Source organism: Brassica rapa, chromosome A02 (assembly GCF_000309985.2).
Source record: "Brassica rapa cultivar Chiifu-401-42 chromosome A02, CAAS_Brap_v3.01, whole genome shotgun sequence".
Lineage (NCBI taxonomy): Eukaryota > Viridiplantae > Streptophyta > Magnoliopsida > Brassicales > Brassicaceae > Brassica > Brassica rapa.
The window spans coordinates 19,690,188-19,759,939 of record NC_024796.2 but is presented as its reverse complement, the minus strand read 5'-3'; the positions used below and the strand labels follow the sequence as shown (position 1 = coordinate 19,759,939).

Sequence of the window (69,752 nt, the reverse complement as noted above, 5' to 3'; positions counted from 1 at the left end):
CAGAGATCACAATTATAAATGGATGTAGTTAAATGCGAAAATATATATGATAATTTCACTAAGAAAAAATAAATAAATAAAAGTGTGCCCTAATCCATGCTTCTCTTGCTTCCACCATAGGCCAGCCCGACGAATTCGTTAAATTTAAACGATATAGTAAAAGCATTTTAAAATTTTAAACGATATAGTAAAAGTATTATCAAAATTTAAAAGAATCACAAGTCACATAGTTTATTCAAATTATGTACTATTAAAAATATGTCAAAAGTTGAATCATTTTAAAACAAATATAATCTGATTTGTATGGATTTTTATCGGGTCAACGCGGATTAGTGACTGATTTTAGGATTTTTACGGGTTTATCTGATTTTAGGATTTTTACGGGTTTATCTGATTTTTAAATATCAGATTTTAACTAAATTTGAATCATACTACATACGGATCACCGAATTTATCGGTTTGACCGCGGGTCTGGATCGAATACAAAAACATTGGTAAACTATATATTTTTAAATTAGTCTAAAATATGCCAACAAATTTAACTCTTATAAAATGCATAAAAAATATAAAGATGATGTTGTGAGATAAGAATGTACACTCAAAATTTCAAATAAAAAAATTGACATATTATATAATTTTTTTAAAAATATATATTTTAAATAATAACTTAATAATATAAATCATAGTCAAAAATACTATTCGTATCACATTTTTATTAACAGAAAAAACCCGTGATTTCGAAGCGCAGATTAAAATTTAAACTAATATAGATTCTAATTTTTATTTAAAAATTAATTTTCTCAAAAAAAAATTAAAACAAAAAATATACCCGCCCTTTCATAGGGCGGGTCAGAATCTAGTACAATAAGTAAAAGGAAGATATCCTCAATAGAGAGGATGTCTACGTATGATTAAAAATTCAGCCAATCAAAAACATATTTTTTGACACATCAGATAGGTTTCAGAGGATGGGCTTCTATCTTTGGACTTCAATTAATTTGTTAATGTCCAAAAGGACCCCATTTAGAATACAAACCTACGAAGGATGATCGTGTTAACCTCTAACAGTTCGGCTTCTCCGATTGAAGATCAGACAAACTCAGTTCTAATCGAGCCACTCCTAATCAATCAATCAATTCTCTTCTTTACTCCCGTCAATCAATGCCCTCTTGTTTCACCTCCCTCTTTTTCTCATTCTTATATATTGTTCTTCTTTCCTTTATACAAACCAAAACCCTAGAACCGCTCTAAGCTCAAGCCATGGTGATGAAACCAAACGGCAAGGATCAGTTTACAAACTCTTCAACTTCTGTGGATCCAAAAAAAAAAGGTGTATTGGGTTGCTGATCATAGCGTAACTGTCTCTTTCTCATGGAACTCTAATTTTTAATTCATCTCTGAGTTAGATTGTTTTATGATTGGATGTATTTTAGCCTTTCTTCCTGATTAGATACATTTTTTTTTTTTGAACACAAATCTCAAATCTTTTTAAAGTAAAATAATTAATTCAAGTTTTTAGAGTTTTTGGTATTCTTAATACTATTTTTCCAGAGAGATGCTGAGCAGGAATTAAAACATTTATGGGGTTTAATATAAGTGATATGTTTACCTGCAAGTAATGTAGAAGAGACGATCTTAATATAAGCATAGTAAAGCAGAAGAGACGATCTGGAATATTGAAATTGATGAGTTTTGTGTGCACTTGATATGATACGCTTATATAAGATTTTCAACTTCTAAGATGAGATTTCTTATGCCGAGCAAATGACAATTTGGAATCTCTTGGGTATGTTCTTATGTATTTTCTTCTAGGAAGGTATATATATGCTTACTACCTTACCCAATATTTATAATTCGCTTCCATTTGATATATTTACCTCATTTCCCTCGATTTCTCTTTGTAATCTGCTTTGGCAACGCCTCCTTGCAGGTACCATAAAGCAAAATTGTAACAAGATCAGTGAAAAGAGAAAGCTTACACCTGTTGAGGTAATAGTTATTGATATGAGTGATATGTTTACAGTTGTATTGAAAAACCTGTTTACAGCTTATGCTCAGATATTTTCTCACTGAGATCTGATTGGTTTGCCTATATATTTGCAGGTTATTAGTACCTAATTTTATTGGAAAATCTTGAATTATTGACTGTTTTGACTCTACCTCCAGCTCTGAGCCAAAAGTAAGTAACATCTGTATTAAGAGTTTTACATCATTTAAAATCTTCAAGAGAATATATCACGATATTGTCTCTGTATTACAACAGTTAAGTCTGACCATGGTTCTGAATCCTTCTGTGCCATTTGGCAAGAGACCAAAAATACCTTCACGTAAGCATCTAATTGTCCCATAACTGTAATAATTGTTAGCATCTTATCCATGAGTCTCTATTAGAAGAGTTATATAAATGTCGACATAGACCCATGAACCATGTCGTTTTGTAAACCTTATTGCGATTTCTTGAGAAAAATTCTGTGGTGGATTCTGAAACACTCGATGTCTGCTTGAAATGTGGTTCAATGGATAGTGTGTGGTATATTTGTTTGGCCAGGTGATATACCGGGACTTCAGATCCTCTAACGTACTCTTAAATGATAACTTTTTGGTCCAGCTTTAATCTTGCAAGAGAAGGACCTCAGGTCTCAGGGCGACAATACTCACGTCACCACTGCAGTAAGTATTGTATACTTCCTTACCTTCTTTGGTTTATTGTACTGTTAGTTTAGTGGTGTGCATTCAATGAGGTTCTGTTTTGGTTTAAGTGGTTTTAGATGATGAATTGTTTTATATTTTTCTTTTTTTGAGAAGCAATATTTTATTCTTCTTGATCCTTATCTCCATTCATTTTATAGAAAGTTACAAGGCACGGCTACACAAAGTTTAAACAGGCTATTTGCGGTCAAAGAGAGATATTTATAGCCGGTGTGTGCTCTACAAGATCATAATCGGATAACAATCTTTTGAGAGGAACAAGCCAGCCACTGAACAAATACTATTGAATTGGGTGAAATTCTTAACGCTTCAGCATAATCGTTAACCCTCTGTTACGCAACAACTACCCAGCTGCTGGAGCAATGAGCAATCCACTTATAGTGGGAAGATTAAAGAAGATAATCAAAGAAATGAATAGTAGAGATTGTTCGATAGAATAAGAAGCAAGAATATATCCCCGTAACATGTGCAGGGGAGGTTTGAAAGTAAGAGTATAATTTTTGCGCTTGGAAGTTTCTTTTCATGTCTGAAACTATATTTTTTTTAATTGTTCATGCAATTGAATCGGTTTTCCAAAAATTATCAGTTTACATCATCACTCAGTTTAATATCAAATACAAAGCTTGGGTTGCCAAAATCATAGAATAAAGAGTAAGCTTTATATATAAAAATATATATATATATATATATATACCTGAACATGAAATTTTACATTACATATTTATTCGTTTTCTTATCCTATCCACGAGAAATCACTCATGCATAGGCTTTATAATTCACACATGCATATACATATTATCTCTTCTCACACTCACTATAAGACTCAACCGCAAAACAAAAATATTTTCTCTCATTTTGTTAAGTAAAAATTAATTACTTAAAATTCATTTTAACATTGGTTTTATAATTAATTAAAGAGTTATTAACTAGACTTATTTTCTGTAAGTTCTTAGTATGTCTTTCTCCCTGTTTTTACTTGAAAAAAATCTTAGATAAGAAATATATTACATATACTCTCTAATGTTTATTATCGGAACAATTTTGTTGCCTTCTAACCTATATAAACTAAAAATAGGGTTACAAAGGTGGCATATATAGTTCGGTCGCTGCATTTCTGGGGAGCATATAGCCACATAAATCTTACTAATATGCTGATAAAAATTCCTCTTACCAACGTTACTAACACATAAATCTCTTCTGTAAGCTATACTAATCCAAAACACTATACATATGGTGGAACCAAAAACATTTTGTATCGGGTCAGAATTTTTTTATGGGGTCCAAATTTGTTTTTTATAGGGTTAAAATAATTTTTATTTAACAAAAATAAATAAAAATTTTAAAATTGTGGGATCAGCTAACCTCACTCTCCGTACGTTGCCTCCGCCCTTCAAGATAAATTTCTCAACTAAAACACCAAAATTTAATTATTATTGTATTTCATTTCCTAAAACTTTTGGCCATTCAAATATATAATTATGTTTTTGACTTCATTTAACTATTCAGGGAGATGGTCCATCCGTAAACCGTACCTCTTTTTAGAGATTAATCTAGAAATTTCTATAAATATGGGATATCCTAAGATTGATAAAAAAAACATGTTTGATTTTCTTTAATCAACAGAAAAGTAAACAAAAATTAGAAGGAGTAGATATAAGAAAATAGAAACGAATAAAAAAGATATGGTCAGATAAAATGCGTCATTTTATTTATTTTAATAATATACCTATTAGTATGATATTGTGTATATACTTAAAGTATTAATTTTAAAAGAAATAAATAAAATTGATTTTACTTAATTTTAAGTATTAATTTAAAGTATTAATTTTAAATTTTTAAAGTATTAATTTAGTTTAAGTGCTTAATTAATAATATGAAAATATATTATAATAGTTTCAAATATTTAGATCTAAAAGTGTATTAAATTTACATATATTCAAAAGTGTAGTTTTTAAGAAGTTCAAATAAAGATGTAGTTTTCAATAAAATCTCATATAATTTTTAAACTTTTTTATAATCTCAAATACATAAATCTCGCGTAGCCCAGTTAAATGATCTAGAATATTATATGGTTCAAAATACGTAAGATCATTCAATTTATTTTTATTTTATAGATTGAATGATTTAGATTTGGAAATAAAATTATATGTATATTAAAAGACACTAATTTGGTTATTGTTTTAAAATTTTAGATACAAGTTTTGTTAATGCATGAAACAAAAAGTTTGACATGCATTTAAAATTTTAAAGTGAGTAACAAATTATTTTGTATGTAATTGTATGTATGTTATATGATCTTAAACTATGTGTAACATTAATATAAATATTTTAAACAAAATGTGAGAAATATATTAGAAATATACATATGTTCGCTAATCTTCGGATATCCATTCAAGTTTGGATATCCAACCTCTCCTAATTCAATACCGTTCCGGTATTTTGTTACTTTGGGCTTTGTTTCTTTGTATTATTGACAATTAGTTTTTCAAATAGTTGATAACTAAACCCAAAAGATTATATATTACTGCCAAAACAGTGATTAATGGAAGAGTATCATATCTAAAGTATCCGAAAAATGAGAAATTGCTTAAACTATCAAACTCTTAATATCATTTTTCATAGGGTTTTTAGTAATTAAACCCCTCAACTAAAAATGAATCGTAAAAAAAACCCTCAACTAAAAATCTTGTGAAATAAACCCTCAACTTTAGTTCCGTTAACATATGTTACCCTCCGTTTAAAAAACCGTGACGGAGGGTGACATATGTTAACGGTTTATAAGTTGAGGGTTTATTTCACTGGATTTTTAGTTGAAGGTTTTTTTCACGATTCATCTTTAGTTGAGGGGTTTTATCACTAAAAGTCATTAAATGTTATTAAATTATTTATTATCATTTTTACATTGTTTTAAGATTTATAAGCCTTTAAAACTAATTTATAAATTTTAATACATTAATATATTTGTATATTAATTTATACATCTTAAATTAATAATTTTTAACACTACTTACAACTTATTATAATTTTAAAATATTAAATTATTTGATATTTGGAAATAGTGATATAAAAAAATTAGTGTGTTTATATCGTCATTGTCAAATATAAAATAATTGAAAGTTTCTAAGTTATATTAAGTCTTAAGTAGTGTCGAGATAATTCATCCATAAAGTCAATCTTTCTATTTAGAGTATGACGCACTTTTTCCTATTTTCATGATTTCTGTCATCCGGCTCATACTTCTCCCCCCTTCAAAATAATGCATGATTATTTTTATTCTCATTGATTTCTGAATAACTACATTATATTTTTATTTTCTTGATCAATAATATATTTGAAACATAAAGTAATACAATAAATCAAGAACAATATAGGAAAATAGGAAAGTATGAGCCTCATGACGAAAATCATGAAAATAAAAAAAAGTACGTCATACTCCAAATAGAAAGATTGACTTCATGGATGAATTATCCTCAACACTACTAAGACTTAATATAACTTAGAAACTTTCAATTATTTGATATTTGAAAATGACGATATAAACACACAATTTTTTTTATATCACTATTGCCAAATATCAAATAATTTAATATTTTGAAGTTATAATAAGTTGTAAATCGTGTTGAAAATTATTAATTTAAGATGTATAAATTAATTTATAATAGATTAATGTATTAAAAATATACATTAGTTTTAAAGGCTTACAAATCAATCTAAAACAATGTATAAATGGATAATAAATAACCTAAAAACCCTTTAATGACTTTTAGTGATAAAACCCTCAACTATTTTTGAATCGTAAAAAAAAACCTCAACTAAGTTTTCAACATTATAAACCCTCAACTTATAAACCGTTAACATATGTCACCCTCCGTGACGGGTTTTTAGACGGAGGGTAACATATGTTAACGGAACTAAAGTTGAGGGTTTATTTCACAGGATTTTTAGTTGAGGGTTTTTTTTACGATTCATCTTTAGTTGAGGGGTTTAATTACTAAAAACCCTTTTTCATATTTACTTTAACCACATTTACCTTTAGTTTTAAAGAGGCAAATAATTATTTATATCATTAGGGTTAACTAATATAGAATTAAGATTTATATTTGAGGGGTGAAATTTTGGAGTGTATAGTTTAGGATTTTTAAAAATAAATAAAATTTTTTAAAAAGTTTCAAAAATAGTTTTGAATTGCAACATAAAATTTTGGAAAACAATCAAAGTTTTATTAAGATTTCAAATTTAAAAACGTGTAATCCGAAAACTATATATATATATATTTTAATTATTTATTTAAAATAATTATTTATATATATATAACTGTAAACTAAGGATATAATAGTATTTTGGATTTTAATTGAAATTTCATATTTTGAGTATTTGTGAAAATATCAATTTAATAAAGGTAAACATAAATAATAGTTTTATGAAAAAGTATAAATAATAGTACCAAAATGAAATAAAACAGAATTCTCCCAAAAACAAAGGACTGATTCTTTATTTTTAATTTTATTCTTTAAATTCAGAATATATTCATCGTCCAACAAAATTTAAGTAAAGACAAACAGAAAAAAAAAATACTTTTCTTGATTTCACAATATTCAGTCAAAAGCTGTACTAAAGAACCTACTCACCACATTCTCACAAAGAATCTGAGGAACCTAAGCATTACTTGGCGTCACACATCTTGGCATCTTAAACTGTCCAGCCGCTCCACCACTATCAGCCACATCAACATGGCTTGAGAAGTCAATGACTTCAATCCTTTTCTTCTGAGAGTCTCTTCTGACAACAGCTGAAGGTCTCGTTCAGTGTTCTTGTCGATTATGATGGAGAGAATCAGGTTCCTCCTGCATATGAACTTGAGTTGTGGAGTTTTGTTGTAGAAACCAACGATTACACCGCTGCGTAGTTAGTAATGACAACCTTCCTACTCTTGTCCGATGTTGACTTCAGTTAAACCAACCGGTCCTTGCTCTTCTGTTTCAGACAGAGGGGAGAGAAACTCGAAGTAACCAAGATTCGGAAACCACAGCGAATGTAGCTTCTTCCTCTGAAGACATGACAATCTTGATGTAACGTTAGCAGCAAGCAATCCACCCTTCCGAGCTACCGAGAGGTAGATCAGTCATGATCCCATCCATAACTTTGCTCAAACTCAAAACACTTGGTTCTGATCGTCTCGGCTAGCATCGGTGTACGAACGATTCCTATCTTGAATCTACTTGGATTTGAGATCGGACAAAGAACAATCAAGAACGAAATCAAACAAACGAGTTTATCTTCTCTTCCCAAACGTGTTCAAAGGTTCTAAAGGCATTGGACAAGACCGTGAGCGAAGGAGGCAAAGACCTATATTGAACTTGGTCTCTGATAAGAGATGTCTCGGACCGAGTTAGGGTTATATAACTCGACCGAGTTACGAACTAAAGCTGACTCAGCAGGCTGACACCGCCTGGAATCGCTGATTTCTCTCCGGCAGTGTCTCCGTCGGGTAATTGGACCGCCGTGGGAGAGAAAAGGTTGAGCGAAGGAGCTTAGTATGGATATATACACTACAAGAAAACAACGGTATTCTGACGGACATTCCGACGGAAAATGAAATCCTCGGAATATCCCGAGAAATTTCCGAGGATATTCCGAGGAAACACAAAATTTGGTTTCCTCGGAATATACCGACGGAATTCCGAGGAAATATCAATCCGTCGGAATATTTTTATGGAATACCGAGGAAAAATGTATTCCTCGAAAAAAACCGATGAATTCTGAGGATATATTGTAACCGTTAGAGAGCCGTTAGAGAGCCGTTAGGGGATTTTAAAAATTCCGAGAAAATTCCGACGAACTAGCCGTTAGCGTCGGAATTCCGTCGGAATTTCCTCGGTCTGTCAGCAGGATTTCAAAAATAAATACAAGCACACCTCTTCCTCTTCATTCACTCCATATCTTCATCCTCCCTCTTACTCTCTTTACACACGAATTTGATTCATAAAAAACATGTATTCTTCAAATTATTTTCGTTCTTGGATCGATCGACCTCATTTGGATCCGAACACGAGATTGCTTACGGAAGAATACCAACGAGGTATAACCGAATTCATGGGGTTAGTTCACCGACAACCGGAAGCAAAAACAGGTATGTTAAGATGTCCTTGCTCTAATTGTAAAAATAGAAAGGTTATTAAAGAATGGGATGTTTGGACTCATCTATATTTGTACTCGAGGATATGCATTCACAACTCAGAAGAGGAGACGTTCGAGTACGACTTATGATGCTGGTGTTTATTCTGCATCAGGAGATGATGTATTCTACGGACACATACATGAGATTTTGGAAATCAAGTATTTGGGCATGGTTGGATTGCGCTGTACTGTTTTCTATTGTGATTGGCATGACAACACTCCAGATCGAGGTATGAGAACATATGCATTTGGTGTTACATCAGTAAATTCGAGGCGAAAGCTGCAATATTATGATCCTTTCATTCTTGCTTCTCAGGCCGATCAGGTATTAAATGTTAATTATTCAGAAGGATTCATCATCATGTTTATTAATTTATAATTTTACTAATAATTTTTTAAATGTTACAGGTTTGTTATATCAAGTACCCCCGGATAAGGAACAGAGATGATCCATGGGTTACTGTTACAAGACTCAACCCGAGAGGCTGAGTTCAGGGAAGTTCTGAGCTGGAAGACCCACTACAACCAAGCACAACCGGCAACTTAAGTGCAGCAGAAGATTTAGCTGGAGTTGGCCTTGTAGTCGATTTAACCGATTTCGGAGAGGAAGCCGCCGTTCACGTAGAGGATGAACCAGTGATTGGAGAGTTTCACAAAGATCCAGATTCAGATTCATCTGGTGATGATGACTCGGAAACAGACTAGCGTCGACTTTTTTTTTTTTTTTTAAATATAAATACCGAGGAAATTCCGAGGGAAGATAGGTTTTCCTCGGAATTTCCTCGGAATAGACCTTGTCGATTTAGGGATTTGATTATAGAGTCCTTTTCCTCGGAATATTCCGACGGAATTCCGAGGAAGGTAGGGGTTTCCTCGGAAATTCCATTATTTTCCTCGGAATTCCCTCGGAATATTCCGAGGAAATGTCTTAACCAGATTATGAAGTCAAGCTTTGGTGTTTTACCCAATAACAAACACTTTTACGATTGCATGAACGAAAACCACACAACATACAAGAAACACTTATACACTTTAATAAACGGTAAAGGGAATACTTACAATTATTTTTGAAATTTTGTTATTTCATGGTTTATGATCATCTATACAAAGAATCCTCAATGGTATGCATTATAATTGTATAAGAAATGAAATACGGCGAAAAAAATCGATGTTTTGAAACCCCAAACCCTGGTTCCTCAGAATTTCTTCGATAGTTACCGAAGGTATTCCGAGGAAACCTGATTCCTCGGAATATTTTCATTTAATCGGGTAAACCAAGCCGCCAAATATTTTGCGAAAATTGAATTAATGATTTCCGAGGAAATTCCGACGGATATATTAAATAATTCCGAGGAAATTCCAACGGATAGTTTCCGTCGGACGCGTCATTTTATTAGGTCGGACCAGATCTTCTTCCCCATTTCTCTCCGCCGCACTCTCTCTCCCTTGCGATTTCCGCCGGGATCACTCTTCTCCCTTGCGATTTCCGGCGCTCTCTCTCTCTTCTCCCTCGCGATTTCCGGCGATTCCACCCTAATCCTCATGTATGAACCCTATCCCACTCTCTTAAGTTAGATTTGTATGGTTTTTAAGTAGATTTGATGATTTTGGAATGAGATTTATAGATTTTTGTTAGGGTGAATGGTAGGATTGTGTAAAATCGAGTTTGATTATGTATTTCACTTGATTTGGATTTTTTTTTTTAGTTTTTATTAATTTTGTGGTTATAAAAATCTAATTTGTAATTATATATATATATAATATGAAAACGTTTTTTGTATATAAAATCTATTTTTTGCATTATAAAATCCTTTATATATTTATTAAACATTTTTAATATCTATAAAACTTTTTTTGTGATTAAAAATCATATATATAATATTTAAAATCATTTTTTGTGGTTATAAAACGCTTTATGTATATATATATATAAAATATAAATTTCTATATTTATTAAACATTTTTAATATTATTAAAACTATTTATTGTAATTATTAAACTATTTTTTATTTATTAAAACTATTTTTTGTAATTATTAAACTATTTTCTATATTTATTAAACATTTTAAATATTATTAAAACTATTTTTTGTAATTATTAAACTATTTTTGGGATTTATTAAAACTATTTTTTGTAATTATTAAACTATTTTTTTATTTATTAAAACTTTTTTTGTAATTATTAAACTATTTATATTTTTGCGATTAAAAACTATTTTTAAACTATTTTTTAAACTATTTTTTATTTAAACTGTTTTTTTTATTAAAATTATTAGAACTAATTTTTAAATATATTTTTTTTAATTTACAGGTCTAATGATGATCAGACCCGGCCTCGACAGCGTCGTAGCCGGGGTGGTAAGGAGAGCCAGTCTCGGGTTTCGTCCAGCCATATTCAGGATTCCGTTTCGCCCCACAACTCCATTACCTGCTCCTGCTGCTCCCGCTCCTGCTCCTGCTGCTTCCGCTCCTGCTCCTGCTGCTCCCGCTCCTGCTCCTCCGGGTCCTCCAGGAGTGATGAGTGTTGCGGAGTTGGTTCGACAGCCCGGTCGTGACCATCTTCCCTATCTCACTCTGTATCCACATGGACGGGATCAAACATAGTAATTAAACTTTTATTTTTTTCATTAAAATTTGATTCATTATTAATAATTTGTTCTTTTTATTAGGTTCAACCGATCCGGGAACGGGATCAGTGCATGGATCAACCGTATGATGTACTCGGCCCTCGACAAGGGACATCCGACTTTCACTGACTTCCCTACCGAGAAGCAGCATCTGTGGTTTCGTCAGTTTGCGGTAAGTATTCTATTTTTTACTTATATTTTTAATCTTTAATATAAATTTTCTACTAATTGTGTTTTTTTTTCAGCAATAATTCAACTGGAATTCCGATGATACGCTCTCTATCTATAACCACTTCGTCCATAAAGTTATGGAGAACTATGGGAAGCAGATGTACGAGTGGAAGAAGAAGTGAGAAATAAACAAGGTAGTTTTTAATTTATTAAACAATTTTTTAATTTATTAAACTATTTTTTAATTTATTAAACTATTTTCTTTTTTTTTAATTAAAAGGTCCCAAAGTCGATGAACGACATGGTCTGGAAAGAGTTGTATGCGCATTGGGATAAGGAAGAGACGAAAGAAACTTCTTCCACCAACTCCAACAACCGCATGAGCGACCGTAAAGGGAAGGACATCTACAAGCATAACTTGAGTGCTCAATCTATTGCCACTCTCGGGGATCGCAAGGTAAGTTCAACCGCTTTTTCTTCAATTATTTAAGTTTCAGAATTTTATTTTTTTGTGCATTTCTTCAAATTTCTAATGTTTGTTTAATTTATGTTTTTTTCAAGGCGGAAGAAAATGATGGCGAGCCGGTTGATGATCTCGCCCTAATGAAAAGGGCGTATACCAACAAGAAGACCGGCCAGATTGATGATGTTCTTGTGAGGGACGTGGTCAGCCTGGTCCAAACTCAGGTGCTAGATGAAGTGTCTCAGTTTCAAACCGATGATGACGATTCGACGGCTTCGACCAACTTGTCCCGGGTTCGAATCAACGAAATCGTTGAATCGGTAAGTTCTTTTTTTAAAAGTTCAATTCATTTATTTCTTGATTTTTATTTTATCATCTTTTTATATTATTTAAATTTGCCTATTTAATATTTCAGTCGGTTCCAAAGAAGAAGGGACGTTTGGTCGGTTTGGGTCATCGCTCCCGGTCGGCTGCTCCTTCTTCTGCACCACCGCCCTATGTTGATCCAGAAGTACTTACGGCTCAGTTGAAGGACAAGGATGATCGCATATCTGCGTTGGGGACCCAGATGGCAGCTCAACAGGCGGGCTATGAGACACATAAGATGCTGAACGAGCAAATGATGGAGATGATGAAGAGGATGTACCCGAACGAGGTGTTCCCGAACATTCAAGACCCGTAGTTTTTTTTTTTTTTTTCAAAAACTCGGAATATTTTATTTTTATTTGTACAACTTTGAATATTATCTAATATGTTTTCAATTTTAATTTTAATTTTATATTTTAGAATTTAATTTTAAAAAATTTTAATTTTTTTTTAAAAATAATTTTTTTTAAAAATAATTTTTTTTTAAAAATTAATTTTTTTTCGAAATTCCGAGGAAATGCATCCTCGGAAATTTCCGACGAACATTTCCTCGGAATAAGTCGTCGGAATATACCGAGGGACTATTCCTCGGAATTTTCCGAGGGCCACGTTCCTCGGAAATTCCCGATGAAAATTCCGAGGAACGTTTCGTCGGAACTTCCGAGGATTGGACCCTCGGAAAGTCCATCGAAATATTCCGAAGAAGTCCTCCCTCGGTATATTCCGAGGACTTTTCCGACGAACTAGTGGTCCTCGGAGTTTCCTGGGAAATTCGTTTCCTCGGAATTCCGTCGGAAATTTCCAAGGGATTTCCGAGGAATAATGAATTTCCGAAGAGTTTTTTCCGAAGGATTGTTTCGTCGGTATGTCGTCGGAATACTGTTATTCCGACGACATACCGACGATTTTTTTCCTCGGTATGCTGCTGTTTTCTTGTAGTGATATATATATATATATATATATATATTTTATATATAACGTTTTCTTAGCACGCGACGGAACTCACCGAGTCAAGGTGGTCGATTTGATCTCGGAAGTTGACTCATCACTATAACCCGTTCCTTTCGTTCAACATCTCTCTAGGAGGTGTAAGATTAACTTTTATGATTTCTATTATGAAATCTATCCCAAGTTCATAATCTAGATTTAAATTAATTCAACCCTAATATTTTTTTCTAGAGAAGAAGAAAGATACTACTCTAGAGGAAGAAAGATACTACTAACCTTTAATCCATGCTTTAGTGATGATAAACATGTAAATCAACTGATCAATTGATGGACAAAGGAGTTAAACTTAAAACCAAAAGTCTGACATGGTTACCTGAAAGATTAGGCCGTTCGGTATGAAACCCTTCTCAACCGCAGAAAGCAACAATTGAGAGCTCAGGGGTTTACTTGCAGCACAAGAGAAACTTTGGTTTCATCATTAAACCTTGAATACACGGTTTTTTTTCCAAAGAGGGAGGATTTGACGGTGCCAATAAGGCCACGTCATCAAAAGTGTGATCTATAGAACTTAGGATCAATCGAAAAATAAAATTATAAAAAATTATTATCTTCTTTTTACAGCACGTATTCAAACCCTATATATATTTTTGTTTAACCTATCACACGCTTTCATTTCAGTCGTTTTATCAAAATACAACTTTTACAAAACTTAAAGGAACAACATAATATGATAATTGTTTCAAATCTGCAATATTACTCACTTTCTTCCCCACAGATTTTTTTGGCAAGCCCTATAAATTTCTCTAAGTTCTTGGTCTTATTCTCCTTATTGGTTCAATAAGCAACGCAATCTGATAATCATTTCAAAACTATGATGTTGTTACAAATGTGATCATCCACGTATGAGGACACTAAGCATCCTCTCTTATTATTTTTACATTCTCATCAGTACATATGTCACTTTGTCCTTGTCTTTATCTCTAAATGTTACCACTAAGACAACTATAAATAGAGAAGCTGTGCTTGGTTATTTTAATAATCTGAAATCAGTATAATCTTGACTTATTCTCTCTCTTTCGTAACTTGTCCTGTCAACAAAAGAGTAACAAAAAAATACTATTATATATCTCTCTCTCTCTTATCGTTGTCTCACCATCTCTCCTCTTTTTCCACTTACATCAACGCCATCCCTCTCTCTTGCTTTATAACCAGAAAATATATTTACTTAAATAAATAATATTTATTCTTTATTTTCAACACGTTATTAGTACGAGGCTCTGACCAACTGAAGTTTATCAATCCGAAAGTTCTTAAACCAGCCGAGGTAATGTTAAAATTTATGTATTTCAATACACTTAATTTACTTGAATTTTATTATTGTTTCGGAGTGAGAGGCTGGAGCTTCTCCGTTCGGGATGATAGGCGCTGCCTTCTCCGACTGATCGTTATGGTAGGCTATGCCTTCACGATCAAAGAAACACGTGGTAGGCTTTGCCTCCGTGAATAAAAAGGTCAAAAATGGTAGACTAAGTCTCCTCGGACCTTGAAAAAAATAAAAGTCAAAATGGTAGACCATGTCTCCTCGGACTTTGAAAAATGATCAACATGGTAGTCTATGACTCTTCGGATCATGTGGTAGGCTGAGCCTCCCGATTTTATTTATGCAATTTAAATTCCTGCAATTTAAATTTCTGCAATTTAAATTTCTGTAGTTTAAGTTTATGCTTTTATTTTATGCCTTTAATTTCTGCATTTAAATTATGCATTTAAATTCCCGTCTTTACTATATTTATATATTATTCTATGAATACAGTTATCATGTCGAATTTGACAAAGCTCGAAATTAATGCCCTGGATATTACGGGGAATAATTATATGACCTGGATAGTGGGTGTAAAAATGCACCTGAGAGGAAACGGGCTTTTGGAAATCATCGATAGCTCGAAAACGGTGTCAGATGAAAGAAAGGCAAAAGCCATGATATTTTTACGATACCACATCCATGATGGTTTAAATGATGAATATATTACGAAAGAGGATCCTTGTGACCTCTGGAAATCTTTAAAAGAGAGGTTTGATCACCAGAAATATGTGATCTTACCGAAAGCTAAATTGTAGTGGATCCATCTCCGGTTCCAGGATTACAAAAGTGTTAGTGAGTTAATTCTGCGATGTTCGGAATTACTTAGAGGATGATGTTATGTGGAGAGAAAATAAGTGATTATGATATGATCGAGAAAACTCTCTCCACGTTCCATCCTGAAAATGTAATCCTGCAGCAACAGTACCGGGTGAATGGATATACCCGTTACTCGGAGTTGATGCAAGTCCTCCTTGTAGCAGAGCAGAATAATCAACTCGTGACTTTAAACCATCAAGCTCGTCCCACTGGATCTGCTCCATTCCCAGAAGCGAATGTTGCATCATTCAGTTATGATAATAGAAGAGGACGAGGTCGTGGGCGTGGTGGAAACTGTTATCATGTTCGTGGAAGAGGACGAGGAAGAAGATTCCGTCCCTATGATGAAAGAAATAATAAAGACTTCCACGAAAATGAAAGGAATGAAAAGGACCAGGATGATAAAAGGCAAACAGGAAAGGTTTGCTACAGATGCGGCATGAAAGGTCATTGGGTACGTAGTTGTCGTACACCAATACATTTAGCCGATCTGTAAAGAGAATCCAAAAAGGAAAAAGAAAAAGGAAGAGGTGAAACTAACTTCATCTCTGATGAACCTAGGCCATCCTTTCATGGTGTAAAAGATGATACTCATCTCGACGTATCAGACTTTCTGGTTGAGCCAGAGAGTATCGATGAGTGATATAAATCGATGTGATATAAGTAGACTGTATTATAGTATCTATATCTTTTGTTGCAAGATGTATGTTATGTTTGTTTAATGTTTAATAATATATGTTTTATGAATATTTTATATTTAGAAAATACCAAACTTTGAGACTATGGATGGAGATTTGTGTTTGGCAGATAGTGCGTCAACGCACACAATAATTAAAGATAAGAAATATTTTTCCAGTCTCAAAATAAGAAATTATGCTGGAAGCGTAAGTACAATATCTGGTAATGCAAAGATTATTATGGGCTCTCGAAGAGCAAAATTTTCAATGCCAGGGGGAACGATATTTGAAATAAGTGATGCATTGTATTCCCCCAAGTCTCATAGAAACTTGTTAAGTTTTAAGGATATCCGAAGAAATAGATATCATATTGAGACGATGAGTAAAGATGGCATTGAATTTCTTTGCATTAAGTCCGAGAGGAAACACATATTGGAAGAGTTAAGAATGTTATCCTCTGGACTATATTGTACGAAAATAACCATGACTGAGTCCTATGCCGTGGTAAACATGAAGTTTACTGATACATTTAAAATATGGCATGAAAGGCTAGAACATCCTGGTTCAGTCATGATGAGAAAGATAGTGCAAAATTCGAATGGTCATCCGTTGAAAAACGGAAAATTTTTGCAAACGGACGAGTTTACATGTAATGCATGTTCTCAAGGAAAGCTTATAACTCGGCCATCACCAGCAAAAGTAGACAATGAATCACCAATATTTTTGGAAAGAATACATGGTGATATATGTGGACTGAACCCACCGTGCGGGCCGTTTAAGTATTTCATGGTATTGATTGACGCATCTAGTAGATGGTCAAGTGTGTCTCTTTTGACGACACGAAATACAGCTTTCGCAAAGTTCATTGCCCAGATAATAACGCTGAGAACGCAGTTCTCAAAGTATGCCATTAAGAAAGTAAGGCTCGATAATGCTGGTGAATTTACATCACAAGCCTTTGATGATTATTGTATGTCAATGGAGATTGATGTGGAGCATCCAGTTCCTCATGTGTATACACAAAATGGCATGGCCGAGTCATTGATAAAACAATTGCAGTTGATTGCAAGACCGTTAGTCTTGAGAACAAAGCTCCTAATTTCTGTATGGGGTAATGCTATATTGCATGCGGCTGCACTGGTTCGGTTAAGACCAAGTGCATATCATAAGTACTCCCCATTACAATTGGCATCTGGGCAAGAATCAGATGTATCTCATCTCCGTGTTTTTGGGTGTGCGGTCTATGTTCCGATAGCTCCGCCACAAAGAACAAAAATGGGTCCACAGAGGAGATTGGGAATATATGTGGGTTATACGTCACCAAGTATAATAAGATATCTGGAACCAGTAACTGGTGATATGTTTACCGCACGATTTGCCGATTGCCATTTTAATAAGGATGAATTTCCAGCGTTAGGGGGAGGAATTGGTAAAATTCCTCAAGAGATTACATGGTGTACACCGTCGTTGTTACACCTTGATCCCCCTACGAACCAGTTACCAGATGCGTACACAGATACAAGAAGGGTGACGAAGTCATGTATACCCGCTGAAAATGTTCCATCAAGAGTTGATGTTCCTAAAGAACAAACTGATGGAAACAAAATGAATGAACCTTGGCTTCAGTTAAAGAGGGAGAGGCAGCGGGTTCTAAAGATAAAAATCCCCGAAAGAAAAAGAAATTGGATGAGCAAAATAGTAAGGTTCAAAAAGAACCTGATATTGAAAGATGTCTGAAAGAAGACATAAATGGAAAGGTTCTAGAAGAACCTGATACTGAAAAATGTCTGAAAGAAGGCATAGATAAAGATGGTCCAGATGACGAGAAGGGAACATAAAAGTATGAGATTTCCATCAACTATGCCCGAGATGAAAATATATGGATCAGAAATAAGATAAAAGATGTTGATGGAATGTTCTCCTTTTCTGTGTGCAAAGAGATCGATCATGAAAATGATGATCCCGATCCAAGGTCCCTTTTGGAATGTAAAAAAAGACATGATTGGGAGGAGTGGAAGAAGGCCATTCAAATTGAATTACTCTCCCTGAATAAAAGAAATATCTTTGGACCTATAGTCATAACACCTGAGAATATAAATCTTGTTGGGTTTAAGTGGGTCTTCGTGAGAAAAGTAAATAAGAAAAATGAAGTAACACGATATAAAGCCCGATTAGTTGCCCAAGGTTTTTCTCAGAGACCGGGAATTGATTTCGAGGAAACATATTCCCCGGTAATGGATGCAATTACGTTTAGTTTTTTGATGAGCCTAACGGCGTCTAAAAATCTTGAAATGCATCTCATGGATGTTGTGACTGCATATTTGTATGGATCGTTGGATAACGATATATATATATGAAGCTCCCTGAGGGATTGAAAATGCCAGGGGCATTGAAAGAAAAATCTAGGGAGATTTGTTCGGTCAAGTTACAGCGATCACTTTACGGATTAAAGCAATCCGGACGCATGTGATACAATCGCTTAAGTGAATATCTTTTGAGTAAATGATATGTGAATAATGCGATATGTCCATGCATTTTTATAAAGAACCGTCATCTGGCTTTGTGATCATTGCTGTATACGTAGATGACCTGAACATAATTGGAACTCCAAAGGAGGTTGATGATGCTCGAACTCATATGAAAGAGGAGTTCGAAATGAAAGATCTCGGCAAGACAAAATTTTGTCTTGGGCTCCAGATTGAGCATCTCCGAGAAGAAATATTTGTGCATCAATCAAACTATACGAAAAGGTTCTTGAAACGCTTTCGTATGGACAAAGCGACTCCTTTGAGTACTCCAATGATTTGTAGATCTCTCAATGTTGAGAGTGATCCTTTTAGACCCTGCGAAGATAGCGAGAAGATATTAGGTCCATAAGTACCTTATATGAGTGCTATCAGTGGGCTGTTATATCTTGCAAACTGTACCAGACCAGATATAGCTTTTGCTACTAATCTACTGGTGAGATATAGTTCTGCTCCTACTCGCAGGTATTGGGACGGAATAAAACACTTATTTCATTGCCTCCAAAGTACAGTTGATTTAGGGTAAATGTATTTTAGAAAACCCGAGTTTGGTATGGTTGGTTTTGCAGATGCAGGATACTTATCAGATCCTCATAAGGCTCGATCGCAAACCGGCTATGTTTTTACAATTGGTGGAACCGCGATCTCTTTGCGGTCCCAGAAATAAACTCTGGTTGTGACATCTTCAAATTATGCAGAAACTATTTCGCTTCACGAAGCATGTCGAGAATGTGTGTGGCTTCGGTCAATGAGTCACCACACACAAGAATCAAGCGGAATAGTCAACGAGAAAGAGCCGACGAAAATATTTGAAGATAATTCGGCTTGTGTTGTTCAACTCAAAGAAGGCTACATCAAGAGCGACAGAACAAAGCACATCCCTCCAAGATTTTTCTCATATATACGAGAGCTTGAGAAAAATAAAGAAGTGGACATCAGTATGTGCGGTCATGCGACAATCCAGCTGACTCGTTTACAAAAGCTTTTCCAACTACAACATTCCGAAAACACGTCTACATTCGGAATGCGGCATTTGCGTGACCTTTGAAGAAAAAGCTAAGTCCACTATTCTCAGGGGGAGATTACGGCAGTGTACTCTTTTTCCTTCTTCATGGTTTTTATCCCATCGGATTTTTCCGTGACTAGATTTTTAACAAGGCACTACGTAATACAAGATGGATGATCAAGGAGGAGTGTTACAAATGTGATCATCCATGTATGAGGACACTAAGCATCCTCTCTCATTGTTTCTGCTTTATCATCAATATATATGTCACTTTGTCCTTGTCTTTATCTCTAAATATTACCGACTAAGACAACTATAAATAGAGAGGCTGCGCTTGGTTATTTTAAGGGTTTTTAGTAATTAAACCCCTCAACTAAAAATGAATCGTAAAAAAAACCCTCAACTAAAAATCTTGTGAAATAAACCCTCAACTTTAGTTCCGTTAACATATGTTACCCTCCGTTTAAAAAACCGTGACGGAGGGTGACATATGTTAACGGTTTATAAGTTGAGGGTTTATTTCACTGGATTTTTAGTTGAAGGTTTTTTTTCACGATTCATCTTTAGTTGAGGGGTTTTATCACTAAAAGTCATTAAATGTTATTAAATTATTTATTATCATTTTTACATTGTTTTAAGATTTATAAGCCTTTAAAACTAATTTATAAATTTTAATACATTAATATATTTGTATATTAATTTATACATCTTAAATTAATAATTTTTAACACTACTTACAACTTATTATAATTTTGAAATATTAAATTATTTGATATTTGGAAATAGTGATATAAAAAAATTTGTGTGTTTATATCGTCATTGTCAAATATAAAATAATTGAAAGTTTCTAAGTTATATTAAGTCTTAAGTAGTGTCGAGATAATTCATCCATAAAGTCAATCTTTCTATTTAGAGTATGACGCATTTTTTCCTATTTTCATGATTTCTGTCATCCGGCTCATACTTCTCCCCCCTTCAAAATAATGCATGATTATTTTTATTCTCATTGATTTCTGAATAACTACATTATATTTTTATTTTCTTGATCAATAATATATTTGAAACATAAAGTAATACAATAAATCAAGAACAATATAGGAAAATAGGAAAGTATGAGCCTCATGACGAAAATCATGAAAATAAAAAAAAGTACGTCATACTCCAAATAGAAAGATTGACTTCATGGATGAATTATCCTCAACACTACTAAGACTTAATATAACTTAGAAACTTTCAATTATTTGATATTTGAAAATGACGATATAAACACACAATTTTTTTTATATCACTATTGCCAAATATCAAATAATTTACTATTTTGAAGTTATAATAAGTTGTAAATCGTGTTGAAAATTATTAATTTAAGATGTATAAATTAATTTTATAATAGATTAATGTATTAAAAATATACATTAGTTTTAAAGGCTTACAAATCAATCTAAAACAATGTATAAATGGATAATAAATAACCTAAAAACCCTTTAATGACTTTTAGTGATAAAACCCCTCAACTATTTTTGAATCGTAAAAAAAAAACCTCAACTAAGTTTTCAACATTATAAACCCTCAACTTATAAACCGTTAACATATGTCACCCTCCGTGACGGGTTTTTAGACGGAGGGTAACATATGTTAACGGAACTAAAGTTGAGGGTTTATTTCACAGGATTTTTAGTTGAGGGTTTTTTTTACGATTCATCTTTAGTTGAGGGGTTTAATTACTAAAAACCCTTATTTTAATAATCTGAAGTCAATATAATCTTGACTTATTCTTTTTTTTTTTTGTAACTTGTCCTTTCAACAAAAGAGTAACAAAGAAATACTATTATATATATCTCTTGTCTCTATCTCTTGACTCTATAGAGAGGCTGCGCTTGGTTATTTTAATAATCTGAAGTCAATATAATCTTGACTTATTTTTTTTTTTAACTTGACTCTATCTCTTGTCGTTGTCTCACCATCTCCCCTCTTTCTCCACTTACATCAACACCATCTCTCTATTGCTTTATAACCAGAAAATATATTTACTTAAATAAATACTATTTTCCCTTTATTTTTATTTTCAACAGATGTTAAATTTTTGGGGAAAATACATGTTTATCACTTTCATGGTACCACTTTTTATTTTTACCACCAATAATAAGACATTTTCAAAAATATCTTATTCATTAAGTGGCAAAAGACTCTTATGCACTTGTTATTTATATATATAATAAATTATTTTTTAAATAAAAAAAATAAAAAAAAGATAAAAAAAAATAAAAGTTAAAAAAAATTACATTTTTTTTATGTTTTTGAATTATACTTTTTCAAAATCGAACTTTTTTATAAATTTTTTTTTTGAATTTTTTTTTTCGATTTCTTTTTTATTTTTTTTGCAAATTTATTTTTGAAAAACTTAAATTATGGTTGAAACTATTAAAAAATTTTATATATTTTTTAAGTATTTATATATTTATTAGAATCATAAATTTCACATTCCAAAAACCCTATCCCACCCCCTCAACTCTAGACCCTAAGTCTAGATTAGTTAACCCTAAGGGTATAATTGTATTTTACCCTTCATTAAAAGTGAGGTTAAAAGTGGTTAGTGTAAACATGAAAAATGGTACTATAAATGTGGTATTTATGGTAATTTTCCTACATTTTTACTCACTTTCTTCCCCCACAGACAATGCCATCTTGCATTAAATTTCTAGGTGTTTTTTGGTCTTATTCTCTTATAAGTATAAGTCTATTGATATAAATAAAAATAAAAACCGTATATGGCATAATTAAGCATGCAAAGTTTTCAATAATACACTTTTACCAAAGGCCGACCACTCTTTCTCCATCAATCTGCTGAACGCTCTTTTGAGCCTCTCTAGCTTTCAACCGCAAATCTACAATAGTTTTCTTAAAAAATAAAAACTTTTCAAAAATAAAATTTTGAAAATTTTATTTTTAAAATACAACCTAATAATAAAAAAATCTAAAATAATAGTCATCTATTAACAAAAATTCTTGTTATTCTTATTTCTAAAATTACAACCACGAATTTACAATATTTCTCTATAAAAATGAAATCTTACCTAAAATAGAATTTTTGAGAATTTTATCTTAAGAATACACCCTATTGATAAAAAAATAAAAAAATACTCATCTATCAACAAAAATTCTTATTATCCTAATTTCTAAATCACAACCCCAAATCTACAATCTTTCTCTTTAAAAATAAAAACTTTTCTAAAATAGAACAACATATTGAAAAAAAAAATACAATATATTGATCAAAAAATATAAAAGAATATTTATCTATTAACAAAATTTCTTGTTATCATAATTTATAAATTACAACTCCAAATCTACAATACTTTCCTATAAAAATGATTTGAGAATTTTATTTTTAAAATACAAACTATTGATAAAAAATTGTAAAAGAATACCATTTATCATCAAAAATTCTTCTTATCTTGTTGTTATAATTTATAAATTATAACTCCAAATCTAAAATATTTTTCTATAAAAATAAAAACTTTCCAAAAATAAAATTTTTGAGAACTTTATTTTAAAAATACAACCTATTGATAAAAAAATCTAAAATAAAACTCATCTATCAATGAAAATTCTTCTTATCTTAATTCTAAATCATAATCCCAAATATATAATATTTTACAATAAAAATAAAATAAATTCCAAAAATAGTATTTTGAAAGTTTTATTTAAAAAATACAATATATGGACCAAAAAATCTAAAAGAATACTCATTTAACAACAAAAATTATCGCTATCTTAATTTCTAAAATCACAACTCCAAATCTACAATATATCTCAATTAAAATGAATTTTAAAAAAAAAAAGAATTTTGGAGAATTTTATTTCAAAAATACAATCAATAACCTATTGGTAAAAAAAACCTAAAAGAATACTCTTATATCAAAACAATTCTTGTTATCCTAATTTCTAAATTACAACTCGAAATGTATAAATTTGTTTATAAAAAAAAGAAAACTTTCATAAAATAGAATTTTTGAGAACTTTATTTTTAAAAATACACCCTATTGATAAAAAAAAACCTAATAACATACCCATCCACCAACAAAATTTCTTGTTGTTCTAAATTCTAAATCACAACTTCAAATTTACAATATTTCTCCATAAAAAGAAAATCTTTCCTAAAATAGAATTTCTGCGAATTTTATTTATAAAATAGAACCTATTGAACAAAAAATTAAAAAGAATACTCATCTATTAAAAAAATTCTTGTTATTCTAATTTCTAAATCACAATTCCAAATGTTTAATATTTTTCACTAAAAATAAAAAATTTACTAAAATAAAAATTTTGAGAACTTTATTTTAAAAATACACCCTATTGTTCAAAAAACCTAAAAGAATACTAATCTATCAAAAATAATTCTTGTAATTGTCCATATATTTAGATAACAAGCTTCAGCAACTTCCTCTTAAAAGTTTCAACTCCATAAATAATTTATTACTATTAATATCACAACAATAATTTATTACTATCAATATCACACTAATTACGATGTTTGAGAAAAAAACTAAAAGTTAGTTTCTTAATTTTAGAGTTAATCCAACATTTTTTTTGAAAGAAACCAAACTTTTGATTCACAATTTTGATAAGTAATTGATTCTGAAGTTTTGTTGCTATAAATGTCACACCTTGGTCATTTTTTCTAGGTTTTTCATCATGATATTTGCTTTTTATTAATGAACTGTTTTGCTTTCACATAAAATACATGATCAATTTCTATAGCAATAGCAATATGTTCAGCTTCTACTTTTGCTTATTGGAAACATATTTCTCTATAGTCTTATAAAAAAAGAAATACCACATTTCAGTTGAATAATAGCAATATCATATATATATTTTCTAATTGTACAATCTTACTTACTTTGTTAACAACAAACAAAAGCTCATACCAAATAACCATTTCAATCAAAACTCAAAGCTTCCAATTCCATAAATTCCACTTATTGCAAGAGACTCAACATCACTTCTTATTCCTGGATTTCCACTGTTTTCAGCCAAGTAAAACAAAGGCTCTCGTATTTATGGAGTATGAAATTGTATTGCTTTAACACTTTTGATGCGGCTTTCCCAACGAATTTGTGATAATGGTTTTATTGTAACACCAATCACAATCTCTCTGAAAACTTCACAGTTGTTTGTAGAAGAAGCAAACAAATTATAGATGCATTGAATAATTCCAAAAATGATAGTTATCAAAGAAGCGATATCAGAAAGTGCAAGATTTAGACTATTGACAACCGCATGGTGTGTAGACAACCCTGAGATTAATTTCTGGCAACCTGTTTTGTACTCCTTAACTTTCACTTTCATGTTGATTCATTATCATAACCTTGCCCTCTAATGTCATCTATACTCAGCCCAAGACTATGCAACACATCTTGAAGGGTGTCAAAAATCACTTCTCCTATTTTGTCTTTGACTTCCAAGAATGTCAAAAAAAATTATTTCAATCTTTGGAGAAGTCTCGAAAATATGCACACGTCGGATAACCATGGACATTTGTTCCCGTTGACTGATATCAGTTGTGCTGGCAAGAATAACTGAAAAATACTTTGCATATCGAATCTTCTTTGAGATCATTTGTTTGATCTCATTCTCAAGCATCTCTATCAACTCAATTTGAATCATGTGATTGAGATAATGATAATGAGAGTTTCACGCTTAGATCCGTCTAACGTGTTCTTTCATCACTGGATCAAAATCTGCAAATACTTCAATCATACAAAAGAAATTACCATTACCATTCACATGGATCTTATCACTATTTCCATGAAATGCAACATTTTGTTTAGCAATTCTTTTTACCACTGCAATTATACTCAGCAACACATCTCTCCAGTGTTTTTTTTTCTCTTTGTTGATCTCTTCTTGAATAGGCTTATCAATTGTTTGATTCTTATGATCTCTCTTCCAACTCCATCCATTGAATCATGCATGTGATATGCTTATGATCTTTTTCATGTTCCTTAACCAGTTTCCAGTTTTGAGACATTTCTCCTATCATCAGACCTAATAGTTGCCAACAAATTCGTAAGTTTATCTTGCATAAATAACTTACTTCTCTCCATTCATTATTTTTCTGGTATAAAACGAATGAGAAAAAAAAATTGACTAAATAATCTATTGAAAAATGATAATCAATTGAAGGTTTTGCCATTGGACCTTTTTCAACCATAAAATCTCTCATTTTTTATCAAATTTTCCCAACTTCGAGGACCATTTATATCTCCATCTATCTGATATTCCTTAACACCATATGCGTTATCATCCTCTTCATTCTCATTCTCGTCAAACTCATGTTCATTGCCTTGTTCACCATTGTTTTCATTTTGATAATGATCAAACCCACTAGCTTCTTCTCAGCTTTTATTACTCTTCCTCTAAGAATTCATCAAGTGTAGGAGGTTAAGATTTTTTACATACCTTAACATGCAATCAGCCATTGAATTTATTAGTGTTTCTTGCTTATTCTTTTATCTTACTTTAGCTGCACATCTCATCTTATTTTTTTATTAGTTTTGAATACATTGAACTACAAAAAAAAATTGTGAGAAATTATATCGTTATATAAAAGTAAGATACAATGATAAAAGTAAGAAAATAGAGTGAGTTGGGTTAAAACCCCAAAATAATATGAAAATTAAGAGAATACCCAAAACAGTAAAAATGCAGGTTTCGGTATTTGTGTTGGATAAGCAAGATTACCATTTTATCCCTCAGTGAATAAAACATGTTTTGCATTTGTAGGTATAGTGTCAAAAAAATGTGTTTTAGGTTTGTACAACAGATTTACGTAATATTTCCTTTAGATTTTTTTTGTTTTTATGTAAATTGGTAAATACTGACAAAAAAAAAACTAGTATTCTTCCCGTACTGCGTACGGGGAAAGGAAGTGATTAATTTATTATGTTAAAAAGTATGATTTGTAGCAAATTTTATTGCATGATTCATGCTAATAGCATTTTCCTCTACACTAATGATATATTCTTTTCGAATTCCCTTTACATTTTAGACGGATAAAGTGATTAATGATATATTCTTTTCAAATTCATTTTACATTTTTAATTCAGTTACTTGGTTGCAAGGTTAGTGTTGATCATTATATATGCTTATATATACAGAAGCCAATACATGTATGTAACATATATACACACACACTCGTGACAGATGTGCCTAAACTAAGTCGATTTTCAATTTAAACAAAAAAAGAAAAGAAGAAATAACTCGATTTCAGCTCCATCACAGAATTGATATATATTTTCATTATAAATACAAACCATATGCACTGGAATGCATTAACTTCTAACCATACATACTTCAGCTACGTATGGAAAATCAGTTGGACTCTCAGCTCAGGATTTCATCTAATATGGACTGAAAAATATTTGTAAAAATTCCAATTTCATTAACACTGATGGAAAAAAATGTCAGTTACGATTTTTTTGTTTAGATATTATATTTAATTATATAAAAATATGTTGCCTCACTCCTGGTGATGCCACCTCATCAAATAGCTTCACCACAGTTTGACACGTGTCTCCTAAAAAAAAAGTCGATGGGTTTCGTTTTATTTTGGCTTTCACGAATTGATTATTTGTAGTGTCTAGATAATGTATTTTGGGCTGGAACCCAAATAAAAACTAGGCCCATTTCAGCTACATCTTCTTCCCAATTATTCTAGGGTTCATCGTCTCTTCCGGAATCTGATTCCGTCTACCAACCATGGAGGTTTTGAAATGGGGTTTGAGTCAAGTCTTCCTTAGTAATCTACGCGTTGTGTCTGTTCATGTCGTTTTGGTCTCTATTCTTCACCTCTCACCCGTTACAAGTCGCATTGAATCACCTTCATTAACCAATATTTAATTTTTCCTATCCACTACAACCACGATTTCGCATTCAATGAATCTTATCATTCTTTCCGGCAATGATTCTTACCTATAAAAAGGTATGGCTTCATCAAGTCAACTGCTCAGTCCCGGCTCTTCCCTCCTCAGGTCGTTTGATAAAGGAAGCCTTAATGTGGTTGGCCGAAGACTTTGAAGGAAAAGGCGGCCGGAGTGGGAGAAACATTGGAAGGAAGAGGACTGGATTAGCCATGTCTCGATTGCGTCTAACCCATACCCGTAAGTTGTCGAATTGGGTTTGGAGTCAGTTTCGGTTAACCAGAATCCAGTCAGGTAGTACTAGAGTTAACTGGTTATGGAAAAGATGCAGAAATCTAAAAAAAATGAGTCTGAAATCATGTGGAACCATTGGAGAAATAGAAGAATTTTTCTGTTTGTATCTGTAGAATCTTAAAAGAGATTGAGCTTAGGACTTGCAGAAGAAGTATAATGTTGATAAAAAATAAGTATTGTGGATGCGGTTTTGCTGGAAGTTTCAGAAATTTGTGAATCTTTCAAGTCTCTGTGGATATATGATGGTGGTTGCAAATACGGAATGTTCGTACATCTCATTTCTCTAGCTGCGAATTTTTATCTTTGTATACTCTTAATCGTTGCTCAAAAAAAAAAAAAGTATACTCTTAATCTTCCAAGTTGTTACTTTGTGACAGTTACCTATGTTATTGAGCATATTGCTGTCATCTCTTTACAAGACGTGTTCTGAATAAGCCATGCATTCCCAAGTGGTGGACCTCTCAAGAATTAACAGATCTGTCATCTCTGAAACCGCTGACATGATTTGATCATGGGGTCCTTCTCTATATATAGACAGACTTCAGCATTGCATGACATCTAAGCGGCGGTACAAGCCAAATAGCAGAGTAGTGCGTTTATGAAACTGAAATGCAGTATCTAAATGCCAATACATTACTGCCAAAAAATTTGACAAGCAAACTATTAGTAGAAACACCCGAACCATAAAATCAAAAGAAAGGGCAGTCCAAGTCTTTACTTTAAACAGATTAAGAAATTTATGTTAATGATTTAGCCAAAGTTTGTTCTTTCCAAGTTCACACGTTTGTACACCTTTAATAAATAACAAATTATAGCCGAAGACGGCACCACGTAAATCAGAACCACCGTATACAAAACATTTACACTTTACAACCTTGAGCTTTAAAAAGAGAATCTGTTGTGAGGAAGAATCATGTCCCTACAAAAGGGTATATCTGCTGTAGAGTAGGTTTGGAGATGATAAAGCAAAAGAGTTCATTCCTTAGCAAGGTAATTTAGTAACCATGTTCTTATGATCATATATATTTTTCACATAATTATGGTTCCCATTTAAATTATTTTTTTCCTGTTTGGAAAATCAGATCGTGCTTGCTCACAACAGCAAAGTTATAACATATACAGTCATTGATCCATTGCTTCGCTTGAATATGCATGTGGGTATTATTGTTTGATAGCGCAAAGGGCATGATGCATATCAGTTTTGTATTCAACCACCAGATACACCAGAACAGATTCATGGGTTCAGCACAAAAGAAAACCTCCAAGGACCATGTTAGTGTTTAACATGGTTCTCTTAAGAACCTTATAATCGGAAATGCTTTCTTTTACATGCACTTCAATGACGAAAAGCATAAACCATCATCTCAGCTATCTCATTGCTACTCAGGTCTTTCTCTGACTTTCTCTATTTTCCTATTTGTTCCAAAAATTTTAGGTAATATAGACGATGGTATAGGAGATTCACTAATTTTTGTGGTGCATCTTTGAAGAATCTTCTGAACACATGCCTTCTTATATACTACTACAATATTTAGTCTAATGATGGTCCTAAGCGAACACACTCTTTTCTGGGATCACAAAACTTGATTTCTTAAAATCAATCTTCACTCTAAACTTGCAACTTTATATGCTATATTCTCCCAAAGGATTATAGGGTCATTGGTCTCCTTGATTTCGTTTAAAAATATGTAGGTACAATCGGCAAAGCTTGAGGAGAGGATTAGATTCAAAATGTGTAAAGAAATTTTGGAAAAAAGGCTAGAGGAATTTGGCGTTGCCAGAAAGAGCATGAGGATTCTATCGAGTAAGTTTTTTTTTTTTCTTTTTGGTCAAATATGGTGTAAGTTTTTTTTTTTTAATTTGAGTAATTAGCTCTTTTAGCACACCACACTGCAATTTATTGTATTAGACAGCTTAAACTTAAGACTGAAAAAGCTGGCAAATCATATATACTGCTATGCCTAACTGCGTACATGTTTGTTTTTTTTGTTCTTCTCTATAACGAAGTTGTATATGATCTAATCATTTTACCTTTAAAAAGTGTACATGCTAACCTTAGTGAAACTTAATTTTTTTTTCACGACTACACATAGTTTATAGGCATTTTCAAGTTCACTTAAACAGTACTCACCATACCATTCTTTGTTCTAATAACAAACTGACTTAAATGTAATGGCACACAAACTATATAATTATTTAAAACAAATTAATCATAACAATTAGACAGTTGTATGGTGCATTTCAATTTCAAGGTTGAACTTTAAAAGGTTATTCGAAATTAAGAAAATGTTGTTGCCTACCTGGGATTTGGACTGTTCTTCTCCACCTTCTTTCCATACTCTCGACTCTGATTAAAGCCGTAGTCGAGCACTTCCCCATCAGACTATGTCTTCAATGCAACTCTTTCTCTTACTTTCTTCTTTTCTTTCTTAACATGGTTTTCTTACATAATAAAATAAGAAAGAAAACAAATAGATTCAGCATAGAATAACCTGTAAAATAAGCAATCAGAGACTTCATGTCTTTACTGTCTTTTGAACCCAATAATTGAACCATAATTAACTATAGTTGACTACTAATTTATCTTACCTACTACTTATCATAATAAATATTTTTTATTTGAAACATTCTAAAAGTTTCAATTTAGTTTTATAATTGATTTTCTAATTCTTATAGTCAAAATATATATGTATTATAATTTTTATATAAAGGTTGATGTTTAATAAACACACCAAATACTTAGAAAATTAATGCATGCATAATGAGATGAATAAACACTGGGTTTGATTAGTTGAGGCTGTGGTTTTATCTTTTTTGCTCTAAGATTTAGGCTTTAGATTTTTAGTTGTGTCTTTAAATATTTTGCTGTAGAATTTTTTCCAAAGCACTAGAGAGATTGATTTCTAAAACTAAATATTTCCTTTATAAAGTTTTGGCTGTATATTCAATTTTTCAACAAAAACATGATTACTTTAAAAGATGACCATAGAAATAAAAGGTTGTGTCCACAGCTTCGACAACATCTTCCAATCAACCTCACTATTTACTGCAAATAAGAACTCTAAATACAGGCGAAACACAATATCTAACCAACAAATAATTACCGCCTGTATTACTTGATAACAAGCTCTCCATTCTAATATAAATTTGAACTATAAGTTTATTTACCCGCCCGTAGGGCGGGTTTACCCTAGTTTTCTATTATAAAAAAGGTATTTGACTCTAGTTTCCCTATTTACGCATATTTAAAAAACATGTCGATTTGGCAAATAAACAAAGAAATATACCCTTGTTATTCAAGTAGCTTTTCAACAGGATTCACAAAAAAAATAATGATATTATTTAGATGGTATCATTGTGACTTTTATTTTGTTTTTTGCCATAACATAATAAATAAAAAGCATTAGAAGTAAAACATGCAAAATACGGTACTTAAAGTTTCACTAAAAAGGTTAGTAAAATAGAATACTCATACCTATAATTTCTTTTTTTGTTGATAGTTTTTTTCAGCGTGTGAGATTTGTTGCTTTTTCCACATGTTTTGAAATTTCATCAGTCAATCATTATTTTTTAGCTCCAAAAAGATAAAATAGAAATATTTAAACAGTATATTTAGAGACAGAAAAATTTCGATATATCCATTTTGTCTCGTCTCAAATTTTAGAAATTTGAAAAGAACTATTACCTTTAGACTGTCGAAGAATACCTTGCAGAAGTTTGATAAATAATAGCCGTAGCCTGCCATGAATATAGTTAACCATTTATATCGGAAAAGAAGCAATGTGTGCTCTTATTAGGCTTGTGGATTAGAGAAGAGAGTTTGAGTTTTTTTTAATTATTAAGCGATCATAGAATAATCTCACACAAATATAAATAATTGAATAGATGTAGTTATTTTTAGATTGCTCTTAATGATGATCGTGGAGTTGTTGAAAAAAGAACCGCATGCAAGGTGGATTCAGAAAATATTTATGTTTGATAAATATTTAAAATCACACGTAAGAAGGTTTGGTCTCTTCATTCTTGATTTTTTTTTTAATTCTTAGATTATGTGGCAAAATATTTATTGGTAGAGTGACTTATGCTTTAGTATATGGAGGATACTGATAAAATCAAGGATAACAACTGTGGCGTTAGACAGAGATCAACTGTGGCATTTTGATATTAGTTGATTAACAAATCGATTTTATTAAATATTCCATTTTTCGAGTTTTAAATATTTGGAATTGAATGTCACTTGTGAAATGTACATATTTAATCAAAAAACATTAAGTCTTTAAGAAAATCGCAACATTTGAGTGGATGTCAAAGATCTATAATGAAAGCTATCGTGAAAGTTGCATAAGATTTTCACGGAAACTAAAAGAAGAAGATGATTTATTTACTGTTTTTGCCATTTATTAAAAAATATTTTAAAGATACAAAAAATGGTTTCACCAAACTACGATACACAATTGGTATTTTACGTAAAGTTGATTACTATATAAGCATATCCATAAAATTGAGATAAACATTAGAACTAATCCCATATATATTTTACATTAGATATGACTGATAAGTTATTGTTATACGGTATTATATAATATTAGCCGTAGAACAATGAATTTAAAAGACTAAAACAAAAGATAAATTGCTAATTATTAGATATTCCAGATAAATAATTTATTATATGTTATTATATATGTTAGTCGTATAAAATTAATTTCAACGGTTAATTTAAAAAAACATGAAAATGTAATTGTTACAATATTAAAATCTTTTGAAATATTTTACATAAGATATGACTGATTAATTAAATGTTATGCAATGTTATATATATATTAGCCGGCGAATAATAAATGTAAAAGACTAAACCGAGAAATAAATTGTTATAAGTTATTAGATATGCTGGATAAATAAGTTTTTATATTTTATTAGATATTTTAGCAACACTGAATCTAAAAAGTTAATTCAAAAATACATGTAAAAATAAATAAAATGTTAAATTATATTGAATATGTTACTGTTTTAACAGTAAATTACAAAAATCAATTCAAAAATATTAACCCATAATAACATATCTTCAAAGCTTGATTACAGACCCCTAATGAGCACAGTTTAAGATAATACATATAAGAACCCGATTGTGCAATTTTGCACTTATTTGTTCTGGCAGCAAACTTACATCGCTGCTGTAAACTTTAAAGAGATCCTCTGCAAAGATTTTTTGCTAAAGCTGAAAAAAACATATTGCAGATTCAATAGCCCACAGATGGTTAAAGTTGAAATATTATCTTTTATATACTCCATCGCTACGACACCCTAGGAACATGCATGTAGAAATTTAAGATACTTGAAAACAGGAACATACGTTACAATAACTAACTGAGCCACGCAAGAAAAATACTTACCTCATTGAATCATTTTGTATTGTTTGTTGAGTGATCTCTTGAATCCTTTATTTCTACAAAGAAAAAGGGATAATAGGATTTTAATTATGAAGAATTGGCGATTAAATTTAAGATTTTAAGTCTGAGGAATGAAGAAGTACAAATATTTTGAAATTAAAAAAAATTGAAATTTAAAATAATTTAAGAATGATTAAGGGTTGGGAACTTGTCTTAAGTAGTAATGTTGCTGACGGTGGTATACAAAATGATATTGAGGACGAGAAAAGTAAAAATCAGTAGAATGTAGAGAAGTATGGGTAATAGAGTCTTAAAAATTAATTGTATAGTCTGTAATAGCGCATTTGGGTATTTTGCTAATTATTGAGTTATTCTTTGGTATGTGATGCAAATACTCTAAAAATAACACCTAAATATGATTATATTTGGTTAACATTTAACACACCTTGATGATGATCGAAAGTTTTCAAATTACAACTTGGAGAAATCAATGAATAAGAGAAATATGAGTTTTTTGAAAAAAAAATTAATGATAGTAAAAAGGAAATTTATATCAATACTAATGAACTAGCTGTTTTGCCCGCGATGCGGACTTAAACATTTTCATAATTTTTGAAAAGTTCTTTGTACATTATATTCAGTATAGTAAAATAAATCTTAAAATAACTTAATATTATATTTTTAATTATATAATTAAAAATATATTTGATTAATAGTTAATTACATAATTTATGTTTTTAACTTTTTACTTAAATAATTTTTTAGATAACAATACAATATATATAGAAATTATCTTTTTTTTTAATTATATTTTTAGATTTTGGATAATTCAATATTCTATTTTTAATTATATAATTAAGAATTTTATTTGATTAATATTTAGTTATTTAATTCATGTTTTTAACTTCTTACTAAAAAAATTTTTCAGATAACAATACAATATATACAGAAATTATTTTTTTTTTAAATTATATTTTTAGATTTTGGATAATTCTTACTATTATTAATTTTAATCTTATCTAATAAAATAAATTAAAATTTCGTTTTTATTTTTTAATTTAATTATACATTTTATTCATTAAGGGTATAAACGATATTAACCACTCTAACTTTTAACGTGAGAGCTCGATTCCAAAAATTTACTTCGCAAATAATAGTATAGATTATAGGTGTATCACTAATAAGAAGAAGAATATGATGATCATATGATGATGAAGACTAGTGATTGTAATTTGTGTGTTTTTTCTCTCTTTTAGCATTAGATAATTAATTTTTTTGTTTAAACTAAGTAAATTAATTTTACCATTAGTTATAAAGAATATTTTATTTCCTCTATTACAGAAAAGCATAAAAAAGTATACCTTAAACGATTTTTTTGCAAATAACAAAAAAAACTTTTTTTGGCATTTGCGCAGGTTTGAACCTGCACTATAAGAAAGTCTCCCTGACACGTAACCACTTAGATATTTTACGATATTGAAGGCAGAAAACTATTTATAAACCTGAGGCCGTACGTCAATGCTTCTACCGCTTTCCCTCCGGGCCGGTACTGCATCGAACAAGATTTCACCGTATAATTATTTAAGAAAAATAAAAAGTATAAGCATAATACTTAAATTATATGGTGCAAGTTGACAAAAAATTTCTACGGTGCAAAATTCAAATCGTTACACAGTACAATCCAATTGACAAAAATACATTTTTATCAGCTCACATTTCTTATTGATAGATTTTTACTCAGAGAAATTATAATTTGTATAGAAGTTTAATATCTCTTAATATATCTTATGAAATTTATAAAGGTTGGGGGGATTTTAATTGTGGATATTTAAATTTTGCTACGAGTTTAATACCACTTTTAAAATTTATCTTTAAAATATTAAATTAACTGTTATAAATTTTTTAAAATAATTTATAAAATCTATGTCGCACTGTAACGGATACGGGGACATCTACAGGTATGGAGCGGGGATGAGAAACGGCTAAACTTATAATTTATGTATATGAATAGAGCATGGGTACATATATAAATATAAATATATATTTATATATCATATAAATACCAAATCATAATTCTCATATAAAATAAAAAACCATTATAATATCTTAAATAAAATAAAACATCACTATAATATCTTAGTAAAATAAAAAAATAAACTAATCATGAAGCAATTCATTCTCCAATTCTGGCTCGTATGGTGAAAGACTTAGAAACTCCAAATATCTCATATCTTCCATAGAATCAAAATTATATCCACCAACATGCCACATCTTTGTCTTTTATTCTTCGTATTGTTCAGATTTCCTTGATAAAAAACATAAATTGTTGTCGATAAAAACTAGATCTTGAGCACGGCTTGGATTCAACATATTCCTTCCAAGTGAGTGAATGAATGAGTAATTACTCCAATTACGCTCAGCACATAAAGATACCCTAGGCTGTCCAAGCAACTTAAAAGCCAAAATCTGTAGGGAAGGAGTTTGGGCACCAACGTTGGCCCACCACTTCTTGGGATCCATGGTAAACTCACTGAAATGCATGTTAAATCCTCTAAATGACCAGTTTTCATGTAGAACAAAGCATATTCATCCACAAAGACGATCATCAATATTCAGAAACAATCTTCGAAAACATTTCATTCTCTCACTCGAGACTTCTGGATCTTTATGTGGACCAAGTTTCGTAGAATCTTAACTTAGTCATTCATCACTATACAATCTACAATACAAAAACATGTTTTATATGAGGCAACGAAACAAAAAAAAATACATAGTTTAAAATCATACACCTTTGATTTAAAGAGTGAGCTAGACAATACAGAGGAGTGTTGTTTTTTGCCCAACGAGCCATTATAATCTCATAAACAACCTTGTAGAAAAGACTAACTTCAAACGTTGGGCGTTTCTGTTTCTTATATATCTCAAACTTCACATTCTCAATCATAGAATCCCACATCTCATATACCAAATGAAGGCATGTATTTTCAGTGTCACAAAACCTTATCATCACTAATAATCTTACCTTTAAAGAAAGTTGCTTTCCCCACATCATCTTCTCTATAAGTAGACCACTTCTCACTTATGACCATAGCTTCACGGTCTTTTTTGATAAGCTTCAGTCTCTTAAGCATCACAATGATAGAAGTAAAACGTGTATCAGCAACTACAAATAATTTGAGAGGAGATCATTTACTAAAGATTACTATGGAATTAGACATGCTATTAATGTAGGGATTTATGTCTCGAGGTGGCAAAAATGAGAGCTTGAATTCCGCTTGTGGTTCATGAAATTTTTTATTGCAATGTATCTCCATAAACATCTGTTATCCAATTGCATTTTTCATATGTTGCTTCATTCTTCTCCACGTTGCTTATTGCACAATGTTTCTTAAACCAATACATATTACATGAGAAGCTTCTCACGTTTTTCTATATACTAACCTGAAAGAAAAAAGAAAAACGTGAGAAGCTTGTATATAGACAAAACAGAATACATATTACTTAAAACACAAAATAAAAAGACAAACGTAACAGTATGATCTGTACGTAAGCTGAGAAAGATGAAACATGAGAAGCATATATAAACTTGAAACAACACACAAGCGTAAAAATTAACAAACCAAAAAACATAATTTGTAATAGTACTTCTTAATGTGTTTTCCTTAGACGTGAGAATTGACAATTGAGAAAGAAGATGAAGAGAATAAGATTTTGTCTTAGATTAAGAGAAGATGGATTAAAATTTTGTAACCCTAATCCTTTATATAAAGATGTGTTTCTTTTTTTCAAATTTTTCCAAAACTAAAATACATTAAATGTAAATGATCAATCTTTTACATAAATGATACTAGGTTTACATCATAAACATTTCAGACACATTTCCAAAACCTAAATACACAGTTCCTAAAAACCTTTACCGTCCCCACTATCTCTGAAACATTTCAGAATCATCCCCACGCCATCCCGGAAGCGCAACTGGTACGTGAGACAGCAGTGAATTGATGTTCATGTGGTTCATAGTATAAAACATTTATATATGTTTGTAAGCTCAACTCACCCTTAATTACTAAAACCTAAACCCAATCAATTTTTTTATTTTAAATTTGATACCACTTTACAAATTTACCCTTAAAAATTAATAGTTTTATAAATACTTTAAATTTGTGATAAAATAACTAAATTGATCCTCTTAAATTTATAAATTTGTCATCTTTGATTTTAAATTTATAAATGTGTCATCTTTGATTTTAAATTTATAAATGTATCATATTTGATTAAAGATAGTTTTAAAAAATGATAGCCAAATTTATGGTATTTTAATCAAGTTTTATAAATTTTTTCATTATAATATTTATTAATTAAAAATAATTATTAAAAGTTCAACTTTTTTAAAATAAGAAGTTTTAGTAAAATATATATATATATATATATATATATATATATATATATATATATATATATATATATATCTGTTATATGTAATTAAAATATATTTATAAATATCACATATAAACTTCAATTTATTAATAGCATTCATGTGACTAAATCTGTTAAAATATTATTTATAAATGAGAAACTTCTCAAGTACTATTATAAGAAAAAAAAACTATATTTTCAACATATTTAAATAATATTAAATAAATGTAATAATTTAATATATGTATATCTATATTTGAAAATAATATTTAAAGTTACTACATACAAAAATTATGGAAACGCAATCTGACACTAGACAATTAATTTTGGATAAAATTTCAGTTTCCCAAGAGATGTTCCACGGGTTACGAATAAACAATTCGTGCAAAGAAAAAATTATGGCAACTAAAATGTACATGAGTAAAGCACATATTATCTAGAGATTTCAGAAAATTTAGGTAGATCAAAGACACACATTTTGGTTTTCTCAATGAAAGGATCAACAATAAAGTGAAAAGTTGGAAAATTCAATTTCTTACGAAAAGAAGAAAATAAGTACTTACGAAATCAGTGTTATCAGCTATGTCCACCCATGTTATGTCATGTTTTCGACAACAAAAAAAAATAAAAAAATTGTTAAGTGGAGTATCAGCGGGAATCATACATGTATTCATTGGTTTAATGGGATACTATGTGTAGGGAAAAATAAAATGAGGAAATTGGCTTTCGCGAATTACAAGATTTTAATATTGCTTTATTAAACAACTATAAAGATTGATGAACAAACTCGATTTTTTATTTGCGAAAGTTTTTAAAGGAATATATTATAGGAAATCAGATCTTCTTGATCCAATTAAAATCATATTTCCCTTCCTAAATATGGAGGAGTATTACTTCACATCTCAGTATGGAACTATCTTAGATTCATGCTTCTCGCCAAGGTCAGCAACACCAAAACATCAACACCAATTTTGAACCCGCTTTTAGGGTAAAAAATCTGATTAATCCGGTAAGTATTTCTTAGAATGTAGATTTACTCAATGAATACATACACCCGGATGATGTTAGAATTATTTACAGTATGGCATTTAGTCGTTTTGCTAATCCAGATTCATATGGATGGAACTTTACGGTGTCGGAAAGGTATACAGACAGGTTATAAAACAAAAAAAAAATTCAGATAAGGGTTTAGTTCAAGAATTTGATGGTGATGCAAAGAATTGATTCGCATTTTGTTGGAAGTTATAATGTTCATCAAAGTTAAGGCATTTTCCTTAGCAAATAATTTCGGGTAGGCCATCCTTTACAAAAAAATGAGATCTCATGGCATAAAATGTGATACTCAGTATAAATCATGTTCTATTAAATGTCTTCCAACATTAAAAACTTGGACACTATCAAAAAATTCTTTAAACCTGGGAGTTTTTCTAAATCCATCGCTTTTTGCAAATATGAATTATCTAATTTGGAGGTTATCTAAAGTATCTGACTTAAGCTTTATTCACGATTTTGTGGTATATTTGGAAGGGCAGAATTAAAAAGGTTTATAATAATAAAAATGGAAATCCACCGAAGATAATGCTCGTCGATGAAATCGAAGGAGCGTTATGGACTGAAATACAATTAAAAGATTTAAAGGTTGTCAAGGATTTAATTCCACCTCAAAAAGATAGTGTACCCTACCTGAGTGTAAATATGATAGATATCATGTGGTGTTTTGTGGATGGAACATGAAAAAAAAGATGTTTTTACAGAATAGAGATGGTTTTGTACTAAAGAAGGTTAACTGACAGCATGAAGGAAGCCATGGATATCTAATGAAGTCTATCATCTTTACATAGAGGATGTAAAGCTTTCATTTGTGTGGTGAAGTGTATGAAGACCTATAATGTTAAAAAAATGGTGTTTGCAACAAATTATTCTTAACCGATGAAAATATTGTTTACACCAACAGAATGGCAAGTGTTTTCTATTCATATGGAAGAATTTAAGGTAAGTAAAAATTTCTTTCCTAATTTCTCAATCCAACTTATTCAAAAGACAAAAATAAATACAATGACTTGATAAATTGATATGTGGCATCGAAATTAGCCTTTCGCTATAGTTTATAACCATCATTGTCAAGATAAAAACAGTAATGTTAAATATTTTAAAGGGAAACTAGACTTTGACCCGCGCAACCGCGCATGTGTTTACTTTCATTTTTATATACGTAAAAAAAATTTACATTGTTAATGGTAAATATTCTTAGCATTAACCATATATTCAAGCGTTTATGAAATCTATTTTGTCAAGATTCGATTAAGGAAATCTATAATCTAAACTATTAAAACAAGAGTACCAAATAGTACTTAACCCTGAGTTTTACTAGGGATGAGCGCAAGGGGGGTACTTGCTTTTTTTATGTATACTTGATACTTGGCTTGCTTTGAACGAGTAATGAATTATTGGACTTGTACTTGACTTGTTGGAAACGAGCACTTTTTATTTCGAGTACTTGTCCAAAAATATGTTACTTGCAAGTTACTTGCCTTGTTCGATTACTTGCTACTTACAAGTATTTATTAATTACTTGGATATATTTCCAAGTTTCTAATAAATAATATTTTACTAGAGAAGGTTATTAAAGTTTGTTTTATTTACTTGACTTGGTAAAAATATGAGAGTTATTTTAAATTAAATATTTGCGCCTAATATAAAAAAGAAGAAGATGGAGTTCAATAAGAAAGTATTGTTTACTTCTTACAACAAAGAAATATATGTTTAGTGTTTTGGTTTTTATGGTTTAGTTATCATTTTTTCAGCCGTAAAACAAGTAAGGAGTAATATCAAGGCGAGTCGTAACTTTTTTTTGTTATACTTGTTACTTGCCTTATACTTGCAAGTAGCAAAACTCAACGACTTGATACTTGACTTGGCAACGACGAGTACTTGAAAAAACGAGACGGGTATGGGTCAAGTAGCGGGTATAAGGCAAATAACGAGTGTTCGTGCCCAGCCCTAATAATTACAAAAGAATGCCACTGGGATTTTTGTCATTTTGCTATAAACCATCCAAAATCGATTTCTTTCGTTACATCTTCAATCGTTACATAAAACCAAGCTAAACCAAATACATATAACTTAGTATATCCATATTTAGAAAATGACATTAGACCTCTCCTTACCAAACCGAACCTCGGTTTCAGTTGGTCCGACAACTTTGATTACATCTTCAATTGTTACATTAAACCAACCTGTTTACATATATAATAAACCAACTCGAGTCAATTGTTCACATAACCACCAATAAATCAATATTGTTTAAATTTCAGCCTAAAGTTTGGTTATGTAATGGAATTTGATCCCAGTTTGCTGTAAAATATTACCAGACCTAAACCTAAGTGTACATATTACATTTGAACCGATAATCACCAACTACATAATCTGAAACTCGGTTTTTCAAAAATAATACTAAAATCAATGATATTCCATAACAGATCCTATGTTTAAGCAATTACCTCCGATATCAATCTTTGAAATAATATAGATATGCACTTACCTAATTTATGGAATATTCCTTCTCAATATATACTATCAAATAATTGGAAATGAGTCGATTTTTTTCATTAATTACAATTTCCTTAAGAACCAATATTCATTAATTACAATTAACTCGGTTTTTCATATTCCACATGCCTATTTGTAAGCAACTCTAAATATATGAATATTCCTTTTATGATACAAATCTAAAAATCTAATCGGAACTAACCAAATAAGTTGAGCTATTAAAACTAAAAGAATGTTTATTAATAACTTCAGAATACATGTATTCCTTATACAAAACGTGTTAATCACGTTTGACAATAAATCAGTTAGGATTTTCTATTTAACCTACACACAAGGACCATCGATATATATATACTAGATCCCTGGCCGCGCTACGCGCGGATTGTCCTTTAGTTAATGTGTTAGTTGATGTTTTCCATTGGTCTGACACTAAATTTAAAACACATCTTTCATATAAGTTTAATATTTGCACAAAAATTCTGAAGCGAATTAGAGTTAGAATTTTTGAATACATCAAAAAAGAAAGAGTGAGAAATAAAGCATATATAGTGATATGAGGGGTTTGTAGATTTATTTAGAGAAACACAAAAATTAAAAAAAAAATCACAAGAAAGAAAGTTGGCAGTGTGTAGCTTTAAAAATAACATTATTTATGAGACTAACGTGAAAAATATAAAAAACATTCAACTTAATACTAAACCCAACCATCGAGCATTTTGGTATATTTTTTAAGATATTAATACACGTGAAAATATACTTAATGAAGTAGAAGTTTGGACGGGTAAATCAAATATAGCAACATGAATACAGTAAAAAAATCTATAAATTAATAATATTAATGATATTTAATTCATGTATAAAATTATTATTTTAACAAAAAGTTTAGCAACAGCTTGTTTATTGCAAAGGTGAATATTTGCAGTATGACTGATTGTCTTACCACATCCAGTTGTAAAGTTTTTTAAAGAATGAACATTTAAACTTGAAATGAGGTTTGGCAATAAAAAATCTCTAGGTTGTTACCAGGAAAGTATGAGATATCACCATCTAAATTTAGTAGTTTTTCAACCCACACAATGCATAAATTGTTTTACTATATTTTTACATTGTACTTCAAACTATTTTATTGAAAAAGTAATAAAAGTTATAATTTGAGTTTAAATTGTAAAAAGCTGATTTGAACATTGTTTTTTAGTTATAGAAGATTATACATATATATATATATATATATATATATATATATATACACATTTTTCTTCTAATTTTTAGCAATGTATTCCTTAATATACTTTTGTGATCGGTTCTTTAATTCCCAGGTTTGTTACTTGAGTGATAGAGTGAGGAGTAAAACTTGTGTTGTTATGGTTTGTTTATAATTTCCTTGGTTCTCTATATGAATTCCAGAGGTATTTGTTGGTGTTATATAAATAATCAACTTTTTCATTGTGATTTTTTCGTTTAATCTGCAAATTAAAAACTCTGTCACGGAATTATTGTTTTTATTTTTTAATTATCTAGAGTTGATTAATTACTGAAGAGTTTAGGTTATACAGAGAATGTGGATGATTGATTGGACTGTAACTATAAATGTTTAACGGTAAAATTTATGATGTAAATGATTTGGATGTAGTTTGTAAATTATTGATATATGTTTTTTGGTAAATTTTTCTGCTGTAGTGTAAGTTTTTCTTTGATCAAGTTATATCACATGAATTTTTTTTTTGTAGTGTAAGTTTATAACACATGAAAGAGAGGAAGATAGTTGTGGTTACTTTGTTTTCCTGTACTTCACTCTTACATCTTATGTAGGGAGATGTAATACGAATTTTAATTATTGTAATCCCATATATTTTAATATCTTTATATATAAAGTTGACTTGTCTGCCTGCTCCTGCTGCCACGTCACTCTCCAGAGAAGGGCAAAGCATGCCACGTGTTTACGATTCTTTAACTATCTCAAAGTGCTTTCTCGATGAAGATTGTTTAACTGATTTATGCAATGGGCTTTTATACTCTCTAAAGTTGGCCCATATATATAAAGTTGACTTGTCTGCCTGCTCCTGCTGCCACGTCACTCTCCAGAGAAGGGCAAAGCATGCCACGTGTTTACGATTCTTTAACTATCTCAAAGTGCTTTCTCGATGAAGATTGTTTAACTGATTTATGCAATGGGCTTTTATACTCTCTAAAGTTGGCCCATAAGTTAATAGGGTACCTTTGTTGTCGATGATAGAATAGCAAAGAAGAACCGCCTGACCCTTCAGATGACACCGCCTCCTGATCACGCTTGCGTAACGGCTGCAATTATCATTTATCTCTACATTAATCCGATCATTTACGTCTTTTGCACCACTCACCCCTCTCTCTTTCTCTCTTCTTCCTTCGCTTATTAACTTCATCAATTTCGGCCGGTTGCATATCCGATGGAATCGAGGATAGAAGTCTTGGCTGCTCTGTATCGGTTATCAAGACGGTGGTCTCGGCTGAAGAGAAAGAGGAAGCTTGTGAACAGACTTATGGGGTTCATGCCGTGTACTTAGACGGCGCTTGGTAACGTGTTTTTGCTTTTGGTTTATGGGTTTCTCATGTTCACGGCGGTAACATATCGATCTGCCGGAAGTGAGCTTCTTCTCTAGATTGGCCCTTGAATCGTCAGTGGTTTGTTTTTTCCCATGCTCGGAGTACTCCCTGATGCTATGCTTATTATGGGTAGGTGAAAGGTAGATTCTTTGTTGAATTTTGAGATATAAAATGGTGAAACTTTGTTTGGTTCTGCGAATCAAATAGTGAGTGACTATGATACTTTAATTTATAACTTTTCTCTTGAAACATTAACCGTGAATATTAATTTAGTCAATGAGTCGATCTGGTCTTTTCTCGTGTCAATATAACTTCTATTTCATGTAAAGTTTTAATAGTTGCTCTTTCTTTCTCGATGAGTATTGAATCTTCATGAGTTTGTCAATACTTCCTCCGTTTTTTATTATAAGTCGTTTTAGAGAAACTTTTTTGTTCCAAATTATATGTCGTTTTCGGTTTTCTATGTAAAATTTATTAATAATTAATATTGTATGACCAATGGTAATATATCTTATATTTTTCTATTGGTTGAATTGTGGTTAGGTAAATAATTAATGATGTTTTTGTATAGAAAATATAAGAAATTAATGGTTTTCTTAATCTACGTGTATAGCTGTAAAACGACTTATATTAAAAAAACGGAGGGAGTATAATTTATATGTTTGATAGTGTTTGTTTCAGTCTCTGTGGGAATGGGTTTGCTCGCTGGCTCTTCCGTTACGCTTCTTACTATTGTCTGGAGAACTTGCACAGTTGTTGGCAAGTGTGCCATTCGTGATACTATTGCTGTAAACAACCAAGACACTAGAAGCTTCCATCTTAAAGGTAACGAGAAAGTGCTTATGTCTTATTGATTGGATGCTTCATTTTTTCTGTTGACTTATATAACTGTCATCGTTGTTACCTCTGTATCTGTAGATTCTGGTGTTAATGTTGATGTTTGGACCATGTGCTTATTCATCGTACGTTTCCCTCTCACTTCTAATCTGACATAACAAGATCTGATTATTGAGTGATGTTTTTTTTTTTGAAAATCATAGAATGCAGTTGTAAGAAAAAATTGTAGCAGAAACGTTGAAACATCTGACCATGGAGATCATTGGTGCTAGGAGGAAGAAACTTTATGAAGCAACAGTGTGGGTTAAGCCAAGGATGAACTTCAAGGAGTTATGCCGGTGATAATGCCCCTGCCATTACTCCCTCCTATCTTGGCTGCAAATAAGGTATGACTACAAAAGTTACATGTATGTATGCAAGACAGATTAATCTTGAGGAACATTATGATCATGAAAATTTGGTTTTGTGGACAGATGATCATAAATCTTGGAGGGAAGTTCCACGAGATGATTCAGTACAATCATTTGCTGATCATGCTGTCAAGAGCATCCAAGACAGATTTAACTCATTGTTACTTTCGTCAAGTTCCCGTTATGGTATGATTCAAGTAAACTAATGCTCACTGACGGTACTGAGGCTATAATTTCCTACTAAACATCATAACCAAAGGATTTCTTTTCTGATTGTAAAGTAAAATGAGAACCATTGGTGTGTTTTTCTTCCTTTCATAGCCACTGTTTTGGGATGATAATTGACACAATGATTTGGCGGTTTGTCTATTATTCCCAATATTTTCCAAATGTGATGCTAGCGTTAACTTTTCCACATGTTTTTCAAAACGCAGCCGTTGTCTCTGGCTCTGATGTGCTGTGTGCTTTGGTGTTGTACGGGAGTGGTGCTTTGAGATTAAACTTAAACACCTCCACTTCTCATGCTGTTGGTGATCCAGGTCAATAAAAAGTGTTCCAAATGTAGGTGGCTTCTCTCCCACCAACACACTGCCACCAAAAAGTGAGAACCCACCCAAGAAAGTACAAATAGTTTAATTCCAGGCAGATGCCTTATTTGATCACAAATTTTTTTCTTCGTAAATAATGCTTTATCAACCCTTTTAAAATTTATAATATCTCATCATGTCCTGTCTGTGTTTAGTTTTTCAATGTAAGCATATATGGTATCCATAATTTTACCGGATCACAATTGTTAAGAAATTTTGCTTAAGTCTTTTCTTGTCATACTGAGGCGTTCGACATTCTATTTAAAGGTTACAAGTCTAGCATAATATGCTTGCGCATATATACTTGCAAAACAAGCGATACCAAATCAAGATATCTTTTTATTTTCATAATTGCTGAAAAAAAAGAAAAAACTATGAAGCTAATAAACACAATCTTGTTCACCAGGACATCTCATTATGTTATCTCTTACAAGATGATTGTAAAATTGACTTATGTATCGAGCAACAACAAAACAAAATACAGCAAAGTATGCTTAGTTTCTAATAAGATATTCAAATTGCATTGCTGTCTCAAGAAGACTACAAACTATGCCAATAATATCTTAAGCTGCATCAACTTTTTTTTAACAACTAAAACTTATGTAAATAAATTACATAAATACATATATAATAATGAAAAATACCAAATAAAATAACTAAAATGATGAGGGAGTTTCTTGCGAACTTGCAACCTTTGTCGCATTTGGAATATCAGTTCTCTTTGTTGTATTACATTGGTCTAATCCCAATTTGGATCTATTAATATTCTTTGGTTCAGAATCCAGTGTATTGATTCAACCGTAAAAAATAAAAATTGGAATGACCAATTTTCAACGATTGTAAAGATATTACCATACAACAAAGAAACTACATGCTTCATGGATGATGCATTCCATGATAACAAATATTTTGATACCTAATATATTTCAGTCTCAAACATGTTATATAATACTTTATTAATACACATAATAGTTCAACTATGAACCAAACATATATCCACCAGAATAGTTATTATTCTTTACATGTAGAATCAGAACATAGTAATACAATCTTTTATATCCACGCCATTATCAAATACAACAAACACATTTCATAAAAAATACAATATCAGCAAAACAAAATACACATGTGAATAACACAAATATCAAACAACCACACAAGATAATCACAACACAAACACATGCATTTACGTGTTTTTTTTTTGGAACATCAATTTTATTTTATGTTTTACGGTCAATTATATTTACTTTGGTACAACTATCAGCTATTTATTCTATTTTTATTGAGTCAATCAGTGAAGCCACTTATGCTATTCATCTTTGATCTAAACAACTTCAAAACAAAGTAATATACTACTGTCATTAACCACTATCAAATAGATGAGAAACCAATTTTGAACTCATTAAAAAATAAAATATACGAACCCGGCGCGTAGCGCCGGAATACCAATAGTATGTATACATAAAGTGTACATTTATTAGGGATTTTTGTCAATGAACTTAAACCATCTGCCTGTGAGTTAAGAAACTACCCTTTACAAACTTGATATAGCGCAGCAAGATCTCTTCGGAATTCTTGGATGCTACCCATCAAGCAAGAATTTAAGTACATGGTCTGGTTGAGGATTCATCCTAAATGTTTTTATTTTACAGAGAAAAATACATGCCATACAATCATAAAGCCCCCTAGTACATATGAATACTTATGGTAAATAGATCAAGCGTGAAGAGGAAGATAAAAGAGATTTGTTCATACGTTTTGAAAAGGTCCATAAACTTGGAAAACATTGTCTTCTTTTTGTCCCCTGCAAAAAATTAAGGAGGCTCATAACTGTACACCACCTATCTCCAGCCAGCTTTGGATTTTTTTCATGGAAAATGTTAAAGACTCTACTAAGAAGCTGCAAATATACATCCCGTTATCAAAAATAGCTGCTAATACATTTTTGATATTAAAAGAACCTCATCAAATAACCGATGGTTTAATACAAAAACCCATCTAAATGTATATATACCTCATCATATATTTAACTTTCCTCACAGGGGTGACATCGCTGCTGCCAAACAATTTACTCCACCTCTTCCTCTTCATTAGCATGCTCTGCAATGTATTCTCTTTGTAAATTGTTTATCGCTAGAAACAGATAATTAGCAAAGAAAGGAATTTAAGAATACCATCCAAATCTTCTGTGGCAGTGACACTTTCTTCATTCAATGAGCTTGCTTCAACCTACCCATAAAAACAAAACCAAACCAAGGTACATAATCATGAAAACACAATGTCAATGTTAAAACAAATGTAGACAGTAACATACAAACAGTCAAACACCATTGACAGTGATAAAAAAAATTACGGAAGATAAACTCGTGAACATACCAAGATGTGAGCTAAGGATTAAAAATAACTTAAAATACACAACACACAAATCAATTTAATAAAAAAAAAGTAACTTTTCTAGATAACGGGACGATACCAAGGATGACTCATGTTACACCTCACTACATGCGATTTTGACTCAAAGATTGACTCAAAAGAAATACCTTGGAGTCATAGCATTAGAAGACAAAGTGATGGCCAGATGAAGCGGGGATTGCTCGAACGTCGTTCTTGCGCTATGCAAACCTTGAAATTGTGTTAAGATTACATCTCCTTGAAATCAATTTGCCCATTTTCAGTTGGTCCCTGAAAACACATAAAGTAGAAAGCGTCAACGTAAGAGGAAGGAAAAAAAAGAAACAAACGGTATGGTTCTCTTGCGTTTAGAGGTCAATAATTGTGTACATGCAAATTTTGGAATTAGAGACCCAAAACTATAAAGCTAATAAAAAAAGCAAACAAACTGAAACTGCATTGCTCACATTCGTATGGATTGTTTTATCATCAAAACAGAGATTGAGAATTAGAAAACCTGAGAAACCAGATGACGAATCCTGTCATGTAAAGCTTCATCTCCTCCTTTTACACGTCCAACAACCTAAACACCAGATCAAGAGATTTAAAAAACCAACCAACGATCTGAAACAGAGGATGTGAAATCATGAATTATAAGAAGGAAACTTTAACCGTAAACTCAGAATCCTCAACCGTAAGCTCCACCAGTGATGGAGCTCGAACTCCTCCATCTCCCTCCATTTTCTCAACCGTTTGTTGTTTCTTGTTCCTAACAATCTCACAATATCATAAATGATCAAAAAGAAAAAGATCACAGACAACTCCCAAGAACACTTTTCAAAGAAAACTTTTCAAAGCTTAAGTGATGCTTTGCACGTACCAGGAGCAAGGCGGTGAGTGACTTACCAAATATTAAGGAGTAATTATTTTTACAGAAAACTGTATACAGAGGTAAAGTGATGGGACTAAAACTAAACGGCCTTGCTAACTACTCTGTTTTCCCCGGAGGCGATGAAGAGCTCTGGTGGTTCTAGTGAGAGGAATTTTTCGTGAATCTACCACTCTTATATAGTGAGGAAGGAAAGAGAGGAAAGCTCAAAAGAATAATAAGGAGTAAAGGATTTGTAACCGGTGAAAGTGTTGGTTTGCAGAGGCAGACGAAGCGGAAGAAGACCAAGGAGGGATTGGAATTGACGTGAAAAGGTGACAGAGAAAAGTGATTTGGTGATATGTATATTGTTTTAATGACTTGTCAATTTAGAGGTCCCTGGTTAGCCTGAATTTTCAGTCCTACGTGGATAGTCTCAATGCTCTAGCTCAAGAGCTTTTAGTATTGTGAGATATCCCATTCCTCTACCGTCAATACTCATTCTTATTCACTCAACAACCTAAACATGTCTGAAATTATCAGTTTTTCAGTTTTACTCTTCTCAAAAAAGCCAAATCTTTTAAAACTGGATAGAGAGTTCACGTTAAATTGATTCATTCGTGGAAAAGAAACACGTCATACCGGAGGCAAGATGCTTGAAATGGTGTCAGACAATGAAACTTTAAGATTTTTTCAAAGAATACGTTTTAGCACTTTATATGCGAGTTGATCTATTACGAATATCATTATTTCTTTGTAGGGTGACTTTAATCTATTCTTATAATCCATGTTTTACGTAGCTGTGTGTTCAATTTTGGAATGTTTCTATGCGTGTTTCATTGTATGTTGTAGAAAGATAATTATAATAAAAAATATATTAATTTTGTTCTGTTACATGTAGGTTTCAAATACCCACACGTAGAGTAGAGGGTATGTGAACAACATTTTGCAAGTCTTATTATCGAACATTTATTTTATATAAGTACGCTTTTCCTTTTTTTTTGACACACCAAATCATTTCCATTGAGCTATTTGAAGTGATTTTGCTTTAATTTTTAAGTTATATATAACACAATCATTCACGTATGCATCACTTAATCAATTAAAACCAAACATATATTACTAAGGTAATGATTCACTCAACCATTCTTATATGAGTTAAAACCTTAAAATAGAGTACTAACCGTGATTACCATCAAATGTTGCAGAGAAGCGCACTCATTTGGGTTGTCTCATTTACCATCAATTGTAGTCTGAGATTTGCAAGTGATTCGGGTTGTTTCATCCTCTGACTAGGCATCAGTTTCTGAAAGGAAGCATCAAAGTCACCCAGTTTAATGAACCTGAAACAACAGAAGGATTTTATCTATTCTATTAAATTAGGATCATGACCAATTGATAAATGTTATGTCCAGTTAATTATTCTCATATTTTGATTAATGTTAAAAGGATATTACTCTCTATTTGCGGGAAAGAAAAAAAGTAACTTCCTGTCCATATTTTTCGGTACCCACTTCTTTCCCATATGGCTTCTTTGCATGTACATGTACCGACATTCATATATATAATAACAGTTATTCTTCTTTTCTTTTGGGTTGATTCCAAATGCAGATTGTTAAAGTACTAAAATTATGATTGAAATCTGATGCATGTAATTTGGTTACATTTTCTTTTTGTACGTATTCCACCCAAATTATTTTTTTATGTTATTTAATAATCTCAATCTTTTTCAAAGATTAAGATTTTTATTAAAATTTATACAAAGAAAAATACAAACATGATTATAAAAACAAAACACAAATATAAAAATTAAATTTTTAAAAGAAAAATTAAAACATAAAATATACCCGTCCTTTCAAAGAGCGGGTCAAAATCTAGTTATAAGTTAACCCACATAATGTTCACATGAAGAAAAGAAACACATTATGAATGGAATCATTTACTCTGCTCCTGGCGCTTGACAACTTTTTGGAAGAGTTCCCTTGATGCAACTCTTGCCTCAGATTCAGTTTGGATCTTCATGTGAGCCGTTATTTTTTTACCCTTTTCTTCATGCTCCATATCTTTCTTATTCTTTCATCGAAGAACAATTATTTTGATAAGTTTCTTCAAGTGTCAATAAAAACAGACTAAAATTACTCAGAAACAAAGCATAGCTTAGATTATAACTCATACAGATATTCTAAGGAGAAACAAAGTACTTACCTTTTTCTTAGACTTTCATGTGGGGTTCATCTTCTTTACAGTGATGGATTTGCTCCTCTCTCGAGATAACAACTTAATACGACCACTCTGTCCATTACATCACCAATCTTTGCAATGGACCACCGATCTCCAAATAGTCTTAATTTTGATATCTTTAATGTCTACTTCTGTTTGTTATATGTCTCAAGTTCTTACATCTGCAAGTAAACCCAATATCAAACAGAGGATCAACCTGGTACAGCTTTCACAACGAAAAATTAAGAAGTCAATACCTTGATTCTATCAATTTCACGATTGATAGCATCTTGAAAGTTTGGAAAGAATTTAAATCGTTGATGAACATGGAACATCGAAACCCTACATATCATTGTTTAGATGGCGATGTGAGTTTTTTTTTTAATGAACGTTAATCTAACGTTTTTTATTTTTCTTTTTCCTACGCTAAATTAGTTAACTTGGTAATTGGGCTTTGATTTTTTTTTTTTTTTTACTGTTTTAGCATTTTACCACCAACAAGTGAATGCCCATTTTGTAGATTAATATGTTTTTCTTATTTACATATACCAATTAAAATATATTTAAAATATGTTAATTTTTATGAAATCTCATGCTTAGACTATAAACTATCGAATAATGTAATTAGTTAACATTACCTTAGTTTAAAAAAATATTAATATGAAGTTTTTCTCATATAATCTACCGAATTATATTTGAATTATAAGAAAACAAAAAAAAATGATGTTAATAATTTAGCATTGAAATATTAACTTGTTCATTTGCAAAACTATGATCTATATTATTTTCCAAAACAATTTGTGTTTCAAAAAATATATTAATATTCATTCTAATTGGTTATATATATACAAAAATACAATATATATTATTTTTCTTGACGATGTGGATATTAGGCCTAGGAATATTATCTGGGATACGGATCTGATCCGAGATTCGCTCCAGATCTGCTCCGAAAATAGTATATTTGTGATGATCAGATCTAAATTTGGATAGTAAAATCTTGGATCCCTCAAATCCAAATCCGGATATCTAAATTTTTAGGTCAAATATCCGGATCCGGATCCAAATTTTGAAAATATATTAAAAGATTAAATTTAATATTTATTGATATAATAATATTTATAAATTAATTAATTTTATAATATTATATTTCAATTTTTACAATATTATACACACACATATATATCTATATATAATTCTTGTATAAATATTCAATTTAAGAATTTTTTTTTTTAAATTAGTATTTTAAACAAAATATTTTTTAATTATTTTTATGCATTCTTATCTGAATTCGGATACCTGCGGATAATATAATATCTAGACGGATATCCAAAATCTTGATATCCGAAAACTACGAGTCCGTTTCCAGATATTAAATCCGACAGATCCGAATCCGAGTATCCTAAATTTCCCGCATATTCGGATCAGTTTCAGGCCTAATGGATATAATAAGAAACAGCTAATATAATTTATCACTTTGATTTGTTTATCGACATAGATACATTATTTACAAGTTCACACATATCTTATACAGTAAAATTGGCTTGGGTCTCTCCTCATTAAGCCACATCATCATGTGGGGGGGGGGGGGGGGGGGGGAGGGGGGGCTTTTCGCGACACGTCAGCACTTCTCACATGCATTTAAAATCTAATTACGGTCTCTCGTTTGGGCTTCGTCAAGGGCTTGGTTGTTTGTGCTTAGCTTATGGTTACTTATGTTGGGCTTTGTCTAATTTTAGCCCATTGCAACCACCCTTCTTCTTCTACGCCGCATCGTGAAATCCTAATATTTTCTTCATCATCATAACACGAGATCAAGTAACGGAATCACGATTTATGTTCAAGCCATAAACACATCATTTAATCTCAGTAAATTATCCCCCCCCCCACCCCAACTACTCCTCAATTCACCAGAACCTTCGATCTCTTCGGATTCTTCAGGATTTGGATCATATAAATAGGCGTTCTTTAGGAGATATATACATTTGTAAGAGAAGTTGATTGTGAACAAATTCTTTCCTTGGCAGCGATGCAACTGTGTGCGTCAGAGCTGAGCTATTCCACAAGAGGCTGAAGGCTGGTGTTGTCCAACCTAAAGTGATGGTGGCTACGAACATCAATCCTATGTTTGTAGGAGGTAAGTAGTTTCATAATATATTTCGGGGATTTCATGTTTCGATGTGTTGATTTTTATATGATATGCATGTCATGTCGTCTTTATCTCAGTGCTACCTCTGCAACTCATTTTTATTTTGACAATGAGGTGGCAGCAAACAAGACTCTATTTAAGCAGTATTTATCTGATCTCTCACTCTTTAAAAAACGATCTTTACACATGGGTTTATCCAGTTCTGATAGTAAACAATTTATAGGTTGTCTTCCAAGCTCGAGAATGACTCAACAAGTGGAAATCAATATCGTGGTGTGAAGAAGCTGGAACCAGTTTTGCTTGGGGAGATAAACAACTATGTCCTGAATTCACCCCTCAAGTATGCTTTCTAATCAACAACTATTTGAAATTATTATTTTCTACTTATGTGGATTATAACCAATTACTCAGTCCAACGCAGTCCATCGAATTCCTATGCAAAGCCATAATTGGGGGGTTGGAGACTACCAACTAATGGTGTTATATGTTATGGCTAAGTGTTCCAAGAAGCTCCAACGAGGAATATCCTCTTTCACTTGCACAACATATTTTAATGTCAGGCTGTTGGGGTTGTCAGGTTATCTTTGCTCATGGTTTTAGATCATCTTCAACTACATATAAACATCTATTTTTTGTACTTACTCAATGTCTGGTTTTAAAACGTGAATGGTTTTAAGTACCGTGTTGAGATGCTGGTGGAGTCGGGTGAAGATACAGATGTGTTTGTTGCATTCGACTCAGTTATGTCTAACCTGACAGGTGTCAGGGCTGCAGAGGTTGCAAATCCTATGGTATGTTCCATTAAATAATTATAATCTCTGTTTGCGGTTTCATTAAAATTCATACTAAGTTATTGTGTTCTATCATATTAGGGACAAGGAGAACAAGATCCAATAGGCTATCAGCTCCCTCAGTTTCTCCAAGACATTGTTGGGAATACATACATATTCCATCTGAAGCTCACTGAATTTAATTTCTCTGGTAACCATAAGTCCTTCACTGTTGCCAGAATCTTTGATCCCAATGATAGGATACCAGGCCTTTCTTTCGCACCACATGTAAGTCAGCAAAACTTATATGTTTACATGACTCCATATTTACCAAGATACTAATAGGCAATACCGTTGCTCTAAAGGGGGGGGGGGGGAACCCTGATGGTGATATGCATGGAAATAAATGTGCTTCTTACAAGTTCCATGTCGGTGGCTCCTCCGGCGTTAATCCCAGTGAAGGAGGTGAGGAACTCAAGGAACTACATGCTCCTGAGGAAACAATAGCAAGCAGTGAGCAGCAGGAAACCATTTCTGAGAATGTTCATGACAACAAACCAGGTTCACCTGAAGGGAATCCACCGAAGAAGGCGCGAAATGCGTAGATCTTGAGTCATTAGATATGAGGAACTAAGAAATGTGTGGGCATACGATTTGTCTTTGGTACCTTAGTCTATGTTAGGACAGTTGGTCCATTATCTAATTTTAGTTTAAGTCATTGTTTTTTCCCTGTTTCGTTGTTGTTTTTTCCAATTTTCTTGACATTTGAGGTTTTTAATATTTACTCTTGCGTTTTTTCTTTGTGAACCAACTGTTATGGAATCAATGACTCGAAACACAGACGGACAGTATTATAACATATATGTAAATTTTAAAATGCAAATCATAATTAAATGTCAAATCTACTTATCCCTTTAATGCTTAAAAAAATATGTATTTTCTTGGATAAATAATTAGTAATTCTAGAAAAAAAAATTCAGGTTTTCAAAATGTCACTATTATAAGATTTTTCAGGTTCTAGAAGAAATAATTAGCTAAGTAATTTTACAAAATTTAACTATTTGGGATTTTTTTTTTTTGTAATTGTGTATGTTTTCCCAAAACTTATTATAAGGTTATCAAAAAATATATGGGCACCCATCATCTTCTTCCAAAACACAAATGGATCTACTACGGATCCATTTAACTCACTAAAATGGGTTGTATGTCCTAAATAACTAAATACCCACCAACTAACAACAACAATTATGTAATATATAAACTAAATAGATATTGTTGATTGTGGTTTACTATTTCCCGGTTAAGTCTGGACTGAAGATTGAAGATTTGGGCCGAAACAGAAGTTGAATGTGGAGTCCCAGAAGGAGGTTCATCTTCTGATAAGTCCAGGAAGTATACACCGCGTTTTGGCTGGTCATGCGGAGAGTGTGATGCATCGAGCTGAGGGAAGGTTGTTGGAGATTCGTGAGCTGGACAAGTCAAGTGGTCAGCGAATCTATCCAAAGAAGCAGCATATTAAAGGAGAGCAGGATAAGGAAAATCGGGACGGCACAAACCTATACGTCAGAAGATCTAAGAGGGTGAGTGATATACCTTGAATTTGACCCGTTTTCATCCATGGTATATAAGTATTTTACTATATATATATCTATGTTTTCTACTCTTCTAGGTATGTTTTCAGGTCCAGGTGCATTTCCGAGTAAAGCTATGACTTTGGAGCATTTTGGAGCTTAAAGGACATTTCACCCGAGCTGACCACGTAGAGGTCGACGAGAGGAAGAACAATCGATCGATGCGCATCAGTGCTGACGATCGATACCAGGAGATGCCTCGACAGATGAAGATTTATATCGATCGATGTACACAAGTACCATCGATCGATGTCGAGACATCAGACACGCGATATTTTGGATTCAGCAGACTTAAAAACCAAGGCCAAGCCAAATTACCAAAATGCCCTGACGAGTTTTTAACCTAGTAGATTATATACTGCCTAAGTGTTTTGACAGCAGAAGAGAGCTTTTTGGTAGAGACCTTTTTGTTACAAGTTTTGGAGAGAAGATCACTTGTGATTGGAACTCCTTGTTATCATTTCTTTTCATCTATACTATGAGTTTCTATTTCTTTATTGTTATGAATAGCTTTGCTATGTCTGAGTAGTTCAATTATTAGATCCAGGGTTCAGATAGATTTGTGGGATTAGCCCCAAACTATAGATCTGCCTTGTTGTGATATTCATGATAGATTTGTATTCATTGCTTGTTTTAGCCTTGCTAACTAGAACTTGATCATAGGATTGCATACTCAAGCACCCTTGTTATCCCATCTTGACATCTGTCTGTCATAGTAGGACTGCTAGAGAGGGCTAACTGCCAATTTAGTATCTTAGTAGTGCATATCATACTCGCGCATAGGCCTAGCTAGAACCCGTCGATCGATATCCTCAACTGACAATCGATCGACGTTGGCAAAGGTGTATCGGTCGACGTCTTAATAGACCATCTATCGACACTCTCTCGTTGTCGACATACTAACCGTTGAGACACGAGATCTAGTCTGTTAACCAGTGAGACATGCGACAGCTGATCACTGAGTTAAGCGATTGAGCTCTAATATATCATGCATGCAACAAATAGGCATCTATAGGTATTATAATCTCCAACACCTGAATAGTGGCCCTGCATCTAATATCATTTCCAACCAAGTTACTTTATTATTTATTTCGCTTGTTACTATTGCTATTTCATTTAAACATTTACAACCCTTAGAATTAATAAACACTAGATTTAATTGTTCACTAGCTCCTTGTGGATTCGATCCCTAAGTACTACATCTGAACCTCTTTTGATGAGAGTAACACTCCTTAGGGTAATTTGAGTGGTATCAAATTTGGCGCCATTGCGGGGAGCTTTGATCGCCATTAGACTTAGTTTTATTGATTCTTATTCTTTTCTCTATCCCTTTTCTAATAATCTTTTTCTTGTCTTTTCAGGTGCATGCCCAGCGGTACCAGAAGCAACAAGGAGAAAGACTTGCTGTTCTCAGACGATCCTGCTCATTTGGAACGCACCATCTGTAGAGGCCAACGTTCCACATCGCTCGACGCAACAACTTCGTCGTCGATCGATATGCACAACAAACCGTCGACCGATACCAGACCGTCATCGTCGATCGATCCCAATCGTTCGACAACGATCGATACTACACCGTGTACGTCGATCAATACCGTGTCGTCAAAAATGGTAAACATTATTATTCTAACACAGGACGAGAACGAAAACCTGTATGACCAGGCCGGTCTTCTGCGTAATGCAACAGGTCAGAAAATAGATGCTCAGGGGACTGTAATCCATGATGCTGATGCTACAGGAGCTGCTCAACCTGTAGATGAGGACGCTCGATCGAAACCAATGGCCGACTACAATCGCCCAGATGAGTACTATTCCAACAGATCAGCTATTCGACTTTCGTAGATCCAGAAGCAGAATTTCGAGCTGAAGCCTCAATACTACACTCTCGTGTCGCAGATACTCTACTCTGGGTTACCGCACGAGCATCCTATGGACCATTTGGAACGGTTCGAGGATCTAATTGCTGCTATTCGGATGGAAGGAGTCCCCGAAGATTACCTGCTGTGCAAGCTCTTCAGATACACGCTGAATGGAGAAGCGATGCACTGGCTTATGCAGCAACCCACAGGATCTCTAACATCCTGGGCCGACATCAAGAATGCTTTATTACGAAACTTCTTCGATGAGGCGCGCGCTGAAGAACTTCGAAACAAATTTCCACATTCTCGCAGGAGGCTGGAGAGTCCTTCAAAGATGCGTGAATTAGATTTAGGTTCTTCCAGCGAGACTGTCCACACCACAGATTTAACGAAGTGCAGCTGTTAAGCACTTTCTTCCGAAGTCTCGCCTTACAGTATCAAATGGCCCTTGATACGGCGAGTGAAGGAAACTTCACTACTCGGAATCCGTTGGAAGCTGTGAGACTTATCGAAAACCTTGCTTACAGCAGCAGCACCAAAAACACTGACTATGAACGGAAGAAGTCTGTAGCCTCTATTGGGAAGTAACAGATGGATGAAGTAAGAGCTAAGTTAGATGTGGTGCACGAGCTTCTTAGGAAGCAAGTCTGTTTAGCTGAAGGAGAAGTAGCAGATACGGAAGGAGAAGAAAATGTGAACTACATCGGAGGTACCGGATTCCAGAAATTTGGAAACCAGCGCAGAAACAGAAACTTCTTTGGAAATGGTCAAAAAAATAACCAAAGTTCACAATTTCAAAAACCCTTCAACAACAGCAAGAGCTACTCAAACTCGTATTACCAAAATCCACCACCCTAGACTCAGGAAAGCAAGATTGAAGAGATGCTTGATCGAGTACTGTTGGGACAACAACAAATCACCGTGGATTTCAACGGTAAAATAGACTCAGCCTACAACAATCTGAACACCAAAATCGAGACCTTAGGGACTCAGGTGAGAAAACTTGAAACGCAAGTAATTCAGACGGGCGAGACTATAAAGAGGCAAGAAGCTTTCGCTAGAGAGGTAGGAGCTGATAAAGGAAAACACCACGTAAATGCCATCATAGATGATGATTTCTGGCAACTGGTGAGAAATGAAAAGCTTGAGGAAGGAGACTTCGAAATCAAAAGCTCCATGAGTCTCGGCGGATCCCAATGGTGTCGACCGATGCCGATGAACTCGCATCGATCGACAGACCATGATGAAAATCGATGGACGGATTACTCCAGTCATCGATCGACGTCGTCCGCTGAATCGACTGATTGCAATGCGGTTCGAATTTAAACTCATGAAGAATTCGCAGCTAAGCATCCTCACCCACCCACCCCTTTCTATGATAAAATCGATCGATCGGTTGAGCCAACCATCGATCGACAGAGTGAGTCCGACGTCGATCGTCACAACACACTTCCCGTCGATCGACGGGCACCTCTGACATACCGAGTGCGGTTACCTTCAATCGATAATAATTACATCAATGCACTCAGACCACCACCTAAACCATTAGCTAACCCACCCGAACCAAAACCCAACCTTTTAAATAGTTCACCAGAACCAGTTCAAGAAAATCAGGAAACTGAAGGGAGAAGGTTTAGGAGAAGAAAGGAGAAAATTCCTAAGAACCTTAAGAGGGAAGCTAACGATAAGGAGATGGATGGTTTCACTAAAAGAGTCCTCAGAATCCCAATCGAAAAACCTTTTGATGAAGCTTACTTCACACACCGGTTGTGGATGTTCTTCAGGGAAACAAAGGTAACTGAGAAGGACATTAGGAGAATGTTTCATCAAGCAAGAGAGAAGATGAAACACATGATCACATTGACGAAGAAGAGTGATCCTGGGAAGTTCGCAATACCATGCGTCGTCAAGGGTGTTGAATTTCCCCATTCAATGTGTGACACAGGAGCATCAGTTAGTATCCTCCCTAGGATCATGGCAGACCAGCTTGGTTTGACCATTGAACCTGCAACAGAATCCTTCACCTTCGTGGATCTTTCAGAGAAACGATCAGGAGGAATCATAAGAGATCTGGAGGTACAGATTGGTAATGTCCTTGTCCCTGTAGATTTTCATGTCCTAGACATCGAGCTTAACTGGAACTCTTCAATTCTGCTTGGAAGATCTTTCCTAGCTACAGTAGGAGCTGTATGTGACATGAACAAAAACAAATTGTGTCTGACGCTCATAGACCCCAACATCCACTACGACCCCATCCGACCTAAGCGAAAGGTCATTAATTCTATGGATTACGGGAAAAAACTTGGCTTCATTTGGCGCATGCCATTGTGGAGCAGAGTACGAATCGGAGTACAAAACAGAGTACTCGGAATCGATCGACACCCCAACCTTTCCATCGATCGATTCCAATGAGTCAACGGTGACCGATGACCGCAACAACACGTCACTCGACGTTAGGCACCCAGTTGACCATTTCACTCCACGTAATCATTGTTACCAATACTTTGCCTTCCAACCTCCAAGCAAGAGAGGACATGATGATTATTCCATAGGCAGTTGGGCAAACAGTGGTTTCCATGAAAGTTTTGTAGTTGACACTGTAATTACTTCATCTAGCGAGGAATATACAGAGGAATACGATGAGGATTATTGGAAAGAACGTGCAATAGAAATGTCTTTGCAGGATGAAAGACTTGAAACACATAAGTTCACAAACAAGTTTCCAACATCGATCGACGCTGTGCACTCCACATCGGTCGATACCCACCCTCGTCCAGCAAAACAACCGCTCACATCGATCGACACCCATAAAGGAATATCGATTGATATTCGCGCCGCAGCGAAAATTCAGGAGCAGGAGAATATTCCCCCTCCAACTAGGTTTATAAATGCCTATATAAATCGTTTTGCACCCCCGAAACCACCTCCACACACCAGAGCAGACACACAAGCAAAAAAGATGAATACTCTTTGGCGCAGCATACGAACTGGATAATCAGCTCAACCAAGGGATTTAATAATCCTCCTTGGGACCTGCTTCGTTCAATCAAGGGATTCAAAGAATCACTTGAGACCGGCTTCCTGTTTTGATGAATTTAATCGAATCAAGAACAAGGGTTTCAGAGGAATCTCTCTAGAATTAAAATATATCAAAAGCTGTCTTACAAATTAGCCTAATGGCTTCTTAAATAGAAAACCTAAGCGAAAACCCTAACTTATCGAATAAGTTAATACCCGACAATAATTAGTAAAGCCCAAAAGAAAGCCCATAAATATGTTTCTTTAATAAACGTGTAGAAGACGTAAGATGCGCTGCATCAGGTCCCTCCGGGTTTAAAAGATTCGACCTCGAATCGAAAAGGGGATGGCTGCATCCAAACAAGAAAAGTGTCTCTTGTTGATACTCGTCTGTCTTTTTCCAACGATCTCCTGCTTTTTTTTTTTTGTTAATCTCCCATTACCTATTATGCATTCCCTTGAGTCACAATCAACATTATTCAGAGCAATAAATGTCGTGGAGTTGTAATTGCAACCCATTCGTTGTCTGCTGCCCACTGTAACTCCTAACTTAGAAACTCCAGACTGAAACTCACTTGAAAACAAGATTTGCATAGAGGGCGTAATGGATTTTAGCACTGACGTCTCTCTGTCCCTGCGAATTTGTTCCCGGTGAAGAAGATGAAATTGTTGGTCGTGATAAACAAACGTCACCTTGGTCACAAAACTAGAAACAAGGAAACCTGCAGTTGATTGTCTCACAGCCTGTAAAAGTATATGTTGACAAAGACTAGCTTGTCTCCTGTTCGCAAGAAATTGCGTAAAAATCTGGTCCACCTCAACTAGCATCATGATCTGTTCAACACTTGTTACTTGATGCAGTGCAGTTGCTTCCATTAACCTCTTGATAGGTATAACAAAGTCTTGAAAAGAATTCAACGCCACACTGATACGAAGACAACCACGGCTGAAATGTTGAAATACACAAAGTGGAGAGCCATAGTCCATGCTACTCTTTCTTGCAAGATAAGGCTTCATGGCTAACTGAAAAGCAACACCAATCACCATAACTGATCCAAAACAAGCCTTTTGGAGAATAAGAAATTTCGTGCCATTGTAATAAAATCCCATAAATATGAGATTAATAATACTTAGTCTCCTTGTACAAGCTTGACACAGTGATTCAAGTTGAAATGAATTGCCATGGAAGAACACAGACAACATCTTTGCAAACATAGAAAGGAGAGATGACACCTTCTTGTTAATCCACGGTGGCCAAACAAACTTAGACTTTGCATCGCCAGTTACGACATACGACATGAAAATGTCAAACAGAGACAGTAATCGTTGCAGAAACGAAAGAAAGTGATCAGTAGCCTTTTGGAATTTCACCAGGTTCACGACGAGAAGGTTCACAAAAATATCTGTCTTAGAAGCCACAATACTGAAGAAAAATTCAAATCTGAAGCAGATTTTGTACTTTCCTCTGATCACAAGAAAATCTGCGCACTTGTATATATCAAATACTTGATGACGGTGAGACGCTGGTACGTCCGTTTCGTCCCAAAAAATACTCGAGGTGGCTTGCAGAATGAAGTGATTGTTAAGAACACCTGATTCTACTTGTTTATAAAACCATTCAATGACCCACCGTTTTTGTGTGCCATCATCATCTATGTTTATTGTCATGATCCATGCGAAGATACGCAACCATAAGCACAACAGTTGTTGAAAAACAGAGACATCCATGTGAAAGTAGAAGTCAGAGCTAGAGACAAATAGCACACATGATGATACCATCTCTTCATGCACTTGTCGGAGATAAATGATGCTCAATGGGTCCGTCGGTGCGCAGGTCAAATGCATTTGTGCAAATAGACCTTGACTTGAAACACGCTTGTTACGTACAGGTTCTCTATTAGCAAAGATCACACTAGAGATGTATTTCTTCTGAAATTTGGGAAATACTAACCCCAGTGACACCCTTTTGAGTATAGATGACGTTTCTGATGAATGACGATGTTGAGTCCCCAAACCATGAGCGTTCATTGTGTTTTTCTTATCACTATCATCACAGGAATCTGCGCAAATGCCTTCCTCCAGATCTTCCTCATCACAATTCTTCTCATTTTCTTCTTGGGAGATTATTCTGCAAATAAGATTTAAGCTGCCAATGCTCTGTCCAAGGGATGCATCTCCATGGTTCTCATGAATATCAAAAGTGAATCTCCTCACTGACCGGCGATCTACATGATCCTGATGTTGAGGGAAACTTCTCTCGCAATAGCTAGTATGCACATCCGAGATGTTTAAAAGCGCCACGTTTTTTATAAACGTCTGGTACAATACTGTTTTGTCCACCTGACTTACCTCGAACAAAAACAGTTTGTAAACTAGTTGTATCTCCTTGATAACCGAGACCAGTTGTTGTCTTCTCTACTCTTCCCATGCTCAATATTTTGTCTAAAGTCGCGGATCCTTTGTTTAACATACGGATCTTCTTGTATATCTCATTCAACTCACGTTCCAGATTCATACTTTTCTCTTTCTCACACACAAGGGCCTCTTGAAGTTTAACTATCATGTTTTCCAATGTATGTTTCTTCGAAAGAGATACTTCACTCAAATAATCTCTTTGATCCTGCTTGATTTTCAGAATACGACCTCTGGTTTTCAACAAATCCATGTTCTCTTCAGCACATTCTGAGCCACTATTTGATGGAAGATTGTATCGTATAAAAGGATCTGCATATTCATGTATTGTGCTACGAAGACGATCCGGTGGTTTACGAACGATATGTCGATGACAATCTTTTCTCCATACACCATAACTCACATGTTGCTTCATCGCATGTACATATGTATTTTCGTCCTTAACATCCAAGACTAGAATACATTCTTGTTTAAGGTCTTCAAAGGAAGCTTCTTTTGTCGACAATTTGTTAATCCCAAAATAATTTTTGCTCTGGCCAGATGTTTCAGACATCGTTTGTAAGGGATAAGTTGTATCCTTGAGATCAAAGCTCTCTGTAATGCCTTTACTTTCCCCAAAATTTTCCTGCAAACATATGTTCGCCAAAATATGTTTGTTGCGAAGGCATCGTAGTGTCTGCATCATAAATTGGATTGTCGTAGAACACTACTGCATCAATTGCTCTTTCCACTCCCAATAGTTCTGGCTCGTCTTTGTCAATCACGTTAAAAATCGGATCACTTATCTGATTACTCAAATAGTCCTTATTGCCTTTGAAGACGTCTTCATCGCATACTTCATAACTCGGATCAATAATCTGCTCTGACAAATATTCTGCGTTTTCCTTTTTGTCGTATTCATCAAACACATCAAAAATTGGATCACCTATTTGATCGACGAAAGAGTACTCATTGCCTTTAAACTCATCTTCCTCAAAGAGGCTGCACCTTGGATTAACAATCTGTCCAGAAAAAAATTCCACGTTCTCTTCCAAGTCATCATCCTTATCATCATCAGTGTCATCTGAGTCTGTCTTTTCTTTATCAATTTTCACTATGAGAGGAGCAGCTTTCTGCAACACATTGTTGTTAATAAACGTTGTGAGTTGTTTCATCTGTTCTTGGAGATCTGCTATAGTCTGAGACAGCATCTCGCTCTCTGTTAACGGAGGGTTTCGTCGCTGTTTAGCCATCAAGAAGGAACGTCGCTCGGCTCTGATACCAACCTGGCGCAGCATACGAACTGGATAATCAGCTCAACCAAGGGATTTAATAATCCTCCTTGGGACCTGCTTCGCTCAATCAAGGGATTCAAAGAATCACTTGAGACCGGCTTCCTGTTTTGATGAATTTAATCGAATCAAGAACAAGGGTTTCAGAGGAATCTCTCTAGAATTAAAATATATCAAAAGCTGTCTTACAAATTAGCCTAATGGCTTCTTAAATAGAAAACCTAAGCGAAAACCCTAACTTATCGAATAAGTTAATACCCGACAATAATTAGTAAAGCCCAAAAGAAAGCCCATAAATATGTTTCTTTAATAAACGTGTAGAAGACGTAAGATGCGCTGCATCACTCTTCCTTCTACATCAACAGAAAAATCCATGAAGAGCAATCATCTCAAGAACACAAGTTCTGCAGAAATTACTCTGCCATCGATCGATGCAACTGTATCTACATCGATCGATACTACTCTAAACCCTAATCTTTCTAAATTAAAAGATTATGCAAAAATTGATTACGGTTTTCTAACACCTGATGAATTTGGTATTTTCAGGGACACAGATGGCAACGCACGTGCAATGGATGGAAGGATCTTACAAGTATCCAGAGCGGACATAGCAGATATCCTTCAAGTAGCCAATGGACCTGACAACCTATTCTCACAGCAACGTGGCACTCCAGACGTCATTCAAACAGATCCTAACAACCACGTAGGAGTCGCCACAACAGAAATCAATCCAGATCTATCACACCAACCAAAAGGGCAAGCATCGATCGACGGAACAACCGAGACATCAATCGACAGGGTAACACCAACGTCGATCGATAGGGATGAGCCGACGTCGATCGATAAACAGTATGAATTTGGGAACCGCGCTTTTGACATGTACGGAGACAGAAAGTTCACTTGGGAACAAAGGGACGAGTATGGAGTCTACAGAGATGAGTGTGGACACGCACGAGGCGTAGCTGGTGAGATGATACCTGTCACAAAGGACGACATCAGGAAATTACTGGAAAGAGCATCTCTTTTTGAAGAGAGCCACATCTGTCTTCCAGAACATGCCACTTCCTTCACACTCACAAGACTGGCACCAGAACTCTACACCAAAGATGAAATCAATGAGATGGTGTTTGGTATTTGTGGAGCTCAGGAGAAACTGGGAGATGAGCTCAAATCATTAGTAGAAGATACACATCAACCTTTGGATAGAGGCTACAATGAGCTTTTCAGAAGTATGGCAGAAATGAGGACAGAAATTGAGAGTTTACGTCAGCAACTTGAGAAGGAAGCTACGACCTCAACATCGATCGACGCACCACATGCACCATCGATCGACGTCAGTCTTCCTACAGCCCATATCGCTGCAGAACAGCAATGTTCAGCACAACACAAGGATGAATAGGAAGTCTCATACATCGACACAAGGATAAATGACGTGTACTACCCTCTCAACAACAACGTGGACTGGCTAAGCACTAAAATCGAGCTACTACAGCAAGATCTGGACACCATTCGCAAGAAGGACCAACAACCAGCCACATCGATCGACATGTGTACATTCACATCGCTCGGCGCTAAGGTCTCAGCCATGAATGAGAGGCTGAAGACTTACGAGGACATGCATGACCGTTTTATATCACCAGTCATGATAGATTTAAACAAATTGTCTAGTCAATTACTTCATGTCCAAAGGGATATTGATAACATTACTAATCAATGTTTTTTGCAGGCAAAATCAGCATCGATCGATAGGCTACGAGGACCTTGGATCGATGGCAAGAAACCTGTGGAGTTACTTCCTTACACAGCAGCAGAGGTTGACAAGATCACATCCAAGATCTACACTGCTATAGACACCATGGAGGAACGATTTGACAAACGCTGCGATGACATCTACTTTCCATTCGATAACAAAATCAGTGGACTAGACAACCACGCAGAATGGTTACAGAAAGAAGTCAAAGCCATTCAGAGGAAACTCGCAGCTCAACACCAGATATCAGCATCGATCGACAGGACACGAGCGAAATCGATCGATAGCAACTCGCCGAGATCGACCAATGAACACCTAATCGCATCGATCGACGCCGAGTCTACACCAATCGGCGACCAGCTGATACACAAGACAGTAGAGTCAATGCAAAAGGAACTGACAGAACTTTCAGCATACGCCTATGACAACATAGGCTGGCACCAGATCAGCATTGACAACGTTCAAGAAAGGCTACAGAACATCTCCAAAGTGCTTGAGAAGATGGATGACAAATGGACAAGAAATGATGAGGCCACAAGAAGCTTCATTGCATTTTGGTCCAGAATATGCAGAGATGACGTGGATGCTTGCTTTCCAACAAGCAGCTGCTTCTCCACCCAATAGCCTATCAATACCACAGTCAATATAAATGACTATAACCAAGCGCTGAGTGGGAGGCAACCCACTATTAGGTGTTTTATTTAGGTTTTATTATCTAGCATTTATTTACTTTCGTTTTACTTCTTTCAGATTTAGGAGACCCAAGTAGGAGGACCTGAATATCGACCGCCGACGAGACGTCGACATCGCTCGACATAGACAACCACACGACGATCGATGTAACACTTACACATCGATCGATATCTAATCCGGTCAGATGTATCTTCCTTACTTGTTATATTTCGTACATCATGAAATAATTCATCATAACTCCGGCTGAGTTATACTGGGACAGTGTAACTTAAGTCTAGGGGGAGATTTACTGATATAATTTATTTTATTCTTATATAAAAAGGAATTTTAATAAATTATGCTTAGCTATTGAAAATAAGGACTATAACCTTATATTGATTTAAACTGAATATCTAACCAATCTTTAGCACCATTTTAGATTTACTGATTGCAGATAGCACTAAAGATGCTAAAGCAGATCAACCTATCAACTACACACTTGCCTTGAACCGTATGAAGTAACAAAAGCTGATTTCCAACACTAAACCTGATATAACCGCTTGTCTTGGGGCTTGGTATACATGGGATCGGATTCTTCAGACAGGTGTAAAAGGTAACGTCTGGTGTAGATTATTTATCACATTTTTTCTCTCTAAATTTCGACCCTAGATTAGTTAGTGAGTATTTAAAAAAATAAAAAATAAATAAATAAGATCTATTGTTTAATTAGGATGAGTCTGAACAGGACTTGGTGGCTAAAACTATTAAGGCTTGATTCATAAAGACTCCAATAAAATAGTTCAAAATGGGACTTGGAGGCGGCAATCTTCAAGGCTCGCTTTCGCAAAGAACTCTTGGATATAAGTCAAAAAGAAGTGAACAGAACTTGGTGGCAACCACCATTAAGTTTTGATTCATGGAAGTCCGTCCAATCTTGGTCACTGATCCTGCAATGGAAGCAGACTTTGACTCAAGAGAGAAAATTAGAGAGAGAAAAACTAGGAACTAACTTTTACCTGCAGCTCCAGATACCTGTCTGAAATCTTTGCGTCTTGTGATCGATACTCCCAAGGTAAAGCATTCACTTTATATTTATTCTAAGAAATGAAATCAGTAGAGGGGATGTAAGACGTGAATTGATGAGTTGTGTTATGTTAGAAATGGTTGCTAAGCTAGGATATTCCATAGCGTGCTTATGTGATTAGGACTTTTTAAATGTGGTTGCAAAATTGTTGAGGAAAAGATTTCTTGCTTTAAAATCTTAAGTCCCTAATATTTTCAAATCTCTTTCAGAGAGACTGCCTGTATGTTTTGCTTGAGGACAAGCAAAAGGGTAAGTCTGGGGGAGTTGATATACCTTTAATTTGACCCGTTTTCATCCATGGTATATAAGTATTTTACTATATATATCTATGTTTTCTACTCTTCTAGGTATGTTTTCAGGTTCAGGTGCATTTCGGAGTAAAGCTATGACTTTGGAGCATTTTGGAGCTTAAAGGACATTTCACCCGAGCTGACCACGTAGAGGTCGACGAGAGGAAGAACAATCGATCGATGCGCATCAGTGCTGACGATCGATACCAGGAGATGCCTCGATAGATGAAGATTTATATCGATCGATGTACACAAGTACCATCGATCGATGTCGAGACACCAGACACGCGACATTTTGGATTCAGCAGATTTAAAAACCAAGGCCAAGCCAAATTACCAAAATGCCCTGACGAGTTTTTAACCTAGTAGATTATATACTGCCTAAGTGTTTTGACGGCAGAAGAGAGCTTTTTGGTAGAGACCTTTTTGTAACAAGTTTTGGAGAGAAGATCACTTGTGATTGGAACTCCTTGTTATCATTTCTTTTCATCTATACTCTGAGTTTCTATTTCTTTATTGTTATGAATTGCTTTGCTATGTCTGAGTAGTTCAGTTATTAGATCCAGGGTTCAGATAGGTTTGTGGAATTAGTCCCAAACTATAGATCTGCCTTGTTGTGATATTCATGATAGATTTGTATTCATTGCTTGTTTTAGCCTTGCTAACTAGAACTTGATCATAGGATCATAGGGTTATCTTCTTCTTCATTTGTACTCTGTTTCATAGAGATTGTATTTTGATATGGTGAGAGACGTGAGTTAGGGTGGGTGAGTGAAGATCAAACTTGGTGATAGTATAAGTTCGATCGTGTCGTCTTGTATCATGTTTCTCATGAGGCGTACCTTGGCTTAGTTAACAGCCTTGGGAACTCTAACTTCTCTGTGTCTTTTACATTCCTGCACATAACACACAGAAAAAAACTAATCAATCATCAACCTAAAATGAGCTAGATAACGTAAGAAGCAAGTTTAAATCACTACAAGTGCTATCAGAGCCGTGTTATACGGTTCAGGGAGTTTCAGATATGTGGTGATCAGGGTTTTCTTTCATAGATCTGATCAGATTATGGAATCTCTTCCTGATCAGCTTTGTGTTAGGGTCACTAGTTTCAGATTTGAAAATCTGTGTGGTTGACTCTGGTGTTCGTTGGATTTCTGGTTTTCTTGGTTTTCTCTGCGGGATTCTTGTTGTGGTGGTCTTCTATTTTCTCGTGATTACAGGTCCTGATCAAGTTTGTGGTTGTTGAGCGATGGAACCTACCAAAGCGAGGTTCGAGGTGGAGAAGTTTGATGGTGAAGGTGACTTTGCGTTATGGAAGCACAAGTTGCTTGCTCAGCTGGAGATTCTCGGTTTAGATTATGTTCTACAACCGAAGGAGGAGGATGTGACAGGAAAGGGGGTTGAAGGGTCTGACTCAAAGGAAAAAACCGATCCTAAGTGGCTTGATAAAGATCGAAGGGTAAGGAATTTTATCACTATGAGCTTAAGTGATATGGTGCTAAGAAAGGTCATAAAAGCAAGGACTACTTTGGAAATGTGGA

General features: G+C 33.5%; 1 protein-coding gene and 4 long non-coding RNA genes across 13 annotated transcripts; 4 read left to right on the top strand and 1 right to left on the bottom strand.

Annotated features, from left to right (window-relative positions):
- Window positions 1-2,263: 2,263 nt before the first annotated feature.
- LOC108870439 lies at window positions 2,264-5,499 on the top strand. The gene is made up of 3 exons (XR_004455456.1): window positions 2,264-2,327; window positions 2,609-2,670; window positions 2,850-5,499. It is a non-coding gene; the product is annotated as an uncharacterized LOC108870439 (long non-coding RNA).
- An 18,233-nt stretch (window positions 5,500-23,732) lies between these two features.
- On the top strand, window positions 23,733-33,710 carry LOC103848544. The gene is made up of 2 exons (XR_004455455.1): window positions 23,733-29,050; window positions 29,143-33,710. It is a non-coding gene; the product is annotated as an uncharacterized LOC103848544 (long non-coding RNA).
- A 711-nt stretch (window positions 33,711-34,421) lies between these two features.
- On the top strand, window positions 34,422-46,986 carry LOC108870438. 3 transcript variants are annotated; one of them, XR_004455451.1, is made up of 4 exons: window positions 34,422-44,121; window positions 44,662-44,954; window positions 45,033-45,215; window positions 45,303-46,986. It is a non-coding gene; the product is annotated as an uncharacterized LOC108870438 (long non-coding RNA). The 3 variants fall into 3 exon arrangements; XR_004455450.1 differs by lacking the exon at window positions 34,422-44,121 and having other exon boundaries at window positions 44,649-44,954; window positions 45,303-45,425; window positions 45,674-46,978; XR_004455449.1 differs by lacking the exon at window positions 34,422-44,121 and having other exon boundaries at window positions 44,649-44,954; window positions 45,303-46,324.
- A 643-nt stretch (window positions 46,987-47,629) lies between these two features.
- Window positions 47,630-52,761, bottom strand: LOC103848543. Of its 5 annotated transcripts, XR_004455447.1 has the most exons (8): window positions 51,563-52,761; window positions 51,291-51,487; window positions 51,029-51,191; window positions 48,890-50,428; window positions 48,685-48,800; window positions 48,367-48,508; window positions 48,001-48,055; window positions 47,839-47,926 (listed from the first exon to the last, which is right to left on the bottom strand). It is a non-coding gene; the product is annotated as an uncharacterized LOC103848543 (long non-coding RNA). The 5 variants fall into 5 exon arrangements; XR_004455448.1 differs by lacking the exons at window positions 51,291-51,487; window positions 51,563-52,761 and having other exon boundaries at window positions 47,630-47,926; window positions 48,890-48,986; window positions 50,270-50,428; window positions 51,029-51,193; XR_004455445.1 differs by having other exon boundaries at window positions 51,291-52,761.
- A 144-nt stretch (window positions 52,762-52,905) lies between these two features.
- Window positions 52,906-55,035, top strand: LOC108870441. Of its 3 annotated transcripts, none has more exons than XR_004455433.1 (4): window positions 52,906-53,442; window positions 53,532-53,597; window positions 53,678-54,245; window positions 54,327-55,035. XR_004455433.1 is itself a non-coding variant. In XM_033285410.1 (4 exons), the coding sequence occupies exons 2-4, from the start codon at window positions 54,144-54,146 to the stop codon at window positions 54,827-54,829; spliced, it is 528 nt and encodes a 175-aa protein (XP_033141301.1). In that variant the 5' UTR covers window positions 52,918-53,442; window positions 53,532-54,143; the 3' UTR covers window positions 54,830-55,035. The 3 variants fall into 3 exon arrangements, 2 of the variants coding, with proteins under 2 accessions (XP_033141301.1, XP_033141302.1); XM_033285410.1 differs by having other exon boundaries at window positions 52,918-53,442; window positions 53,532-54,245; window positions 54,327-54,512; window positions 54,590-55,035; XM_033285411.1 differs by having other exon boundaries at window positions 52,918-53,794; window positions 53,866-54,245; window positions 54,327-54,512; window positions 54,590-55,035.
- The last annotated feature ends 14,717 nt before the right edge of the window (window positions 55,036-69,752 follow it).

Excerpts from the sequence above, each read along its gene's own strand:
- LOC108870441 (XM_033285410.1), top strand. The coding sequence starts at position 54,144 with ATGCTGGTGGAGTCGGGTGAAGATACAGATGTGTTTGTTGCATTCGAC. Across the intron at positions 54,246-54,326 it reads CAGAGGTTGCAAATCCTATG|GGACAAGGAGAACAAGATCC; the intron begins GTATGTTCCATT and ends CTATCATATTAG. Across the intron at positions 54,513-54,589 it reads GCCTTTCTTTCGCACCACAT|GGGGGGGGGGGGAACCCTGA; the intron begins GTAAGTCAGCAA and ends GTTGCTCTAAAG.